This window comes from Pipistrellus hanaki, assembly GCF_964339955.1.
Source record: "Pipistrellus hanaki genome assembly, chromosome: 6".
NCBI lineage: Eukaryota > Metazoa > Chordata > Mammalia > Chiroptera > Vespertilionidae > Pipistrellus > Pipistrellus hanaki.
The window spans coordinates 37,253,430-37,325,518 of NC_140508.1; the positions used below are offsets into that span (position 1 = coordinate 37,253,430).

At 42.4% G+C, this 72,089-nt stretch overlaps 1 protein-coding gene and 2 pseudogenes across 3 annotated transcripts; 1 reads left to right on the forward strand and 2 right to left on the reverse strand.

Annotated features, from left to right (window-relative positions):
• The first annotated feature begins 3,423 nt into the window (after window positions 1–3,423).
• Window positions 3,424–55,160, forward strand: CNBD2 (cyclic nucleotide binding domain containing 2). Its single transcript, XM_084888650.1, has 12 exons — window positions 3,424–3,520; window positions 11,613–11,750; window positions 15,590–15,643; window positions 17,015–17,178; window positions 23,520–23,676; window positions 24,151–24,302; window positions 26,330–26,468; window positions 36,907–37,021; window positions 44,292–44,469; window positions 46,418–46,538; window positions 48,392–48,555; window positions 54,830–55,160. The coding sequence occupies exons 1-12, from the start codon at window positions 3,446–3,448 to the stop codon at window positions 55,155–55,157; spliced, it is 1,785 nt and encodes a 594-aa protein (XP_084744776.1). The 5' UTR covers window positions 3,424–3,445; the 3' UTR covers window positions 55,158–55,160.
• On the reverse strand, window positions 5,478–7,457 carry LOC311624715 (zinc finger protein 75D-like; annotated as a pseudogene). Its single transcript has 3 exons — window positions 7,099–7,457; window positions 6,606–6,639; window positions 5,478–6,491 (listed from the first exon to the last, which is right to left on the reverse strand). The product of its transcript is annotated as a zinc finger protein 75D-like (transcript).
• LOC311624722 (nucleolar protein 58-like) lies at window positions 17,941–19,541 on the reverse strand (annotated as a pseudogene). The gene is made up of 2 exons: window positions 18,758–19,541; window positions 17,941–18,484 (listed from the first exon to the last, which is right to left on the reverse strand). The product of its transcript is annotated as a nucleolar protein 58-like (transcript).
• Window positions 55,161–72,089: the final 16,929 nt, after the last annotated feature.

Below are 72,089 nucleotides of genomic sequence, written 5' to 3' on the forward strand. Positions count from 1 at the left end.
TGGTTTTGTCCAGAAGATGTCCGGTTGAACTGGTCTAATTAGCATATTACCCTTTTATTAGTATAAATAACTTTATTATAGTAAGACTTTGTCTTATGGAGGTGGTAGCAGTTTTCTTCCCCATCATATTGTGAACTCCTCGTGAGCAGAGATTGTGTCTTATTCACCTTTTTCTCCTTTTTACATGATTGGAACTCTATAAATGTTCGTTACAAACTTTTATAATTAGTAAAACAATAATATTATCTTAAGCCGAAACCGGTTTGGCTCAGTGGATAGAGTATCGGTCTGTGGACTAATGAATGCCTTTTATCTGCATTCATTAGTCCACAGAAAGGTCCCAGGTTCGATTCCGGTCAAGGGCATGTACCTTGGTTGCGGGCACATCCCCAGTAGGGGGTGTGCAAGAGGCAGCTGATCGATGATTCTCTCTCATCAATGTTTCTAACTCTCTATCCCTCTCTCTTCCTCTCTGTAAACAATCAATAAAATATATTTTAAAAAAATAATATTATCTTAAGAAGAAATTATTTCTGGAATTAATTCTAACTCCATTTTATAAGGAGGAAAGTGAGTCTCCATGTGGTTTTATCCAAGATCACATAAGAATAAGACCAGTGCTCTTTCTGACAGTCTACTTTGTAACAGTTCAGTTATAAGATTAGAAACTGAGACAGAAATAGCACTTTATTAATTTCTAGAACTGACGTTAATATCTGACCGAGTCCCCAGCCTGCCTCCTAGCAGATGACTTAATTTAGATGTCATTAGGTAAATGGAGAACCAATTCAGTAATTTTGAGGGAATGTAATTTCAGACTTCTTGATTCCTCTTAGGTCAGTTCAGAGCACTCTAAACTTCCTGCCTCTTCCTCCCTAACACTGATCCAATTCCAGGGAAATTATACAACCACAGCTGGCAGGAGGTTCGGTTCGGAGTGTCTACTTTTGGGGTCTTATCAAGTTAAAGGTCTTACTTATTGACATCCTCTGATGCCCCTCACTAGTCTGGGTCCTACCCATGTCACTTGGATCCTCAGGCAACTCAGAGAACTGATGGGACCAGCCCTCTGTCCATAGCCACCTTCTGCCATCTCTCTTGTTTTCTCCATGCCCAGTAGTTTCTCTCAGAACTCCCAAACTCTTGTAGAGGATTTTCTTCAAGACCAGGTCAGTGGTAGGAAGACAAAAAGTCCATACTGCCCTTTCCTCCCTCCCTCCCTCCCTCCCTCCCTCCCTCCCTCCCTCCCTCCCTCCCTCCCTCCCTCCCTTTTTCCCTTCCTCCCCTCCTCTCTCTCTGTCTGTCTCTTCCTGAAACATTCTCTTCTGTCCTTGAGTCTTTTGCATTTTTTCTCCAAGTAAGTGGAGGGAAAGCTAGTTCTATCTCTTTTCACCTCTGTAAGTGATGTGTGTCTCACACCATGAATGGTGGCCTTTGAATTTAGTAATTCAGAGCCTGGGTCTTTGTTCCCAGCTGTCCAGCTGTCTTCACTGTGTTCAGTGCCCTTCCAATCGACTGTCAGTTGGGGAAGAGTTGGCAGATAGGTGTAGCTGGATAGGAATGGCTAATCAGGTGATACTTGTGTTGTGTTGTAAATCAGCGAATGAGATACAAGATGCCTTAATGAGTCAACTAATTAGGAGTCTTTTATTGCACACGGCCCAGATCTCTGAGTGAAGCCACACAGGAAGTTTCCCGTATTTATACCTTTTGAGTTCCTTTGTCTGCAGATTTTACAAAGAGCTCCGTGTCAATTATTGTTACAGACAGTTTGTAATCTTGGATACATAAAGCATAAACATTTGCATAAGAATATGGGAATTATTATCAGTATTAGTCCATTATGTTAGATGGCTAGCTTGCAAGGTCAGACAGTTAAATTTTTATCTTTTTCTGTTATTCAAACTAAAACAGTTATTTTATAGAATAAGAGACTGTCTAAAAATGACAGAGTTTACAGAACAAGGGACTATCGGACAATAGCAGAGAATTTCAAACAGCAGTTTTTACACAAGATGGAGGTTACTATGCTTCACTTGAAGTCATAATTTTTCACTGAGGATTCGTATACAAAAGAAAATTGAAATTATCAACTGCTATCTTTAATAGAAAAAAGCACTTGAGACCTTATATTCTTCTATACTTAAAAAAATATTTTTTATTGATTTCAGGAAAAGAGAGAGAGAGAGAGAGAGAGAGAGAGAGAGAGAGAGAGAGAGGGAGAGAGAGAGAAAGAAACATTGGTGAGAGACAAGCATCAATCAGCTGCCTTCTGTACACCCACCACTGGGGATTGAGCCCATAAGCTAGGCATGTGCCCTGACTGGAATTGGACCAGCATCCTCCTGGTACACACGTCAATGCCCAACCAAGTGAGCCACACCAGTCAAGCTCTTCTCTATTTTTAAAAAATATATTTTATTGATTTTTTAAAATTTTATTTATTTATTTATTTATTTATTTATTTATTTATTTATTTTTACAGAGAGGAAGGGAGAGGGATAGAGAGCTAGAAACATCAATGAGAGAGAAACATTGATCAGCTGCTTCTTGCACACCTCCTACTGGGGATATGCCCACAACCAAGGTACATGCCCTTGACCAGAATTGAACCTGGGACCTTCCAGTCCGCAGACTGACGCTCTCTCCACTGAGCCAAACCAGTTAGGGTGCTCTTCTCTATTTTTGAAAAGACCCCAGAGCCATTGAGTTCCAGTTACAAGTTTCTTTCAACATTTGTACCCTGTTTGGTTGGGGACTTCCAATTTGCTTAGTGTTCCTGATTTACTGACCTAATAAGATTTATAGGACAGTGCTATACAGGGTGTCTAAATTTTAAGCCTCAGAGGGGTTCCCAGGCTGAGGTATTGGATGCCCTGAGCCCCAGCCCAGGAACCTCCTCCTTTCTTTTTTATGGCCCCATTACTCTGACAGTCATTTAGCCACCGAGTCTCAGTCTCCTCATGGGTGGAGTGGACGTGAGGCAGTCATCCTGTGGTAGTCATGAAGTTAACTAATATAATGCCTATGAATGTACAATAAGTGTTAGATTTTCAGATTATGGTTTCTCTCTTCTAGAATCTTTCATTGTGCCTATGAGTGTACAATAAGTGTTAGATTTCCAGATTATGGTTTCTCTCTTCTAGAATCTTACATTGTGCCTATGAGTGTACAATAAGTGTTAGATTTCCAGATTATGGTTTCTCTCTTCTAGAATCTTTCATTATGCCTATGAGTGTACAATAAGTGTTAGATTTTCAGATTATGGTTTCTCTCTTCTAGAATCTTTCATTGTGACATAAGGAGATTCTGAGGATGAGATTTTCTCAAAACAAGGCTTCCAACAGCTGTTGGCAGGGTATGAAGAATGATGAGGAAACTACTCATTTCTAATCGGATCCTTGGGAAGCATTCATGGTCCTACCCTTGAAAGGGAAAGGGGATCATGTCATCTGTCAAATTAGGAACCACGAAGAGATTTGCAGTGTCTCGTTCCTGGCAGCTTTTGAAGAAGAAACGGGTGAGAAGTGGGAAGGGTCCTGGGAGGGAAGAGTGGAGATTGAAAAGGCAGGTATTTTGAGGAAGGGAGAGACAGGTGTAGGAGGGGGCCTTGGATGAATGTGGCTACCTTGTACCTTTTGAAGTCACAGCATGGGCACAAAGAAAAGAGTTCTGGATTAGACTCCAAAAATTCCTTTTGTTGTTGTTGTTAAATCCTCCATGGAGGAGTGAGTATATTTTTTCCATTGATTTTAGAGAGTGGAAAGGATAAGGGAGGAGGGTGAAAGAGAAAGAGAGAGAGAGAGAAACATTGATGTGAAAGAGACACATTGATTGGTTGCCTCCTGCACATGCCCCAGCTGGTGCTGGAGATCGGATCTGCAACCCAGGTATGTGCCCTTGACTGGGAATCGAATGCAAGATGGTCCTGTATGCAGGCCAGCACTGTGACCACTGCGCGATTTTAGCTAGGGCAGAAAGACTGTATTTTTTTTATTTTTCAATTAAAAAAAATTTTTTTAAATTGATTTCAGAGAGGAAGGGAGAAGGAGAGAGAGAGAGAAACATCGGTGATGAGAATCATTGATCGGCTGCCTCTCACGCGCTCCACACTGGGGATCAAGCCGGAAACTCGGGCATATGCTCTGACAGGGAATTAAATCATGACCAGGTTGACACTCAATCACTGAGCCATGCCCGCTGGGCAAGACTGAATTTTTGAGGTGTTGTAGAATTGTGCGCCTGAAACCTGTATAATTTTATTAACCAGTGTCATCCCAATACATTTAATAAAAAGGAGAAAAAAAGGAAAGAGAGACTAAATTCTGAGCCCTACCATGTAGCCTACTACCCCCTCGATACTGGATGAGTCAGAGACTACACTCAGCCTGAGTCCCACTCCGCTGCTCTATCCCCACCCTTTCTACTATTACCAGATCCAGAGAAAATAAGGCCTAGCAGCAGGGTGAAGTAATAGGTTAAACTTAAGGATTCTGGGGCCACACTGCTGGGTTCAATTTCCTATCACCTATTAGTTATATGACTAATATTAGTATAAGGCAAGTTACTGTGCCTGTTTTGATTTACTGTGCCTGTTTTTTGCTTTGCATAGACTTATTGTTGAAGGTTAAGTACATAATAGGGTTTAGAATAGTGCCCAACATAGGCGAATTCTTTTCTTTTCTTTTTTTTGACCATAAACTCCAATTAATTTTATTTTGGGCCTCAGGAAAGTGCTAATTTTTATAATTGTCTTGTCCTATTAACCTTGTGAGGGAAGAAAACAGTTTACTTTGTTTTTCAGAAAATTTTTTTTTACATCTAATACATATTCCATGACCAAAAATTCCTTTCTTTTTTTTTTTTTTTAAAGGGACAATAACCTTTTAAAAAAAAAAAAAAATATATATATATATATATATATATATATATATATATATATATATATTTTATTGACTTTTTACAGAGAGGAAGGGAGAGCCAGAAACGTCGATGAGAGATTAACATCGACCAGCTGCCTCTTGCACACTCCCTACCGGGGATGTGCCCGCAACCAATGTACATGCCCTTGACCGGAATCGAACCTGGGACTCCTCAGTCCGCAGACCGACGCTCTACCACTGAGCCAAACCGGCTTTGGCACATGACCAAAAATTTCAACTGTTTCCATATGATCTACTAGAAATGTTTTCTTTTCTCAAATACCACCAATGAGAAGCATAAGATATTAGTTATTTGACAGATACCCTAGTGATGAAGTAAATATGATTCCATCACAGAAAATTTGTGCTAACAGGATTCAAGAGTTAAAGTAGCTAAAAAGTTCAGGGACTCACATGATGTCTAATGACGAGAGAGGAAGAAAGTCCAATTTGGTTCTTGGAAAACTTTACATTAGAATTCATTTCTACCCTATGGGACTATTGAAATTACCCTATAACTCCGAAGTAATGGTATGCAATAAAACAAGGCTGTTGTTGCTTTTGTTACAAAAGACCATGCTACAAATGTTTCTATTACATGTTTAAGAGTAGTTGGGAAAATCAACAATATTTATGTCTGTGACCACAGATGATTAATTCATAGTTTCATGTACTATTTGAGGCTGAATTTGCTATTCTGCCAGGTACAATCCCAAACAGATTTTTCCCTCATTCAGACTGTTTTTCAAACACCTTTCGCTAAGAAATTCCCCAAAGGCTAAGTAAAAACAGTAATAATATAACTACTACTATGTCCCCTGCAGAGTCCAGCTTGATTCCTCTCTGTGAAAGTTTATATCCCCAAATTTTCCAGATGAAAAATTTTTTATGCTTCATAAATTTGCATTTTCATGAACTTTAAGGTCAAGCTCCACTTGGTAAAATTCTTCAATCTGAGGATATTGAACAAGCTTCCCTTCATTGGTGGTTTCTGGTGCCTGAGAAGGCTTGACCACCTGCTGAAGTTTCTCATGCATATGCTATAGGGGGGTTCTCTGGTGTTTAATAAGGTGGGAGTTCTGGATGAATTTCCCCCCACATTCATGGCATGTAAAGGGCTTCTCTCTGGTGTGAGTTCTTTGGTGTGTGTGTGTGTAGATTTGAAGTTTGACCAAAACTTTTCCCACACCATGAGCATTTATATGGTTTTAAATCCTTGATGTGATGTGAAGTGCTTATTAAGATCTGAACTCCACCTAAATCTCTTATCACACTGTGGGCATTTATACGGTTTCTCTTTAGTATGAATTCTTTGGTGCTTAATAAGGTCAGAACTACCTCTAAAGCTTTTCCTGCATTCCTGACATTTAAAAGACTTCTCTCCTGAACGTTCTTTCTTGTGACGATCTAAAAGCTTCAGTAGCTCTTGTCTCCATGTTGAAAGTTTCTCTCTTTCCTTCACTGAAAAGTCTTGGTGACATTTCCCCACCCTGTGCATATCACCATGATTCTCTTTGACTGTTGTTTTCTGGGGAACTTTTACTCTGTCTGTTTTTGAGACTATGTCTTCTGGTGTTGTTATGCCCAGATTTCAAGATCCCCAAGGACCACCAGGGAGCCGAGTCCGATGCAAAAAACAAAAGAGCCTTTATTCAAACTCGAGTCCGGTCTCCCTGCCTCTACCGACGAAGTGGCAGAATGCAGAGAGCCCCGAGCTCTGAAAGTGTGGTCTTTTTATAGGGTTTAGGGTTGGGTGGTGGGGTGATGCTCGGACCACTGAGTTGGCTGGTTCTGATTGGTGGGGTGAGGGCCAGGGTCCAGTTCCGCTGGGTTACTTCCCTCTGTATTTCTATTGGCTGATTTAAGGGTGGGTTGGGTAATTGATACATCTTGTGGTCTTTCTCGGAAAGGGCTTATGTAGGAGACATAGTTATACAAGGCAGTTACACAGTACAAAACGGAGTCAGTCCTGCTCTGCCCTTGAAAGAAGGCCTACGCGCTGGGAAGGGGCCATGAGACCGTATGTCAAGGCCTGGACTGGAGTCAGCACTGATAACTCTATAGTCACGGCCTCTCTGGAAGCATGCTCCAACATTCTCACTCTCTTACAGTGTTGGCATTTCTAAGTCAGAAAAGCATTCAGATTGATGATTTTCAATGTTACTTTTGAGGTTTAACCCTGGGACTCAGACAAGATGAACTCAGGTGCCACTGTCCAGTCTTTGATGCTTGTCTGCTCAGGAAAGTCTAGGATCTGGTGAGTAGGCACAGCCCTCTCACACACAGGCTCAGTTTTTGTGTGAGTATTCCTGCTCAGCTGTTGTAGATCCTGATATTCATTCCAAAATTCTTCATCCTGGGACCTGCCCACTGGCTGGGGCTCTGCTGGCTTCAGCTTGAAGCCTGCGGTCTCTGCTGTTCCTCCCAAGAGCACTGCCTCCTTTCCCAGCACATGGACTGCAATCGTCATTGTGTTCTGGAACAGTCTGCTCCTGTGCTGGACACACCACGAGCACTAGCTTTGAGAACAGAGGCTCCGTCCGGTCTGGAACAAAAAAGGATCTTCCTGAGTCACAAAACACGCCGGCAGAGGCGGATCGTGACATTCCTGGAGGGCAGCTGGGCTCTGTGAGCACCGAGCCGGCGGGCGGGCCCCGGAGTTACCTGCGCCCAGGCGCCGGCGGAGCAATGGCGTCTCGCTTCCAACCGCCTGCAAAGGCCAGCATGCCTCCGGTCCTCGGCAGCCAGCTCCCCGGGGAAAGCGAGTCTTGGCTGGAAAGCGTGTCCTGGTTACCCGGGAAACTGGGGGCTCGGTATCTAAAAGGCCACTCTCTCTACCTGCGGCTCCAACGCAGCAAACCCCGCAGCACGACCGTCAGGAAGCCGCGAGGGCCGAGCTGGGAGGTGGGTGAGCTCATGGTCCGGGCGCTCCCTGGCCGTTCCTACTCCTGGTCTAGGACCCGCGCTGTTCCCCAAATTATTTTCAATAAGTATTCATTTTATTAATGAAGCCTTTTCCATATTTACTTTAGATATATAATATTTTAAAATAAAATTTTATTTTTAAAATATATTTTTTATTGATTTCAGAGAAGAAGGGAGAGGGAGAGGTAAGTAGAAACATCAGTGATGGGAATCATCTATTGGTTGCCTCTTGTACGCCCCCTACTGGGAACCCAAGCATGTGTCCTTGACCAGAATCAAACCCGGGACCCTTCCCTCTGCAGGCCGATGCTCTCTCTATCCACTGAGCCAACCCAGCTAGGGCTAGATATATAATCTTCAAGAAAAGATTACAGATATAGGTTCCTTACCATCCACTCCCTTTCTCCTCACTGGTAACTACTTTCCTGAGGTTGATGTGTATCCTTCCTATCTATTGTATATATTTAAGTTTTATTACATATGGATGTATACATAGCTATGGGAAGTATCCATAAGGAACTGTATGGTAGGCAGCACATTTTAAAAAATGGCATATAAATGTCATCGTATTTCACTTTTCCCCCACTCAAAATTATGTATGAGCATTATCCACATTGACATACACAGCTAGTGCTATTTTCAATCCTGTGACTGCACTACAATGTGTTGATATGTTCCCTACTGATGGAAAGCAGTTGTTTCAGCTCTCCACCGTTACAGTGTGCATGGTCATCCTCACGGCTATCTTCTTGTGCACATGTGTAAGTTTCTCTAAAGTGTATATTTAAGGTGCATACAATTTTTTTATTGTAAAGGACACACATCCTCAACTTTAAAAATACTGCCAAATTGCTCTCCAACATGTTTTTCATTTCCCCAGTCTGATAAGTGCAAATGGTTTCTTGTTACTTTAATTTCCATTTCCATTATTTCTAGTGGTATTCAGAATCTTTTCACTACATCATTGTGTACAGGTCATTTGAGTTTTCCCTTTGAATTACCTGTTCATATCCTTTGCTCATTTTTTGATTGGGTTATTATTATTTTTATTTGTAGGGTTTTCCTTACTCCCTCCTTCCCTCTTTCCCTCCCTCTCTCCCTTTTTTCCTTTCTTTTAGACAGAAAGAAGGAGGGAGAGGGAGAGAGAGAGAAACATCAATCGGCTACCTCCTATACACCTCCTACTGGGTATTATGTTCACAACGTGGGCAGGTGCCCTAGCTGGAATCAAACTGGCAACCTTTTGCTGCACAGGATGACTTCCAACCTGAGCCACACTGGCCAGGGCTGTAGAATTTTTTAAATTAAAATTCTGGATAGTAATCCTTTGCAATAATAATCCTTTATAATTCTGGATAGTAGTGCTTTGTCAATTATATGCATGGCAAATATATTCTTCCAATCTTCAGTTTGTCTTTTCATTTTGTTTGTGATGTCGTTATTATCAGAAGTTAAAAAATAGTTTTTGCATTTTTAAAATATACATTTTATTGATTTTTTACAGAGAGGAAGAGAGAGGGATAGAGTTAGAAACACCGAGGGAGGAGAATCATCCATCAGCTGCCTCTTGTACACCCCCTACTAGGGGTGTGCCTGCAACCAAGGTACATGCCCTTGAGCAGAATTGAACCTGGGACCTTTCAGTCCACAGGCTGACGCTCTATCCACTGAGCCAAACCGGTTTCGGCAGTTTTTGCATTTTTAAAATTATGGGAAGTTTCAAAAATAAAGGTTGAAAAATATATAATGATCATTGCTTAGATTTTACAGTCAACAGTTTTGCCATATTGGCTTTATGTGTTTATGTGTGTGCATGTATGCAGGTGTATGTTTGATGAATCATTTAAAACTGCACTATATCTATCTATCTATCTATCTATCTATCTATCTATCTATTCAAAGAGGAAGAGAGAGGGAGCGAGAGATAGAAACATCAATGATGAGAGGGAATCATTGATTGGTTGCCTCCTGCATGCCCCACCCTGGGGGCCGAGCCTGCAACCCAGGCATGTGCCTGGACTGGGAATCGAACTGTGACCCCCTGGTTCATAGGTTGACACTCAACTGAGTCATGCCGGCCCAGCAAGGTGCATACTTTAAGAACAAACCCACAATACTAAGAAAGTTAAAATGAACTCCCTGCATCACCTAATACCCAGTCATATTCAATTTCCTTATTTGTTCCTAAAATGTACCTTACAGCTTTTTATGATGAATTACTGTCCAGTAAAAGTTTTGTTTTGCATTTGTTTGTAAGTTTCTTTTTTTTTTTTTAATCTTTTAAAAAAATATATATATTTTATTGATTTTTTACAGAGAGGAAGGGAGAGATATAGAGAGCTAGAAATGTCGATGAGAGAGAAACATCAACCAGCTGCCTCTTGCACACCCCCAACCTGGGATGTGCCCACAACTCAGGTACATGCCCTTGACCGGAATCGAACCTGGGACCTTTCAGTCCGCAGACCTATGCTCTACCACTGAGCCAAACCGGTTTCGGCTGTTTGTAAGTTTCTTGACACATCTTGTTCTTTTTTCCTTGTGAAATTGACTTTTTGAAGAAACTGGGTTAGATGACTTGTAGATGGTTTCACATTCTGGATTTGCATCCTTATTCCCTCTACCTACTTGCAGGTAGAGAGTGACTGCCTTTACTCCCAAATTCATATTCGGGGTTTGTTTTCAGTTCCAGTTCCAAATTCCCAGGGAAAAGATGAGATGGTCCCATCTTACATTAGGTGTTATGTTAGTTTTCTGTGCTGCTCTAACATATTACCACAATTTAGTGGCTTAACACTGCAAATTTATTACCTTATATCGTTGAGAAGTCTGGCATGAGTTTTCCTGAACTCAAATCAAGGTGTTAACAGGGCTGTTCCTTTCTCAGTGTTCTAAGGAAAAATCCATTTCCTTGACTTTTCTAATTTCTAAAGACTATCTACCGTGTTTTCCGGCATATAAGACGACCCCCTACTTTTACAGTTAAAACATAGGTTTAGGCCTATATTCGCTGTATAAGACTACCCCCCACTTCCGAGGCAACACCAGTTCTTTTTTTAATAGACCGCCTCTCTGACTCTGGCCAATCTGAGCAGGCTTTTTACTAGAACACAGTGTACATGTTCTGTACCCGAAGCTACACTGTGTTCTAGTAAAAAGCCTGCTCAGATTGGCCAGAGTCAGAGAGGCGGTCTATTAAAAAAAGAACTGGTGTTGCCTCGGAAGTGGGGGGTAGTCTTATACAGCGAATATAGGCCTAAACCTATGTTTTAACTGTAAAATTAGGGGGTCGTCTTATATGCCGGGAAACACAGTACATTTCTTGGCTTGCTCGTCCCCTTCCTCTACCTTTAAACCCAGCAATATTGCATCTATCTTCCATTCTTCCCTCCGATCCACCTGGTTCCCAAGTTCAGGCTCTTTGCATCACTCCTCACATCCTGTCATTACTTTTGCTCTTTATTTTCTGGACCAAAGTGAAGGACTTGACATTTAACGAAAGCTGTACTGGTTAATATTTTAATAACTATCCCTTGGGGTGGCAGATGCTCCCATTTAGTAGTTGCCAGTCTTTATGTGGCATAAATATTCCCACTGTGGGCAATTTCAAGCTACTAATAGGATTTCAATAGTCCTGAAAATGTAATCATCACTCCAGCACACTAAATTTAATCCTATTACATTTCATCTTCTACATTATCCAGCCTGCTGTTGATGGTTGAAAACAGACAGTTTTCACTGCTCGTGTTTGTTTTGTTTCCACAGGGGCTATACCACATCATCCTGGAAATCATCGTGATGATCCGAGTGTGTAAAATGTTCCGCCAAGGCCTCAGGGGATTCCGGGAATATCAGATCACTGAGACTGCTCGAAGAAGGCACCCCATCTTCTCCTTCTGGGATGTAAGCAGCTGGGCTCAGCAGGATTATCAGGGTTTAAAGGGGGTCCTATAAATAGCACCCCACTCCCCAGTCCCAGATCTGTGCCATCTGAGAAAGAAGACAAAGGGTAAACTAGAAGGGAGAATTCAACTGTCACTTATATATTTTTTTCTTTTTCTATTTTATTAAGGTATTATATGTGTATCTTATATCTTACCATTGCCCTCCCCCCAACTCCCATACATGCCCTCACCCCCCGAGTTTTGCATCCATTGGTTATACTTATATGCATGCATACAAGTCCTTCGGTTGATCTCTTATCTCCCCCATATCTCCCTACCCTTCCCGAGGTAATTTGACAGTCTGTCTGTTGCTTTACTGTCTCTGTATCTTTTTGTTCATCAGTTTATAATGTTCTTTATTATCCATAAATGAGTGAGATCATGTTGTGTTTTTCTTTCATTGACTGGCTTATTTCACTCAGCATAATGTTCTCCAATTCCATCCAGGTTGCTGCAAATGATAAGAATTCCTTCTTTTTATGGCAGCATAGTATTCCATTGTGTATATGTACCATAGTTTTTTGATCCAATCATCTGCTGACGGGCACCTAAGCTGTTTCCAGATTCTAGCTATTGTAAATTATGCTGCTATGAACATAGGGGTGCATATTTCCTTTCTGATTGGTGTTTCTAGTTTCTTGTGATATATTCCTAGGAGTGGGATTACTGGGTCAAATGGGAGTTCCATTTTCAGTTTTTTGAGGAAGCTCCACACTGTTCTCCACAGTGGTTGCACCAGTCTGCATTCCCACCAGCAGTGCAGGAGGGTTCTTTTTTCTCCGCAACCTCGCCAACACTTGTCGTTTATTGATTTGTTGATGTTGGCCATTCTGACAGGTGTGAGATGGTACTGCATTGTTGTTTTGATTTGCATGTCTCAGATAATTAGTGACTTTGAGCATGTTTTCATGTGCCTCTTGGCCTTCCTTCTATCTTCTTTTGAAAATATTCTACCATGTTTCCCCGAAAATAAGACATCCTCCGAAAATAAGACCTACTTACAGGTTTCCTTCTGACTGAAATATAAGGCATCCCCCCAAAAATAAGGCCCCCCCTAGGCTAAACATGAGAGATTTGGTCCACTGATTCTGAAAGAAATGGAGTCACAAGAAATTCACCAGGAAATTCAGGAATTGGATTGTTATGATGATGTTCCAGAAGATGATGACATGCTAGTTATTGAATAAATGAGTAAATTCTTTTTTTTTTTTTTTTAAGTATTTTATTGATTTTTATACAGAGAGAAAGGGAGAGAGATAGAGAGTTAGAAACATCGATGAGAGAGTCACCGATCAGCTGCCTCTTGCACACCCCCTACTGGGGATATGCCCGCAACCAAGGTACATGCCCTTGACCGGAATCGAACCCGGAACCCTTCAGTCCCCAAGCCGACGCTCTATCCATTGAGCCAAACCGGTCCCGGCAATGAGTAAATTCTTGATACTGTAGGATTCACAGTTTGTCTGGTTTGTGTTGACAACTACCGTACTACCGTACCGTATACAGGTAATAAATTTCCTTTATTTTCATTTAACAATAAATGTGTACCGTATTCTTCTTCATGGAAAAAGAAGACATCCCCTGAAAATAAGACCTAGCGCATCTTTGGGAGCAAAAATTAGTATAAGACACTGTCTTATTTTTGGGGAAATGGTATCTAAATCCATTGCCCATTTTTTAATTGGATCATTTATCTTCCTTTTATTTAGTATTATAAGCTGTCGGTAGATGTTGGAAATTAAACCTTTATCAGTGATAACATTTGCAAATATGTTCTCCCATACAGTGGACTTTCTTGTTGTTTTGTTGATGGTTTCTTTTGCTGTAAAAAAGCTTTTTATTTTGATGTAGTCCCATTTGTTTATTTTCTTTTTAGCTTCCATTGCTCTAGGGGCAGTATCAGTGAAGAAGTTTTTTCGGCATATGTCAGAGATTTTGCTACCTGTGGATGCCTCTAGTATTTTTTATGGTTTCTTGTCTTATGTTTAAGCCCTGTATCCATTTTGAGTTTATTTTTTGTGTATGGTGTAAGTTGGTGATCTAGTTTCAACCGTCACTTATATTAATGATGACATTTATATTAGAGAAAATGACTTGGACCATCAAGTGAGAGGTTTACCTAATACTGAACCCCAGAGTTAGACAGCCTTTCACAAGCAGTCACAAGCTGTGCTAGACCACAGCAGGTCTCCACTACAGCAGTGGAGCCTCCAGCCTTGAGCTTCCAGCAGAGAAGGGCAGAGAGAATGTGAGCACTGAGGGAAGGGGAAGGGCATGATTATGCCGTTTCTCCTTGCACATCTACCAAGGAGTCTGTCCCTCCTCCGTATGGAAGACCGGGGGCTGGTAGTGTTCAACTAGTACAACTCACTTCATGTGGAAGCTAACATGGAGTGGGAAAGAAGCCATCTCCATTCTGACAGTGATCAAAAGAGCCAGAAGAAATCCAACTGGGTTTTCTGAATGTCCACCAGCCATTTATCTCCTCTCCCTTCTTTCCTCTTTCCTTACTTAAATGAGAAGGGAACATTTGTCAGGGCCCTGTTTGCTCTGGAGACCATGTTTTCTAGATTTTTCTAGAATGTCCCCATTTCAAATGTTTTATCCCAAAGGTAGATCATAAGCCCATTTTTGGCTCAGAAAAGTTGATCACCATTTCATTAACTTGTTCTGGTTCTCCAAAGTTGTTTTCATTACTTTCAAGGGCTCCAAAGTTTTCCCTGCCCATTTTCCTGGAGTGACAGCCTCTGCTTTCTCCTTGCATGCAGTGATTCAATCCAAGAAATTTCCCAAAGTGGTTTCTGAAGAAAGTAGCCAAGGAGATGGAGCGTAGGGTGGTGGTGATGGGGCAAAGGAAGAATGTTTTAGATTGCCTTTTTTTTTTTTTTTTTTTTTTAAATCTTCACCCAAGGATACTTTCCCACTGATTTTAGAGAATGGGAGAGAGAGGAAAAGACAGAGAGAAATATCGTTGTGAGAGAAACACATCGATTGGTTGACTCCTGCATGTGACCAATCAGGGCCCTGGCTTGGGAGGAACTTGCATCTGAGGTACATGCCCTTCACCTGAATGGAACCCAGGCCGATGCTCTATCCACTGAGCCAAACGGGCTAGGGCTTAGTTTGCTTTCTGAGGGTCAGAAGGTTATATAACTACATGTATGTGGCTTAGTTTAAGATGTAGCAGAAAGGGCCTGTGGCCAGCTGGAGAGCAAGGACATGCCCCATCTAAAGACATTTAAATTAATATATTTTGAAGACACCTCTTCCTCCTGGCTATCCTCTAGACAAGAACCATTTATTTGCTGAATAATCCTTGGGCAAGTCTTCACTCCATTCACATCCAAAAAGGAGCTTAATACCTGCTTTGTTTTGAAGATGAAATGGAGTAAGATAAGGAAGCTGCTCCATGCCTGGCTCCTTACAGGTGGTCAACGAAGGTTGGCTTTGTTTGTTTCTTCCTTTTTATCCCTCCTTTCTGTTGTTTTCTTTCCCTTTTCCATTTGTTTCTTTCCCCCCTTACTTTTCTCTTTTCGCTTTCTCTCTTTATTCTCCTTTCCTCTCTACACCCCTGTCTTTCTCTCTCTTCACAACAATTTGCTGTACTTCTGGGCCCAAGTTTTGTGCTGAGTTGACCTTTTGAGCAGAGGTGGATATAGGAAGCCACACAGTTAGACTTCCCATGGCTTCCTGCCTACTACAGTGGTCCAGGTATAAAGAAGAGTTTAATGCAGAATTCTATGCAGTCTTGTTGATTCTCCTTCCTGTTCCTCTTTCATTTTTTTTTTTCCTTTCCAGAAAAAGAAACAAGGCCGAATCACATTTGATACCATGGACTTCGTGGCAGAGTCGGTATGCACAGTTCAGACTTTGATGTTGGGAATTTTCTTTTAGCATCATGACCTGGAAGAAGCACTGGTCTGGGCATCAGAACCTGGGTTCTGTCAGGAGCGCAGTGTGTCACCTTGAGCTAGCCACTTAGTTTCCTCGTCTATAAAACAGGGCGATCTCAGTGATCCTTTCCAGTTCTGTCATTCCAAGACTGTGAGCCTCCCCACACCCCACATGTTTGCTGCTTTATAGCCGAGCAGAACCAGCAGGGAGAGCTCCCGCACTTGGTCGGCTGCCTCCTGCACGCCTCACACTGGGGATCAAGCCCACAGCCGGGGGCATGTTCCCTGACAGGGAATCGAACTATGACCTCCTGGTTCCCAGGCTGATGCTCAACCACTGAGCTACACTGTGTGGGCAAGGGCTCCGGTATTTTAGTTCAGTTGATCCAGTAGGATTTTTCTGAGGACATAGGAGTTGAGATTAGAATGAGGAGGGGGCAGCCATATCTATGGGAGAATCCAGGGGAAGTACATTCCAGGCAAAGGAAATAGCCCAAGCAAAAACTGCAAGACAGAAGCAAACTTGACACCTCCAAGAAATGAGTAGACGGCTAGAGATTAGAGAATAAAGAGGCAAGGCATATGTAGGGAGGGGTTTGGGATGGTAATGGGGGGATAAGGACAATTATGTGAGACCATAATAAAAAATTAAAAAAAGAGGCAAGACAGAAGCTGTGAGGTTGAATGGGTTTAAGGAGGTAGGGAGTCAGATCACTTGGACCCCTAGGCATGGCATGGAGTTAAGTTTTTATCCTAAATGCAATGGGCCACCAGTGGGGGTGTTAACTACTTAAGTACCAAATTCTCAATAGGTGGGAGTAGAGGGTGAATGGGTAGATCTGTTCCCACTGGTCCATGAGTCCTGGTTCATGAGGGTTAGCTAATAGTCTCTGTAGTTCCTTAGTCTTCTGCAGCATGCCAAGGTATAGGCTGGGACAAGGAAGGTCTCCCCTGACTGCAGTGTGCATGTGCCGAGGGGCCCCTAGAGCTTAGGGAGCTCATATTGCCTGGGGTGGGGGTCAGTGAACAGCAGTGGCAGTATGGCCAGTAGTTGGGAATATAGGCTTTGACATGTAGCAGATCTAGGTTTTAATCTAAGTGTCTTCACCTGTCGATGGGAATAATAATAGTGTCTTGCTTCATGGGCTGAGCGAAGGTGCAGTGAGATGGTGTGTGTAAGTGTATCCTGGTGCGTGGCACACAGTAAGGACATGTCAGCCACTGTTGTGTTGGGGTGGGAAAGTGTGAGAGCAGCAGTGTGAGAAGTTGTCCTCTGGCCCATGGGGGAAACTGTTGGGTCCTGTTTGTCACTCTGGTTCTCTCTCCCTAGGGTTTCTTCCCTCCAAGGGCCATTGAGATAGCACAGAAGATGCCTTCTTGGAGGACAGAGCAGGACGTCCAGGCCCTGTGTAACTTCCTGCAGGTCCTGGATTGCTACCGGAACTACTCAGAGACCCTGCAGCTGCTTCTGGCCAAGGTCCTCCGCTTTGAACGGTCAGTGAAGGCCCCCTGGCCCCGGGCTGGAGCTGGGTTGGGCAGGGAGAGCGGGCTGAGAAGGCCATGGCAGGTGTGCCAGCCTCTCTGCTGAGTGTCAGCCGAGGAAAGCCATCTGTTAGTTCACCTTAGTGCTCACTCTTATGGTTGCAGCACAATTTATCTCATTCGTTCACTGAGATTCTACCCAGAATTAAGGAGAGGATCTGTTCCAATTCTCTAATTTTCCAGATAAGAAAATGGAAGCTCATAAAGGGGAAATGACTCATCTCAGATCACCCAGATAATGAATAGCAGAGCTGAGGCTCAAATCCAGGCCCCAAAAAGCCAGGATGGATCACAGATGATTATATTACTAGTACATCCAGACAGGAACCAGGGCAAGGGTCTTGAACTGGGATGAGGAAAAAAGGAAATCTGTATTTTTCTTTTCCTTCCTTTCCCCTCCCTCTCTTCCTTCCTTCCTTCCTTCCTTCCTTCCTTTCTTCCTTCCTTCCTTCCTTCCTTCCTCCCTTCCTCCCTTCCTCCCTTCCTCCCTTCCTCTCTTCCTTCCTTCCTCCCCCCCCCTTTTTTTTTTTTACCAAGAAAATACTTTTATTTGGATTACAAAGACTAAAAATAATGACATAATAAAGTTAACAGAGTTGGTGTCAAGACACAATAGGTTTGAAAGCTATAGATGAGTAGTCACTTTGTTTCACTAAATCTTGGTTCATCCTCAATTATCTTAGGGAGCATCTCTGGCATACTCTTGACTGAATCTTAAGGACTATGTATCCAGGTGATCCAATTGTGATTCCTTTCCATAGTCCCCATTACCTTATTTTTCTCTGGACTAGGAACCACTGTGCTGGTGCATGGTTCTTCCTCAGAAAGCGGTTCTTCCTTAATGTGTTTCTTCTTTTTCACAGATGTCTCCTGTTCTTCCACTACTAGTACCAGTAGTCCTCCTCCTCCTCCTCCTCCTTCTCCTTCAACTTTAATTTTAACCTTAGCTTTTTTTGCCTTTTCAATTATTTCATCTTCTTGATCTACCTGTTCTATCTTGTATTTTTTAGAACAGATTGGCAGTGTGGAGTCACCAGAAGGATCATAAGACCCCTTCACTTTTATGCTCATATTTTTCTGCTTTTGCTAATGCCTTTCCTGTTCTGCTTATTTTCCTTATCTCTCTATCTTCAATGACCCTCAACCTGGTCTCTAATTTGGCTCTGTTCTCAACTCCCATCGCAGAATTGGAATCTTTACCAAAAGCATCATACCGGGTAGCCAAAACAGTTTGGGCTGCTGCCAACATTCGCGAAATCTTTCCTTTGTGTTTGGGACTGGTCTAGCCTATAAGCGAAGCATGATAAATGAAACCAGAGTTAGGTCTCTTTAGAGCTCTGAAGAGTGCCTTTTCAGAGAATCTGAACTGTGGAAGCTGCATGTTTGGCCAAATTCAAAAGAGAACATGCATGAGCAATGAGCCGTGCTCCAACTAATTCTCCAGCCATGATGTGACATTGGGTGTAATGGCCATCATTTGATTTTGTAAGTATTCATAGAGCTGGGTTCTATATTCTGATATTTCAGTCACCTGAGTGCAAAGATGCAGAATGTTGAAAATATTTTCTTCTGAAACCTCGGTCCCCATAGATATCTCTGCAGCTGCTTTCACTTCTGCTTTAACTTTCTCTGGCAGTAATTCAGAAAGTTGGGCCGGGGCATAATTCTTCCTATCACCAGCTTTTTTGCAAACATTTACAGTAAGTCAAGCTATCTGAAATTATTTTTCCTAATTCAGGGAGATGCCAGCCATTCCATTTTCTACACCTCATAATGTAGTTGTTTGGTTCTTTATCCAAATCATCCAACAAGGAAATTGCCTGAATGATCATTGTGTCCACTTTATCAGCACTAAATTTCAGTCTATACCGGGACAAGCTGTGGGCCAACCCAAGACACATAGCGCCATTTCTTGTGTTTCTACACCAGGTATTCATCCATCCATCTGTGAACAAATTCTTCATAAGTTCATTAACAACAGGACTATGGGTGCAACTAAGATTCAGCTTTTCCTTTATGACACCTCCTAGGTTAGCATCAGCTACAGCCAGGGGTTCATGGGCTTCTTTTACTATTTTTTTCAGTACTTTTTTTAGTTGCTTGTTGGTTTTGCCCTCCATCAGAGCTGTGAATGCTGCTAATGTTTTTGCTGTATCCTGAAATTTCTCCAAATGTTTTAGCTTAACTATTTTATTTGCTTTCTCTGGAATTTCAAATTCTTTCCACAAACTATCAACCTCTTGAAGTTTCTTCTCATTCAAAACCTTAAAGATGGCGTAGCTGATGGATGTTTCAAACAGCACCAGCATGGTTAGGCTGGGTCAGGGCGCTGAACAACCAGCCATGAGCTCTTATCCTAAGGGAAAAAGACCAGATTTGCAGTCCTCCCAAGCCTGCAAGGCCGCTACTGGCCAAGCACAAATGCGCATGCTTTCCTGCAAAGCACCATACCATGTTGCCTAAATGTTCCACACTGCCGAAATCTGTATTTTTCTTAATTTCTAGCTGAAATTTATCATTTTCTTTAATCATGGATGTATGTAGCAAACAACTGTATTATTAGACATTATTGTAACTTTTTCACCAAAAGAAATCACAAATATTTTCACATTATATTTAATGTTGCAGGTTTCTTGAAAAATAGTTATCACATCTTTGAAAATATGGTAGTTATTAGATTATGCTATCTTTGTTATTTGATGCCTTAATAAAGAGGCACACATATTGCTACATCACAAATTGTTTTTTAAAAACTAAATCTGCTATATTTTATTTTATACATTTGAGACATTATTCTGTGAAGGTTTTAAGAGATTGTCACAGGGCCCATGGCACAAAAAGCGCCACGTAAATACCATGTAGTAGAGAAGTTCAAGAGGTATGCGTGGACATATTGCTATTTCCAGGACATTCCGAAGGCCTACAAGGGATAGCCTCGCACAGTATTTGAGGTGAGGCCTATTTTGAAAATCCAGGATGTAATGTCACTATAGGTTTGTGCCCTGATATCTTCCTTCATGGAGGTCACAGTCTAAGACATAATCACAACTAATTATAGGTTATGATCCTTTATGAACCATGCAGGATCCTTTCCACAGGTAATAAGCCACGGGGAGGAGGTAATTATCCAGTTGGTTTGAACGAGGGAATTTCACAGCAGAGGTGACATTTGAACAGGTATATTTGACAGGTGGGAGTGTAGACAAGGACATTCCAGGGAGAGGGTACCATCTGCTTTGTTCTAGCCTAGTGAAGAAGAGCAAGTCACTGCTATCCTAAATTGAGATTCCAGAACAGGCAGAATGGTGTCCTGGAAAGAAAAAGAATCATGGAGCTAGGACTCCGTAATTTAATACCATGTCTGCCCCACTGGGACCTCAGACAAGCCACTTAAGCTTTCTGAGCCTAGTATCCTCTTCAGTGAAATGAGGAGAATATGGCTTTTCTGTAGATCAAAAGATGGTGATTGTTAAAAGCCAGTTGTTGATTGTCCAGGACTGGGAATTAGCAGATTAGATAGGATCCTTCCAGTTGCAAGTGACAGAACACAGTCCAGGGGAATGTATTGGTGACTCATTTATCTGAAAAGTCCTGGAATAGTTCTCCAGCTTTAGGCTTAGCTGGGTTTAGGGGCTTAGTGTCACCAGGACCCTGTCTGTCTGTCTCCATCTCCTGGCACTTCATAGCATAAGCCACCTTCTCAGCCAGACTCTTCTCACAATGGAGAGATGACTGCCCTAGCCACAACTCCAAACTTTTCTCCTCCTGGTTTCCATCCCTTGGTAAAGAGAGTAAATAAACATCCTAATCCCTCAAGTCAGAATTAGTTCTTGGAATTAGTTCTTTCTGAACCAGGTTAGCTTTTCTTTTTTCTTTTTTAAAAAAAAATATATTTTATTGATTTTTTACAGAGAGGAAAGGAGAGAGATAGAGAGCTAGAAACGTCGATGAGAGATTAACATCGACCAGCTGCCTCTTGCACACCCCCTACTGGGGATGTGCCCGCAACCAATGTACATGCCCTTGACCGGAATCGAACCTGGGACCTTTCAGTCCGCAGACCGATGCTCTACCACTGAGCCAAACCAGCTTCGGTGAGGTTAGCTTTTCTTGAATCATCAGTGGGCAATGAAGCTCTGATTGTCTGACAATCAAGAAAGGGTGTTTTCTGCAAAGCAAAATCAGGGTGCAGTTGGTAGAAAAATGTGACCAGATGCTTGGCAGCAAAAGCAGTAGATGTCTATTGTAGGAGATTCAGGTTCTAGTGCTGATTCAAGTGTGCCCTTCAAGCAAGTACCTGGGAGGGCCCCACTTTCCTCATCCTGAAAATGTAGATTGCGCTATATGACCTCTGAGGTTCTTTCTGGCTCCAATTCTAGAAGTCTACACTTGAGTGAACACTGGCTCTGCTCTTTGGACCCCAGAGTCTTATTTCCTGGCTGAATATGCCTGCCTTCTCCCATCTGGTCATTGTCATCTGGGCCATCACCTCTTTCCTACATTGACACAGCTTCTGGTTTATATCCAAACAAACCCAGAGCCAGAAGGAAGCCTGAAACTATTGACTCCAGCCTAATGCAGTCCTCAGTCCACCTGTTCTTTAGTCCCTGCCCCCAGGAATCTGCCACAGAGTCAGGAAGCCAGTGGATGCTCTGGAAGCTTAGAAGGGGAGATACTGCTATGAGCTGAGTCTGAGAGGTCTTTCTGGAGGCAGTAGGATCTGAGCTGGACCTTGAGCTCTTGAGAGAATTTGAATAGGTGAATAAGGGGGAGCTGTGTAGACAAATCGATGGAACAAAGGAAGTAACACTTGCCCTATGTAGAGGGTTGGCTCTGGCTCTCCTGTTGCTGGTAGATCAGTGAGGAGGGGGAGGAGAATTCAGAGGACCTGCTGAGGGCAGTGCAGGGAGATTGGAGTTGAGGGGTATGACAGCAGTCTGGAAAACACTGGGGCACTTATATAAAGACCACTGATTCCTAAGACCTTGGTAGGCACTGAAGGGCAGACTTTGGGCTCCCCATTGCCTCTGAGTAAAATCCAAACTTAGCCCAACTTTTGTACTGAGCCTGATATCTCTCCCATTACTCCCCTGACCTCCTCCCCATCTCCTATTTTCCTTTCTAATGGTAGTTACAGTTATTCCTTTGAATGTGCCCATATTTCTAGCCACTTCCGGGCCTTTGAAACTGTTGTTTTTTTAAAATAGATTTTTATTGATTTCAGAGAGGAAGGAAGAGGGAGAGAGAGATAGAAACATCAATGATGAGAGAGAACCATTGATCAGCTGCCTCCTGCATGCTCCCCATTGTGGATCATGCCCCCAACCCGAGCATGTGCCCTTGACGGAATCAAACCTGGGACCCTTCAGTCCACTCAGCCAAATCAGCTAGGGCACCTCTTGGGCTTTGGACATGGGGTCCTTCTGCCTGGGATGTTCTTCCATCACTCTGTCCACCTGGATGACTCCAGACACCATCCTAGAGCTTTCTTTGGCCTTCCTAAGCCGAGTTAAATACCCTTCTCTGTGCTTCCAATTATCCCATGTTTACCTCTTTTAAAGTATTTTTAAACCTGATTTACCTCCCTACTTGACCATAATTTTGAGAATTAAATCTGTGTCCTTTATCACTGCGCCTGACAGACACAGTTGGAATTTGTTTAACTTATATTGAATGAATAAAGGAAATTAATGAATATTGAAAGAAGTGAAATTTGAACTTGCATTTGAAATACAGAAACTTCCTCCTGAGCTTAAGAACTAACTCCTAGTTTTCTTGGGACCTGGCACTTCTACCCTCAGGGTTCCCAATAGGGTAATGAGTTCTTGCAGATCATAATGAGACCATTTATTTGTCTCTTTCTAGGCATATTTTCTATATTTTACAGACAAAAGAAATGGAAGCTCAGAAAGGGGATATGAGTTGCCCAGCAGCACATAGCTAGCTAGGGGTAGAACTAGGATTGGTCTGACTCTAAAATCAGTGCTTTTAATTATTTAGCCACTCATCCTATCCTTTCAGCATGTGTTCATTCATATATTTCACAACTGTTCATTGAACATTTACTGTGTGACCAAGCAGACTGACAAAGGCTCTGTTCTCTGGAAGCTTCAGTCTAACAGAGGTGGGCAACGTTAGCTTGATGGAGCTGGGACTGGGCTCTTCTGAGTCCTTTCTAGTCCAGCCTGTGTTTTAATTCTCCCTAGCAAAGGGCACAACCAATCCAACTCTCCTCCCAGCATGCACCGGGCTCTGGGTTGCTACTAGATCACAGGGCTATGATCTTTTCCCAGGTTTGGTCGCAGACGTGTGATCATAAAGAAGGGGAAGAAGAGCAACAGCTTTTATTTCATCTACTTGGGCAGAGTCGCAGTGACCGATGATGAAGATGGCAGCAGCGCCTTCCTAGACCCCCACCCGATGTTGCTGCAGAAGGGCGACTGTTTTGGGGTAATGGAAGAAGGCCTGGCTTCCTGGGCTGGGGTTGGAGTGTGAGAGATTCCTGCTAGAACCTCTTGGCCAGGCCCAATCCTGCCTTATCTTCTGTGCAAGTCACTGCCCTGTTGAGGGTCCTAGCACCCTTATCTGTCAAAGGGCAACTCTTCATTTGTGATGTTTAAGGAGTATGTTCCCCATATGACCCCTTAGAGACACGTTACTCCTCAGTGAGGCCTCTCCAGCTTCCTGACTCTGGCCTGGTCAAGTCTGTTGCCTCTTTTTCCTCAGGCAACATAGTAAGAGGGAGGAGTGGGCCCTCTGAAGGGGTGATGAGCAAGAGCACAGGGCTGGCCGCAGAACCTGCAGTCTGGAGAGGAGAAATTTCAAGGGGAGAGGGGAGATAGAAGCAGGAAAGTGGTATGCAAGGTTTCAAGCAGGAAATGAGAGGTAGCCTCTTACTTGCCTTTGCCCCTGTCTACCCAACAGGAAATGGGCCTTCTGAGTTCTTCAGTAAGGAGGGCCACTGTGGTCTGTATGGAAGAAACAGAGTTCTTGGTTGTCGACCAAGATGATTTCATTGCTAATAAGCTGGACGACGAAGTGAAAAAGGATGCCCAACATCGGTTTGATTTTTTTAGGTAACTCCATCATCAGCCAGCATATTCCCCCTGCGTGTTTATTAGGTACCTTTGTCCCAGGGCCAGTGGGAAATTCTAGGTGCTTTTCTCTCTGAAATGTTCTTCAGTACCCACCTCACACCCAAGTTCTCAAACTCCTACTATACCTTCAGATCTCAGTCCAAATATCCTTTCCTTGTGGAATAGTAATACTAGAATGGCTAATGTGTATTGAGTGCTTGCTTGGCCAGGAAGGGTGTTAAGACCTCTAGACTACTTGCCTTATCTAATTTCACATTCAGACCTGTGAGGATATTTCTCTTATTCTCCTTAATATATGGGTGAAGGAAGTAAGGCTCAGGGTGGGGATGTCCCAGAATATCTGATTCAGAAGTCGCTGGGCCTCACCATCTCTCCTCACTAACCAACCCCATCTACTCTCCACCCAGAATAGAGAGGGTGCCTCTCAATGCTTTTATCACACTATGTTAAAACTGTAATTCTTTTTAAAAAAATGTTTTATTGAGTTTTTACAGAGAGGAAGGGAGAGAGATAGAGAGTTAGAAACATTGATGAGAGAGAAACATCAATCAGCTGCCTCCTGCACACCCCTTACTGGAAATGTGCCTGCAACCAAGGTACATGCCCTTGACCGGAATTGAATCTGGGACCTTTCAGTCTGCAGGCTGACGCTCTATCCACTGAGCCAAACCGGATTTGGCAAAACTGTAATTCTTGATTATACAATACTTGGCAATTTATTTGCCCCATCAGACAGTGAGCAATATGGTGGCAAGGCCCTAGCTGTACTTTTTTACTGTTGTAATCCCTGTGTTGTCATAGTGCCAGGCACTATGCTCATTCAGTTATCTTTAGAAAAGAGTGAAAGTCACGCATCGGCACTGGCACTGAAAATACATGTCGTAGGTTGCAGGCAATAGCGAATCATGATAGACAGAGTGTCCCTGTGAACTAGAGCTGAAAGAGTGTTTCATAAAGGATCTGGAGCCTGACAAGGGGGAAGTTAGTCCTCAAGGGAGGAGCAGTTCATTTGTTCATATAGTGGGAAATGACACTGGTTTCTTTCCAGGCTCAGCTCTTATGCTTATCGGCCATGTGACCCTAGATAGGTCACTTCTCCAAGTGTTAGTCTCCTGCTCTGTGAAATGGGGACCTCTCTTCCAAGGTCATTGTAAGGATTGAATGAGATAATCATGGGCGTGTGCGGCCCAGTGTTTGACACATAGTAGGTGCTCCTTCTGTGGTGGCCCTGCTTTCCTTCTAGTGCCTCTAGACCCTTCTCATTTGGACAGGGCACTGACTCCATTCTCCTTTGGTGCTCTCAATGGAACTCAGTGCCCCCACTGAGGCCTAAGTCACTGAGTTCTGAGATCATAATCTGTTGGAGCTGAGAAAATCTACTAGTATAGCTAGTAGTCCATTGGGGTCTCATCTGAGGGAAGGCAAACACATGTATGCAGTATATGAGGTCAGGTGGAGGGGAAGTCACTTCAGTGGGCCTTCAACCACAGGGAACAAAAGAGGTGAATCCAGACTCTTCCCCAGACTCTTCTCCTGAAGCCAATAAGCCATAGGAGATGGGTAGGAATGCTCCTCCCAAACCAAAGTAGGGCCAAGACTGCTGGACTTGAGGGGCAGAATAGCTGGTGAGCTGCAGTGAGGCCTTCTCACAGTGTTACTTGGAATGAAAATAGCTTAGTGAGCCACACGGTTGTGGTCAAGGAGCCGGGAAGAGTCTCCTGGGGGGAGGAACAGAAGTGGGAGAATCATAGTTGGTGGATTGCACGGGTGTGTTTGAGGAGTAGCAGCGGGGAGAGGCTGGAAGGGAGGCCTGGAGAAGAGGGCAGAGGGAGCCAAGGCGATATGTGGTAGGAGATTGGCTACAGGCTTGGTGATTGGAGGCTGTGTGAAATCTTTAACTCAGGCATTTGCAAGAGCAGGAGAACATGTTCCCTCTCTGGAAATTGCTAAGAGCTATGCACCTTCTGTGATGGAGGGCAACGCATTCTAACATGTTCTCCCCTCAGGCAGATGGAGCTGTTACAGTCTTGGCCTGATGAGAAGATCTGGAAGCTGGTAACCCTGGGGAAGGTGGAGAAGTACTCATATGGGCAGCTGATCTCAAAAGACATTGTTGACTCATCCTCTGTCATGTTTGTCTGCCAGGTAAGAGGTCAAGGTTGGGAGGGTGAAGCTGGGAAGAACGTGCCTAATATAGGATCCTATGGCCAGACGGAAGGGTCCTGAGCACAGTTCTGCAGCACTTGCAATTGGCAATTGAGGATTTAATTTATATATTTTTCTAATTACTAGTAAGATTAATCTTACTAGTAATTTTGTTTACTGTCTAAATTTTGTCTTTTGCATATTGCTTTATGTCTTTGCCAACTTCTCTGTTGGTTGATAATGAAAAGAAAATCTAACACATATTGAGTTCTTATTGTGTACCAGGCTGCGTGCTCAACACGCTTTATTTCATTTTAACCTCACAGCAGCACAAAGGAGAGTGGTACTGTCATTCCCATTTTACAGAGGCACAGGAAGGGTAAGTGGTTTGTCCAAGGTCACACAGTTGCTGAAGGGCAGAGGCACAGTTCATCCCAGGTCTGACTCCAAAGCTCTTCCTAGGAGCTAGGATTTTGGAATTTAATCATTATTATCATCTTAAGAGCCACCAATTTTTTGAAGCTCTTTGCTCTTGCGCCAGGGGTTCTAGTAGCATCATCAATTTTTTCATATATATTCAGGAATAGATAATACATTCACATGGTTCAAAATTCAAAAGGTTCAGCCGAAACCGGTTTGGCTCAGTGGTAGAGCGTCGGTCTGTGGACTGAAAGGTCCCAGGTTCGATTCCGGTCAGGGGCATGTACCTTGGTTGCGGGCACAACCCTGGTAGGGGGTGTGCAAGAGGCAGCTGGTTGATGTTTCTCATCAACGTTTCTATCTCTCTATCTCTCTCCCTCCTCTCTGTAAAAAAAATCAATAAAATATATTTAAAAACAAAACAAAATTCCAAAGGTTCAATAGAATGGTGAGCTTCCCTTTCACCTCTTTCCCTCACCACCAGTTTCTTATGTGTCTGTACTGCACATATTCTCTGCATGTGTATAAGTTTTTCTCTTTTCCATAAATGGCATCAAATGACATAGACTGTTCTGCACTTTGCTGTTTCATTAAGAATATTTCTGTAGATCATTACATACTAGTACATACAGAGCTCATTCATTCTTTTTTTCCATCTGTGCAATATTTTACTGAATGGTTGTACTTCAATTTACTTAGCCAGATTCCTATGGATGGATATTAATTTTAAAAAAAATATATTTTTATTGATTTCAGAGAGGAAGGGAGAGGGAACGAGAGATAGAAACATCAATAATGAGAGAAAATCATTGATTGGCTGCCTCCTGCACACCCCCTGCAGGCCGGAGCTTTACCCACTGAGCCAACTGGCTAGGGCTGGGTATTAATTTGTCTCAATTTTTTGTTATTTCAGGGTTTTGATGAATACCATGCACATACTATCATTTCACCATAAATATTCACCCAAGCTCTATAAGGAAGATATTATTACCCTAATTTACAGACAAGGATAATAAAGATACCCTAAGAAAGGCCACCCAACTAGCAAGTGGCAGAGCCACAGTTTGAAAAACTTTTAGTATTTCCCATATCTATTATTTACATGTTAAATCACCACAGACATTTTGTCAAGTTTTTGCCAAGGTCATGCATGACACATTGGTCCAGGCTCGGGAGGGATACAAAGATGGAAAAGACTGGTTCTCTCTCCTTATATACTGAGTGGTCAGATTATTATGATCTCTGAACGCATAATAATCTGGCCACTCAGTATGTATGTGTGTGTGTATATATATATATATATATATATTAGAGGCCCAGTGCATAAATTTGTGCATGGGTGGGGTCTGGCCAGCCTGGCCAGGGGGAGGAGACATGGGCAGTTGGCAGACTGGCCTGCTAGTTGAACTCCTGGTCGAGGGAACAATTTGCACATTAGCCTTTTATTATACAGGATATACACTGAGTGGCCAGATTATTATGCGTTCAGAGATCATAATAATCTGACCACTCAGTGTATAAGGAGAGAGAACCAGTCTTTTCCATCTTTGTATCCTCCCGAGCCTGGACCAATGTGTCATGCATGACCTTGGCAAAAACTTGACAAAATGTCTGTGGTGATTTAACATGTAGATAATAGATATGGGAAATACTAAATGTTTTTTAAACTCTGGCCGATCGATGATTTTCTCTCATCATTGATGTTTTACTCTATCTCTCTCCCTTCCTTTCTGAAATTAATTAAAAAATATATTTTAAGTAAGCTGAACACAGCCCTAACAGTTTTGGCTCAGTGGATAGAGCATCAGCCTGCAGAATTCCAGTTTGATTCCAGTAAAGGATGTGTACTTTAGTTGTGGGCACATCCCTAGTAGGGGGGGTGCAAAAGGCAGCTGATCGATGTTTCTCTTTCATAGAAAGTTTCTAACTCTCTATCCCTCTCCCTTCTTCTCTGTAAAAATATCAATAAAATATATTTTAAAAATACTAATGCTTATAAAAAATAAGCTGAATACATAATTTTCTAATAATGTTACTCCTTTGTAGTATTATCTAGGCTCTTGAGGATATGTCTATTGCATCTGTATGGTGGAAATACTATACAGGTGTGCACATTTCTTCTCAACTCCACACTCAATGACTTTACTCATATTGATAACTTAAAATTGGCCACTATGGGAGTATTTGCACAATGAAAATTGGCAGACAGTCTAACTCAAGTCTTGATTTATAGCTTTGCTGATTGTCTTAAGAAAGCTATAGAGAAAATGTTTATAATGTAGGTTATATTTAATAGAGGGAAGGATCTGTAGCCATTACATTGTGAAGAGAAGAAAGTTGAGAAAATATTCTTCTAGTATTTAAAAAGCATGATCTGATCTATCATAGATATTAGTCATATCATTGATGAACAGTGAGGTTCTGACATCATAGTGATAAAGCTAAAAGAGGTTTCAATTTAATGAATATAATTTATATGAGTGTGAGAAATAGTTTACCAGTAGATTATAAGTCAGATTTAATAATATTAAATTTATTGGGAAAAGAGTGGTGTGGGATACAAATTCATTTGTCAAATCATGCTTGAATTATGACTATAAACTAATTGGCCATGGACACAAGAGTTAAGCAAAGTCAACAAAAACATCCTGTGAGGATTGATTGGCAAAATGGAATATTTAATGAATATGGTATATTTTGTTATTTATAAACTACAGGCCTGGTGTACAGGATTTGTGCACTGGTAGGGGGCATGGCCTGCGGGGACTGGCCTGCTGTAGAAGCACCACTCATCCTGGTCAGCGAGCAGATATCAGGGAGGAGAAGGAATTACAAATTATTCAAGTTGGCCTTCAGGGCTCTCAACTACCAGTTCTCAGCTTTCTCCCATCTCTTCTCACATGACCATCAGGATTCTCCAAACTTATATAAACCCCAAGCACATCCCTACTGCAAGCTCGGCTTCCTACTATTCCATCAGCTGGCAAGTACCTCATCCTTATCCCCACCCTTTACTGAGTCAAATCCTGTGCATCCAACCCCTTTCACGTGTAGAGGCTGGAAGCCAAGCACTGCATTTCCTCCCTTGTAGCTAAGGCTCTGGATGCGATTTGGATCCACCAATCTGATGCACTTGGATAGACTTGGTTTTGGAACTGCCAGACATCGACATTGTTAGTGGACCCACCCTCTGAGTGGCTGCTCCCACTGTAGGAGCGTGCTCATCCCAGTCAGCTGAGCTTGAGTGTCTGCCCCCTGATGGTCAGAACGCATATAGTGACTGGTCAACCAGTCGTCCTGCCATTTGGTACCTGGGCTTTTATTATATAGGAGTGTGTATAACACACCCTTTATAACAGTACAATTTATAGATTTTTGCACATTTTCCTAGAGAACTAGTTGTTAAACTTAGCATCACCCTGGATGTGCTTGTGTTATTATTCTGGGTTATGTCTTAGAGAACAAATTCAAGTATAGCTAACATACCAGAAAGGAATGTATCAGAGGGTATTAAATAGCTAACAGATTTACTGGTGGTGGTGGGGAGGCCTGAAGAAACAGACCTAGACTGAAAATGACTCCCAAACAATTTCAGATCAGAGTCCAGATCTGGATTGCCACAGGTGCTGCTGCTCCTGCCATGTCCAGAAGCCACTGCCTTCACTAACACTGTCGATGTCTGGTAGTTACAAAACTATGTCTATCCAAGTGCATCAGATTGGTGGGAACCAAATCACATCCAGAGCCTTAGCTACAAGGGAGCTTAGGAAATGCAGTGCTTGAAAGGGAATTGGATGCACAGGATTTGACTCAGTCAAGTGTGGGGATAAGGATGAGGTACTTGCCAGCTGATGGAATAGTAGGAAGCCGAGCTTGCAGTAGGGATGTGCTTGGGGTTTATATAAGTTTGGAGGATCCTGATGGTCATGTGAGAAGAGATGGGAGAAAGCTGAGAAAAACTGGTAGTTGAGAGCCCTGAAGGCCAACTTGAATCATTTGCAATTCCTTCTTCTCCCTGATATCTGCTTCATTGTACCTAAAATTCGTTTTTCTTAAAAAGATTCAGGGGATAAGTAGTGAGGGATGTAAATTCAAGACTTCTTTTAATCAGCAGGATGATTACATCCTGACCTGCAGAACGTGGGTGGGTGCTTCTTAATCTGTTTTGGCCTCCATTTCTTAATCTGTAAAATGGACCAATTTACCCCATATAGTCTGTAAGGATGGGAGTTTAGCACATACTCAATTAACATTCATTCTCTAATCCAGCTGTTCCCAGAGTGTTGTCGCTGGACCAGCAGCATCAGAATCATTTGGAAACTCATTAAAAGTGCAAATTATTGGGCCCACACAAGAGCTATTAAATCCAAAACTCTGGGAAGAGTGGGGGTGGGGGAGGAGCTCAGGAATCTGTGTATTCACAGCCTTTCATGATGCACATTGAAGCCAGAGAACCTGCTATTTAAGGGAGGAGTTTTCAAATTTTGATAAGCACAAAGAACACCTAGAGCACTTCTTTAAAAGGCATGTAGATTCCTGCCTCACCACAGAGATCTGATTCATTAACTCTGGAAAACTGCATTTTGAATAAGTGAATAAGTGTCACAGGTACGCAGCTGGCATGGCTCAGTAGTTGAGTGTCAACCTATGAACCGAAGGTCGTGGTTTGATTCCCGATCAGGGCACATGCCCAGGTTGAGGCTTGATCCCCAGTGTGGGGCTTGCAGGAGGCAGCCAATCAGTGATTCTCTCTCATCATTGATATTTCTATCTCTTCCTCTCCCTTCCTCTCTGAAATCAATAAAAAAAAATTTTTTTTTTAAAGTATCACAGGTGATTCTAATGTAGGGGTGCTTGAACTTCATTCTGAGAAAAATAATACAGATGTCACAAACTCATCCTGGTCAGCAGATAAGTTTGGTTTGTCCCTTACAGTGTTTTATTAGAAGCTGATTTAATAGTTGAGGTGGAGATTGGACATAAAAATTCTGATTTCTGGCTTCTTTGAATATTCAGAAGATCAGGCGACACCAGGCTGTATTCTGGTGTGGCCCCCTCTGGCTGGAGTTCGAGAGCACCTGCCCCTTTAAAGGGACTGCTATTTTTTTTTTTTTCTTCTACTTTTTATTTCCTGCCTAGTTAGCTCCTTGAGTGTTCCTCTGCTAAGGAAACTGGGCTGCCTGACTCCTGTAGTTTACTCATATTGCCACTAGAGGGCAAAATCAGCAGCTGGTTGTTGGGAGTCCTTGAGACCCAGTAAAGAACTTGATTTCCTGTTGGTAACACAAACATAATTAATGCCCATAATCAACTCATTTTGAATAGTTTATCATTTGGGGACACATAGTGAAATTGTTTTCTTTACAGATACAGATGTGATTAAATATCCATGAGAGACTTTCTAAGAAGAAACTGTTGGAGTGTTTTTCTTTAGCACCTGCAGTTCCTAGTTGATAAATGTTTGTTGAATGACTATTGAATAAAACTCCATGTACAATGCCTGGCATATAAAAGGGCTTATTAAATATTTGATCCCTTCTTCTTCTTACTCTTTAACAGTAAACTGTCTTGAACCTTAACCCTTCATAATGTGTTTCTTAGAGTTCCTACTAAAAAAGGGTAAAGGGTTTATAAAGATATGAAATTTTAAGAGGACATATTCGTCTTGCCTATCAGATTAGGAAAAATTAAAAAGACTGTGCAAACCAGTTGTCAATGTGATAAAAGATATAAGGGACTCTGTTATATACCGTCAGAGAGGTGTAAACAGATCTAACATTTCTGAGGGGCAGTTTGTTGATGTGAATTGAAACATGCATACCTTTAGGAATTAATCCCAAAGAGATAATGAAACATGGGTATTCTTTTAGGTAAACTATTTTCAGCTGCAATTATAAACAATCCTCAAATTTCAGTGGATTAACTAATAAAGATTTATTCATAGCAGGCCAGTTAGTCTTATGGTAGGCCAGTTGCTACTTATAGTAACTCAAGGACCCAGGCCACTGGAGACTCTATCTAGATTCCAGTGGGGAGCCAAGCTTGCAGTAAGGATGTGCCTGGTGTTTATATAAGTTTGGAGAATTCGGATGGCTTTGTGAGAGGATGGGAAGAGCCTAGAAGAACTGATAATGGCAAGCCCTGAAGGCCAGCCTGAATCATAATCAACAGGATGGGGCAAGGGAATGTTGAGAATAAAGCACTGGCTTTTAAAGTTTCCACCCAGAGTATCACAAGCCACTTTGCTAACAGAAATTGACCAAAACAAATTCCTAAGTCAAAGAGAGGAAAAATACAATCCTTCCATGTGCTTGAGAAGGGAACTCAATTATTTGTGAACTGCCTAATGTCCATTCTAGAAGATGTATGGACAAGATTGTCAATTAAAGTTGATGGCCACTGCAAGTCACAGAAACCCACCTCCAGCAGCTTAATGAATAATAATTTTTCTCATGGCAAAGTCTAGATTTAAGCAATCCAGGGTTAGAAGAGCTGTTTTAGGGAGTCTTTCAGAACCCACACCCCTTCTAGCTTCTATTTTCTTAAAAAAAATAAAAATAAAAATAAAAATAAAACACACACACACACACATATAATTTATTTATTTCTGAAAGGAAGGGAGAAAGAGATACAAACATCAATGATGGTAAAGAATCTTCGGGCTAGCTTTTACTTTCATCATCCACAGCTTATGGCTTTCATCCTAATGGTCACAATATGGCTACTTTACCTCTAACCATCAAGCAGTGGGAAGGGAGAAGGACAGCCTTGGTTTCCTATTTTATCCATCTGTCTTTCATTTAGTCTCATTTGCCAGAACTGGGTCACTGCCATGCCCACTGCTGAGGAGTTTAGGGAGGTGGCAAGTTTTTTTAGCTGGGGATTTTGCTGTCCTGAACAAAATCATGAGAGGCAAATTAGAAACAAGCTAAATATGAATCTTCAAAAATATTTTCTTGAGATGTAACATATATGCAATAAAGAACTCAAATTAAACTTTCCAGCTTGATCAATTTTTACATGTGTATTCACCTGTGTAAGCTTCACTAAGTCAAGACAGAGCACATTTCCTGCACCTCAGAAGGCTCTCTTGTGCCCTTTCCCTGACAAATTCCCCCTATGATAACCACAATTTTATGCAAGTTCTGGCAATGAAACATTAGAAGCAAAAATGTAGAACCATATTGCTTATCCCCCTATGATAACCACTCTTCCTCCTTGTCACCACAGATTATTACTTTTACATGTTCTTGAACTTCATATAAATGTACTCATATAGTATGTGCCCTTTGTGTCTGACTTCTTTTGCTCATCTGAATATTTTAATTTTATGCAAGTTCTGGCAATGAAACATTAGAAGCAAAAATGTAGAACCATATTGCTTAGCATGAAAAGATGTCCTTGATATATTGTTTTTATTTTTATTTAATTTTTATACATTAAGTTTTTTAAAAGGTTATGAAATTCTGTTTACATAAGTGGATTCATTTATGAAAAATTGTCTATATTAAAGCACCAAACAGACTGTCATATTACAGTGGGAAGGTTAGGGAGAGGTGGGGGAGATAAGAGATCAACTGAAGGACTTATCTGCATGTATATAAGCATAACCAATGGATGCAAAACATTGGGGTGAGGGCATGAATGGGAGTGAGGGGGGGCATTGGTAAGATATGTACACATATAATACCTTAATAAAAAAAAAGAAAAAATTGTCTATACTTGTAGAGAAAAGTTTGAAAGAATATGCACCAAAATGTTATTACTTTTTATTTTGGGGTGTTGAGAATGACATAGTTTTAACTTTTTCTGTTCTTTTTTTAAACTTAAATTTTAAATCTTTATTGTTGAAAGTATTATAGATATCCTCTTTGTGTTTTTTCCCTCCATTGACCCCCTCCTCCCTGCGCCCACCCTCCCCAAGCCTTTACCACACTATTGTCTGTGTCCATGGGCTATGCATATATGCATATAAGTTCTCCAGTTAATCTCTCCCTCCCACCTCTCCACCCCCACCTTCCCTCTGAAATTCATCAGTTTGTTCATGGTTATATATGTCTGGATCTATTTTGTTCATCAGATTCCACTTATGAGTGAAATCATGTGATACTTACCTTTCTCTGAAAGGCTTATTTCACTTATCATAATATTCTTCAGATTCATCCACGCTGTTGCAAATGGTAAGAGTTCCTTTTTACCGATGCATAGTATTCCATTTTGCTAATGGGCACTTGGGCTGTTTCCAAATCTTAGCTATTATAAAGTGTGCTACTTATGAACACAGGGCTGTATATTTTCTTCCTTATTGGTGTTTCAGTTTCTTAGGATATATTCTTAGAAGTAGGTTCATTGGGTCAAACGGGAGTTCCATTTGCAATTTTTTTTTGAGGAAACGCCATACTGTTTTTCCACAGTGGCTGCACCAGTCTAGCATTCCCACCAGCAATGTGCTAGGGTTCCCTTTTCTCCACATCCTCACGAACACTTGTTGTTTGTTGATTTGTTGTTGATAGCCATTCTGACAGATGTGAGGTGATACCTCATTGTTGTTTTAATTTGCATCTCTTGGATGATTAGTGACTTTGAGCATTTTTTCATGTGTCTCTTGGCCTTCTGTATGTCCACTTTGGAGAAGTGTCTACTTAGTTCCTTTGTCCATTTTTAAATTGAATTGTTTGTCTTCCTTTTGTTAAATTGTATGAATTCTTCAGATATTTTGGAAATTATCCCCTTATTGGATGTATAATTGGCAAATACATTCTTCCATGCAGTGGGCTCTCTTTTCACTTTGTTGACAGTTACTTTTGCTGTGCTTTTTAATTTGATGTAGTCCTTTTGCTTATTTTTTCCCCTCAGTTTTCTTTGCCCTAGAAGATGTATTGGTAAACATATTGCTATTAGAAATGTCAGTGATTTTGCTATCAATGTTTTTTTTCTAAGATTTTTATGGTTTTCACGACTTAAATTAGGTCTTTTATCCATTTTGAGTTTATTCTTGTATATGGTGTAAGTTGGTGGTCTAGTTTCATTAATTGCATGTACCTGTTCAGTTTTCCCAACACCATTTATTAAAGAGACTTTCTTTACTCCATTGTATACTCTTGCCTCCTTTGTCAAATATTAATTGAGCATAATGGCTTGGGTTAATTTCTGGGGTCTCTGTGACCATTTCATTGATCTTTATGCCTATTCTTGTGCCAGTACCAGATTGTTTTGAATACAGTGACTTGTATAACTTGATATTGCGATTCCTCCAACCTTGTTTTTCTTTCTCAAGATTGTTGTAGCTATTCAGGGTCTTTTTTTGGTTCCAAATAAATTTTTGGAGTATTTGTTCTATATCTGTGAAATATGCCATTGGTATTTTAATGGGGTGTCACTGAATCTATAGATTGCTTTGGGTAGTATGGACATTTTAATAATGTTGATTCTATCAATCCATAAACACAGTATTTTCTTTCACTTGTTTATATCCTCCTCTATTTCTTTGTTCAATGTCCTGTAGTTTTTTAAACTTTTAATTTGGAATGATTTTAAATTTATAGAAAAGTTCAAGAACTGTACAAAGAACTTCTGTAGAAACTTAACCTAGATTCATCAATTGTTAACATTTGCCACATTTGCTTTAATATGTATGTTTTTTCCTTCCTGAATCACTTGAGAGTTAAGTATCATTCATCATACATTTACATTATTTTTTAAGAAATTAACCACAGAATAATTATAAAAATCTGCAAATTTAGCATTGGTATAATCTATAATCCAAAATCAATTTCACTGTGTCCCAATAATATCCTCAATGACTTTTTTTCCCAATGCCACATTGAATTTAGCTATTTGAATTTTTTATAAGTATATAATATAGTATTCATTTTTTAAAAGAGACCCAGAACTACTTATATTGAGCAAATAAAACAAAATGGAGTGAGACATAATACAGACAGAATATTTTCAAAGTGTGGTCTGCCTGGAGCCCTGGGGGTTAAGCCTTTGGTTTTATGTTCCTTGATGCATCCAGGGCAGCTGTGAAGTCCTGCGGCTATTAGATCTTGCGGCTTCGCGGATCTACTACAAGTGGCTTTGGCAGCATCTGGAGCTGATAGATGATAAAGCTCTGAAGACCAACCTCAAAGGTAAGCATCTGTCCACATCTGGCAGCCGGCAGCCCAACAGGGGCACCTGGCCCCATCCTGTTTCCAGTTCCCAGCCCATAGAGTTTTAGAAATATAGAGCTACAAGGGCCTGGTGGAATATCTGGTTTGATTTTTTCGTCCACCAGCTGTGAAAACCTAGTCTTACTCCCTGGCCAGGTTAGACTCCAGCCTCTCTCTCCCACTCCTCCTTCTCATCTTGTTCTCTTAGCAGGGAGGGAGAGCTTGGAGTTAGACGGTTTGAATCCCACTGATCAACTGGGTGACTTGGTTGAGTACTTAAGCCTCATGGCCTGGTTTCTTTGTGTGTCATGGTAGTGTTGTGGTTAAGAGAGCAAGCCCAGGTGACGAACTGCTTGTGTTTGAACCCAGGGTTTGTCTCTTACTAGGTGTGATTCTAGAAAAGTCACTCTGTTTCTCTCTGTATCCATGCCCTCAGTCTATAAAATGTGAATCGTCGTCTCTTCTTCAGAGACTTGTTATGAAATTAAGCAGATGACTATATAAAGTTCTCAGAACACTACTTGGACTCATTAGTATATAGTAGAGGTTCGTTGTCATTATCACACAGGTTACTAAAGAAGGCGGACTGAGATCATGCATGCATCTCTCTTTTCCACTACCAACCCACCAGTCAAAAAGCTGTATTCCATAAAATTTCCCCCCAATGTTATTTATTGTGGTAAAATACACATAACAAAATTTACTGTATTAACCATTTTTAAGCTTACAGTTCGGTGGCATTAAATACTTTCATAATGTTGTACAAACATCACCACCATCCATTTTCATAACTCTTTTCATCTTATAAAACTGAAACATTATACCAGTTAAACAGTAACTCTCAATCCCCCCTCTCCCTGGCAGCCACCATTCTATTTTTCATCTCTATGATTTATACTACTCTAAGTACCTCATGTAAGTGAAATCATACAATATTTGTCTTTTTTGTGATTGGCTTATTCTATTTTGTATAATGTCTCTGTGCTTCATCTATGTTGTAGCCTATGTCAGAATTTCCTTCCTTTTTAAGGCTGAATAATATTCCATTGTATAAATATACCACATTCTTTTATCCATTCAACTGTTGAGCTGCTTCCACATTTTAGCTTTAGTGAATAATGCTTTTGTGAACACAAGTGTACAAATATATATTTGAGATCCTTTTTCCTTTTGAATATATACCAAGAAGTGGAATTGTTGGATCACATGGTAATTCTATTTTTTTTTTTGAGGAATCACCATTTGCGTTTCACAGCAGCTATACATTGAACATTACCACTAAGAGTGCATAAGGATTCCAATTTCTCCACATCCTCATCTTTTTCTTTTAAGTTTTAGAAATTCTCTATATATTCTGGACATTAATCTCTTTTCAGATATAAGATATGCAAATATTTTATCCCACTTTCCAGTTTGTCTTTTTATTCTGTTGATTTTGTCTTTTAATGCACAAAATTTAAAAGTTTTCATGAAGTCTATTTTGTCTGTTTTTATGTCACTTGTGTCTTGGTTTATATATAAGAAATCATTATCAAATCCAATGCCATGAAGCTTTTGCCTTATGTTTTCTTCTAACAGTTTTATAGTTTTAGATCTTACATTTAGGTCTTTGGTTCATTTTGAGTTAATATTTGCATATGTTCAATAAGGGTCCAACTTATCTTTTACATGTGGATATACAGTTTTCACCACACCATTTGTTGAAAAGATGGTCCTTTTCCTATTGATTGGTATTGGCACCCTTGTAAAAATTATTTGACCACATATGTGAACATTTATTTTTGAGCTCTTTATTTTGTTTCATTGATACACACACACACACACACACACACACACACACACACACACACACACACACTAGAGGCCCAGTGCATGAAATTCATGCACGGGGGCGGGGGGGAATCCCTCAACCCAGCCTGCACTCTCTTGCAATCTGGGACCTCTTGAGGGATGTCTAACTGCCAGTTTAGGCCAGACCCTGCAGGGATCCTTGTGGGATCAGGCCTAAACTGGCAATTGGATGTACTGGATTGCGAGAGGGATGTCTGACTGCTGGCTCCTAACCACTCGCCTGCCTGCCTGCCTGCCTGATAGCCCCTAACTGCTCACCTGCCTGCCTGACCACCTCTAACCACTCTGCCTGCCTTCCTGATCTCCCATAACTGCCTCTGCCTCAGCCCCTACTGCCGTGGCTTTGTCAGGAAGGTCGTCTGGAAGGACTTCTGGAATAGTGTCTGGAAGGTCGTTTGGCTGTCTGGTCTAATTAGCATATTATGCTTTTATTATTTCATACACACACACACACACACACACACATTAGTGGCCCAGTGCCCAAAATTCATGCACATTAAAAGGGAATTAATTAAAGAAAATATTTTATTTTATTTTATTTTATTTTTGGGGGGGTATTTTATTTTTTACTTTTAATATTTTAAAAATAATGTTAGATTTTTTAAGTTTAAAAAATATTACAATTAACATATGTGTAACTTTCATCCAGCTCCTTCAGATGATAACATTTTACAAAACAAAGTATTATTATAAACCAGGAAATTAACATTGATATGATGCTACTAACTGTCCCAATCTAGGAAAGTTTCTCCTTCTTTCATGACCTTGACATATTTTTAGAATATTGATCAGTTATTTTATAAAATTTTCCGCAATTGAGTTGGCCATGGTTATAAAATTTTGGCTATACCACTACAGAAGTGATGCCATTATATCAAGGGGGAGCATGATGTTGATATCTCATTACCATTGATATACTTGCAACACTGTCTCTCCAATGTAAAGTTATGATTTTTCTGTTTGTTATTATTAAATGTTTTGTGGGATGATACTTTGAGATTATATAAGTATCTTGTTTCTCAGCATATATTACCCACTAATTTTGGCACCTATTAATGATGCTTGTAGGCAACAATAATTACTGTGCTGTTTGCCAAACAGTAATTTTCTCATTTGTATTAATTCTTCTACTTTTATTATTAGATGATCTGTCCCTTCTGATTTATTTATCCATCCAATAATTTATATTATTATAGATATTTATTTTTTTCTATGGCTTATATTCCACTAGTAGCATGATTTTGATGCTCACATTATTCCAGATTTGGTCTTTGACTTTCAGGTTTACTTCTGTATTCTTTTTTTTTTTTTTTTTTTTTTTAATAAATCTTTATTGTTCATATTATTATAAATGCTCCTCATTTTTCCCCCCTCCATTGCTCCCCTCCACCAGGTTCCCACCCCACCCTCTACCCTTTCCCCATGCCCCCCTTGTCCTCATCTATAGGTGCACAGTTTTTGTTCAGTCTCTTCCTGCACCCCCCCACTCCCTTTTCCCCCGAGAATCATTAGATCATTCCCCTCCCATACTTCTGATTCTATTGTATTCACCAGTTAATATTATTCATCAGATTTTTTAATTTCCTTGGTTTTTAGATTCACTTGTTGATAGTTACGTATTTGTTGTTCATAATTTTTATCTTTATTTTCTTCCTCTTCCTGAAGAACCCCCTTCAGCAATTCATATAATTCTGGTTTGGCAGTGATGAACTCCTTTAGCTTTTTTTTATTTATTTTTTTATTAGTGAAGCTCTTTATCTGGTCTTCGATTCTGAGTGATAGCTTTGCTGGGCAGAGTATTTTTGGCTGTAGGTTTTTGCTATTCATCACCTTGAATATTTCTTGCCATTCCCGTCTGGCCTGCATGGTTTCTGTTGAGAAACCAGCTGACAATCGTATGGGTGCTCCTTTATAGGTAACTACCTGCTTTTCTCTTGCTGCTTTTAATATTCTCTCTTTGTCTTTTGCTCTTGAAATTTTAATTATGATGTGTCTTGGTGTGGTCCTCTTTGGATTCTTTTTGTTTGGGGTTCTGTGCACTTCCTGGACTTGTAAGTCTAATTCTTTCACTAGGTGGGGGAAGTTTTCTGTCACTATTTCTTCCAATATGTTTTTGGTATCTTGCTCTCTCTCTTCTTCTGGGACCCCCATAATTCTGATGTTGGTTTGCTTGAAGTTGTCCCAGAGGTTTCTTACATTATCTTCAACTTTCTGGATTCTCTTGTCTTCTTGCTTCTGCAGAGGAGTATCTTCTGGCTCTTTATGTTCCAAATCTTTTACTTGATTCTTGTGATCTTCCATTCTGTTTTTAGGACTCTGTATAATATTTTTTTATTTCAGACAATGTATTCTTTATTTCTAGTTGATCCCTTATTATTTCTAGTTGATCCCTTTTCATATCCTCATATGTCTCCTTTATTTTATCGGCCTTTTCTAGGAAATTCTTGAAAAACCTTATAACTGTGGTTTTGAACTCTATATCCAGTTGCTTTTTGTCCTCCATTTCTTTCATTTGTGATCTGTTTCCTTGTCTCTGCATTTTTGCAGCTTCCCTGAGTTGGTAGCCTTAAAAGTCTCTGTGTTCAGCTTGGATGGGGTGGAGTTTCAGGGTGGAGCCTACAGCCTTGGCTTCTGTTGGCCATGCCCTATGAGACTCCTGAGTCTCAGTATTCCTCAGTGTCCTTTGGTACTCGCTGCAAGCACCTCTGAGAGAAAGGTGCCCTCGAGTTTCGCCTGCTACCAAACAGTCTAGGCTCTCCCCCAATAAGCCCGGAACTGGGGTTCAGTGCAGTTGGAAGTGGGGTTGGAAGTGGGGTTCAGAGCAGTCTGGAGCTTTTGTCTCTTTCCCACTAGGGCAATCTAGCAGCACAGTCGACTGTCCGTCCTCTGCGCGCAATGTGCGCACCTCCAGGATTTCCTTTCACCGCTCCCCTGAGGTTCCGCCTTACAGCCCAGACTCCCTCCTTATGTGTCTGGGTCCCCAGGGTCTCGCCCAGAACTGGGGTTCAGTGCTGTCGGAACTGGGGTTCAGCACAGTCCGGAGCTCTTATCTCCTTCCACTAGGGAATGCCAGCCAGGCACTCAGCCTCCCCCTACTCTCCATCTCTGTCCTCTCCGCGCACGCATCGTGTCTCCGTACCTTAGGCTTTTACAGCTCCTCTGATTTTCCTTCTGGTTTTCTCTTTCCTTCTAGTTGTAGAATTTCCAGTCAGTCGACTTTCCTATAGTTCTGGGTAATGTCCATTTTGTATTTTACAATAGTTGTATTTTATTGAAATTGTTGTGTGAGGCTGCAGTTAGGTGTTTACCTATGACACCATCTTGGTTTCTCTAAAGGAAATATTTTAATATTGCTATTTGCCCTTTCTCTATAATAGAAGTGTCAGAGATAAAAGAAAATTAGTAAAATATGTTTGAAAATCTTTCTCCTGTCAGAGTCTGGGGCACACTGTGGGACCCAGAGTCAAGAACCCGCCCATCTGTGTGCACCTCAAAACCACACGAGACCCAGACCAGGCTGGCCCCACCCCCATTAGGTGAGATCCAGACCCGGCTGGCCGGCCCCACCCCTGTCAAGCCCTGTCAGGCAGGGAGCACAACCTCAGGTCCCCTGGCCCAGCACCGGGTGGGAGGCATAGGCTCAGGTCTCCCATCAAGCCTCGCTGGGTAGTGGGTGCAGCCTCAGGTCCCCCGGTGCATTCCAGGTGGAGGATGCACCCTCAGATTCCCTGCCTGGCGCTAGCGCGGGAGCGTGGCCTGAGGTCCCCTGGGCCAGTGCCAGGGCAGGAGGCACAGACTGAGGTCCCCTGGGCTGGTGCCAGGGTGGGGGCATGGCCTGAGGTCCCCTAGCTGGGTGCTGGAGTAGGGGATGCAGCCTCAGGTCCTCAGCCTGGCACCGGGGAGGAGTCATGCCTTGAGGTCCCCTATTAAGCACTGCTGGGCGGGTGCATGGCCTGAGGTCCCCAGTTAAGCCCTTCTGAGCAGGGGGCACAGCCTCAAGTCCCTGCTAATCGCTTATTATGAGAACCCTGCCTCCACTGTGGGCGCAGCCATCTTATGTTTCGGGAAGCCCACCTCTTCTGTGGGCACAGCCATCTTGTGATAGTGTGATGGTTAATTTGCATATTATCTCTTTATAAGATTATATATATTGTTGTTGATGTTGTTAATCCTCATCCAAAGATACTTTTCCATTGATTTTTAGGAAGAGTGGGAGAGAGAGGGAAAGATAAAAGAGGAACATTGATGTGAGAGAAACACATCGATTGGTTGCCTCCTGCATGAGCCCTCACCAGGGCCTGGGCCAGGGAGAAGCCTGCAACCAAGGAACTTGCCTTTGACTGGAATCAAATCTGGGATCCTTTAGTCTGAAGGCTGACACTCTCCACTGAACCAAACTGGCTAGGGCTATATGTCTTTTTTTATGCCAGTATCACACTGTTTTGATTACTGTAGCTTTATAGTAAGTTTTGAAATCAGGAAGTGTGAAATCTCCAGCTTTTTTTTTTTTTTTTTTCTTTCAAGATTGTTTTGGCTATTTGGGGTCCGTCCCTTGAGATTTCTTCTGAATTTTAGGATAGGTTTTTCTATTTCTACAGAAAAGTCAGATAATGACTTTTGATGATAATTACATTGAATCTATAGATGGCTTTGGGTAGTATTGACATCTTAACAATATTGGCTTCTAATTCATGAACATGGGATATGCTTCCATTTATTATGTGTTCTCTAATTTCTTTCAGCAGTGTTTTGTAGTTTGGTTAGTGTATAGAAATCCAACTGATTTTTGTGTAGACTTTGTGTCTTGCTACTTTGCTGAATTCATTTATTAGCTCTAAAAGTTCTTGAGTAGTTGGTTTACTCCTGAGTAATATTCTCTTGGAGAACTTGTTAATAACTCTCATGGAGGGCCTGTTATGTGCTGGGCACTGTGCTAGGTACATAGTACATGCTCTTATCTGAAATTCTTACAATTATCCTATGAGGGTTCCAAGAGATTATGTAACTTGTCTACCATTCCATGGCTGGGCCTCCATTTATCTTTTGTTGCTGCCCCTACTCCCAATTCCAGTTTTAAAGCCCAGACAAATGTGATCTGCCAAAAAACATGAGCTTTTAATTAGATTGACCTGAGCTCAAACAGCTTCAGCCTTTTCCTGAGTGACTTAACCTCTCTGCTGCTCATTTTATTTCTTAAATGAGGCTATGGATACAATGGAGGGACAATACTAGTACGTGGACACCATGGTATATTTTTAACCCCTCTCTCTTTTTAAAAAAAAATTCCCCATACACCAAACTAGCCAGTCAGGTGCCTATGATATATCTCCAACTGCCCACCACAACCCTCATATGAGCAAAACCCCACTAATGTGTTTCCCTATGCTTTCTCTAACAGAAGCTTCTGCTGTGAAGAGATTTAAGGAATTCCAGGTCAAATCATATCCTGTGCAGGATTTTAGCTCTCTGAAACTTCTGCATCTCCAGAAAGCCTTGGAGCATCAGGGGACCACCTTCAGTAGGAAGCTTAATACCCTAGAAGATAGTCTCCCAAAGACCTTTGGCCCAAAGATCAAGTAAGCTTAGCTCTTGGCAGATAGGAGGGCCCAGATTCTGGTTGAAAGAATGATATAACTTACAGGGCAGGATGTCAGGGACGCTAGGGAGGGGGCGGAGGTAGCAGTCATAGCTCTACCCTAAAGGTGGGGGTGTGGGGAAGGCGGCCTGAGAGGTGCTGGGTTTGATGTCCAGGAGCTGCGTGCTCTGCCTTTAACTCTCGGGGGCCACTTTAGGTGGTCAGTTTCTTCCTTTTTCAGGGAACCATTTGAAGAAGAAGGGGTAGGACAGATCTTACAGCTGTCACTCTCTGTGTCACTGGTTCTTTAGCCTCTTCAAAAAATCCTAACCATCCAGGGGAGACCGTATAAGAGCCTGGGCTTAGTAGTCAGTTCAACCCAGGTTCACATCCTGGCTTGGCCACTTATTTTAGCTCTTCGTCCCCGGGCAAGAAACTTGACCTCTGTAAGCCTTAGTTTCCTTGTCTATATATATAGTGTCTAAATCCCGGGGTTGTTGCAAGTCAGCAATTACATGAGGTAATGATAACTATATCTAACACTAATTGAATACTTTGCCAGGTACTGGCTTATCTAATTTAATTCTCACAAAAATCATATCAGGTAAGTGTAAGTACTGTTATTATCACTCCCATCTTTCAGGTGAGAACACACAAGGTACAGAGAGAGATTCAGATACTTGTTTGAAGTCACATATGTAGGAAATGGCAGAGCCATGATTCAAGTCCAAGTCACTTGTTAGCACCCATTCTTGTTGTCTGGTACAATTGTCACCATGGGAACAGGTGGATGCACAATGAGGGCTGCACTTTTGCCTCAGTCCAGAGAGGCTGAGGAGCAGGAAAGGACACTTGGTGGGCACTGGCCTACAGGCAGCTCAACACCAAGCCCTAGAAACAGCCCCCACCCCCATTAAAGATGGAACAAAAATGCTCAGTGAGAGTGTGCTCTGCAGCGATATAATGACCTCAGTATCACAATCTCCATATTGTCATAGTGCCACTTTCCTCAAGCCTTTTGCCTGTTAACTTCCCCAGTCTGCTCGCCTCCATATGAGCATCCCATGGCTTCTGGAGTTTTTTCCTCGGATGGATGCTCTTTCTAAGGGATCCTATGCTTGAAATACCAATTCCAGTTCTTCTGAAGGTAGAGATAGAACAGGCCCAGCTTCTCTGCTATAAATCAATAAGGGAAAAGGGCAGGCTGGACCCAGAAGTGAAAAATAAAGGACATGCTGGGCATGTGCCTCTCATCTACCAGTCCTGGGGTTTGTGTGAAAATAGAAGCCTGCCTTATTTATGTGTAGGTGAGTTCAGCCATATTTTCAGCTGATAAATACTCTTTTTCCTGCCTCTAATCCAAAGAGCATAGCCTGTCTCTTCCTTCTACCTAGCCCGAGACCAAAGAAGGCACAACAGGATTGCCTGGGTAAAATGAACCCCAACATGAACAAAGTACAGAGTCTCCAGGCTACCCAGGGAAACCTGTCTTTGTAAACAAACACACAAACACAAACAAAGCCACCTCTTCTCTGCCTTGCTGGAGTATCCCTAAGAGTAAGCACAGAGCTTACTCTTTGTCAAAAAGTCTGGTCCATTTTCAGGCAGCTCTTAGGAATTCCTTCCTCATGTTGAGCATACATCAGCCAGTGTGAACTTCTCACCCAGCAGGCCTGGCTCTGCTGCATGAGGTCATCGGCCACTTCTTGCACATAACAACTTTTAGGTGGCTAAAGGGGTCCTGTCTTCTTCTCTTCCAAGATTCCCTCCCTATTAAACTTCTCCAATTCCTGGCTCAGTCTCTCCCAGGCCTTGATTTGGAGTTTCCTTACTTCTGAGAGAGGGGAAGGAAGATTTCCATGTGCAATAGAGATGGAGCTGATTATCCATGGCCTCATGAGCTGGCTGTGTTACAAAGGAGTTCTTTTTAACAAGTTGTCTAATTTCAGATCCCGGCAACCTAATGTGCTGGAGTGTCCCATGGTCAAAACCAAGTATGGTGATATCCCGAAGGCGGCTTCAGTGGGGGGCTACGTGAAGCTCCACACAGTGCAGGAGGGAGAAATCATTGTAAGTGTACAGAAAGCCTTGTTTACGATATAGTATGTAACAGGATAGGTTGTGAGTGGTAAGTAATGAGAGTAAAGGCTTAAAAATATCCCACTCTATATATGATGATATTAAGGAACAATATTGATTTTTTAGATATGGTAATTTTAAAATTACCGTATTATGCTTATGATTTTTAAGAGTTCTTATAGTTATGCAATAAATGTCAACATATTTACAGATAAAATATGACATCTGGGACTTGCTTTAAAATAATTTAGGAATAAAGCAAGGGTATCACCTCTCATCACTTCTATTCAGCATTGTACTGGAAGTCCTAGCTAGTGCATTAAGACAAGAAGAGGAAGTAGAACATATACAGATTGGAGAGGCAGAAATAGAGCTGTTTGTTTGCAGATGATATGCTTGTTTATTTCAAAGAATAAAATAAAAAAAGAACCTCCCAAAATTCCTGAAGCTAATGAAGGATTATAGCAAAGTTTTAGTAATAAAGTGAAGAACAATTGGAATTTGAAATTAAAAATACAGTGTCATGTACAATAGCACCAAAAAGTGAAGTACTTAGATAAAAATCTAACAAAATATGTTCAGGATCCATATGCAGAAAACTAACTATAATGAAATAATTCAAAGAAGATTTACATAAATGGAAAATATTCTGTTTATGGATTGTATGATTCCAATTGTATGACATTCCAAAAAAGGTAAAATTACAGAGATAATAAAATGATTAGTGGTAGCCAGAGGTTTGGAGGTCAGGGGAAGGGCTTGAATAGGTAAAGCACATGGGATTTTTAGGACAGTAAAATTATCTGTATGATACTGTAATGGTGGATTCAAAACATTAAGCATTTGTCAAAACCCATAGAACTTTACAGCACAAAGAGTGAAGCTTAATGTATGCAATTTGTCAAAACAAAAAAATATTATCTAGGATGTTGGGAGATCACAGGAAGGAATATAGACTCTGACAAGAGGATTTAACAATTTTACAAATGCATAGAACCACTTCGATGAAGGGAGTAGGAGTAAAAGTGCTGATGACTTAAGAATTTGGAGATAACTGGAGTCTGTAAGACTAAAAGCAGAAGGAACCACACACAAGCATTGGCCTCTAGTTGATAAAGTTGGTGTATGGATTAACGATTGATTCTGCTGTCATGTATACTGAAATGGATCAAGTAAGTAAATGAATGGTGGATGGCAGGAGCCAGGTATCTCACATCATGAGACATCTACAAGCAGATATGCCGGTTGACCTCCATCTCCCTTCCAGATATAACCAAACAGGAATCCATGCCAGGGAGCCAAAGGAGCATGACAAGCTGCAGAGAAGGAGGCCAGCGGCCTCCAAAGTCTATGCAGGAGGGAGAAAGAACTGAGGCTCAGTGGGGACATGCATTTATGGGCAAAGACATGCAGAAAAAGATGGGGAAGGGGGTTGTAGCTACAAAAGGGAAGATCTAGAAGAGGAGGACTAGCTGATTTTTGTCATAGTCCTGAGGAAGAGAACGTGGGCTTACATGGCACAAGGAAGAGTTGAGATTGGCTATTGGGGGAAACTTGTAAAATGTAACTGTAGTACAGTTATGGTAGAGAGCCTGCTAGCGCAGGCAGGATGTGGACAAAGCGCCTTCAGGGCTCTTGTCATTTCAAGAGTCAGAATATTCGATGTCATGTAGCAAATGAGCCCTGGATTTCTCCCCATCATTTCCTGGACTTCTCCCCATCATTTGCCAGATGACCCCAGATGCAGTCACTTCCTATTTGAGCCTTGTTTTTTCCATCTATAATATCTGCCAGTAGAAGTGGATGGTCCCTGAGATCCAACTTTCTGGGACTTTTTCCTATAGGGCCTTCACCAGATCCTCCTTCCAGACGACCAACAAGACACGCGGTCCTTGATCCTCGTGAGCCTGGGAGTTGAGTTGATAACGGTGTGGAAAGAAAAATTTTGTGAACTGATTGACAACGAGGTAACAGAAAAGTTATGCAGGTTCAAGATCGGGTACCCCAGGTCAGTGCTGGCTATGTGTGTATATCCCACCAGATCAAATGAACAAATTTTCACCTATTTTAGTAAAAGAAAGAAAAAATACGATAATACCTAATGCTGACAAAGGTGGGATGAAACTGGTAGTCGTTGCTACACTGTAAATTATCTCAGTTCTTTGGATAATAATTTCAGCATTATGTTTTAAGTGCCATAAAACTGTTCCTACTTTTGGAAGCAATGGCCTACCTGTGAATTTATCTTTATATAACTAAGTTATGGAGAAAGCTACCTGCATTAGGATGTTCATAGCAGTCATATTCATAATAGAAAAACCACCACCACCATCACGTGTTACTAAAGGGATAGTTTAGAAAATTGTGATCCATGCTCTAGCCGGTTTGGCTCAGTGGATAGAATGTGGCCTGTGGACTGAAGGGTCCAAATTCAATTCGTTCAAGGGCATATGTCCAGGTTGCAGGCTGATCCCCACTAGGGGGCGTGCAGGAGGCAGCCGATCAATGATTATCATCATTGATGTTTCTATGTCTCGCTCTCTCTCTGTTTCTCTCTGAAATCAATAAACATATATTTGGAAAAAACACACACACAAAACTTTGCAGTGTTATTTCACTGCCTATAGGATACAGTGTGACTTAATGCCACATAAATGGTTCTTCATGATCTGACCCCTCAACTCGCCTACAGCACCTCCTGCCACCTCTAACCCCTCCAACAACCTAGGCAGATGGTCTCCTGGACCCTCCATATAATCGCCTTTGCCATTGTAGGCCTTTCTACCTGAAATGCCATCCTCAAATCCTGTCCCTCTTTTTCTAGTAAATTCCTGCTCATTCTTTAAGATTCATCTTCTCAAGACAACCATTCGGCAGCTCTATCACTTACCACACGCATTGTATTATAGCTGTTGACAGCCATGTAATTTGTACATATCTTTCCTCCATCACTTGATTCATCTTTATAGATATGCCTGCTCTGGATATTTCATATAGGTGGCATTCTATAATATGTGGTCTTTTGTGGCTTGATTCATTATCTCAGTTCTTTGGACTTTATAGTTAGTTAAGATATTGGACTTTATCTGTCTTTCATCTCTAGCACTTGTATCCTACCTGGTAGGTAAATGTTGAATGAATAGGGGCATACTCATTGCAGAAAACTAGAAAATGCTGAACATTTAAAAAGGCGAAAACCAAAATTATTGCATTCCTCCACCAATCCCAATTAATGTTATGTGTGTTTCTTTTTATTTTATTTTATTTTATTTTATTTTATTGATTTTTTTACAGAGAAGAAGAGAGAGAGAGATAGAGAGTTAGAAACATCGATGAGAGAGACATCAATCAGCTGCCTCTTGCACACCCCCTACTGGGGATGAGCCCGCAACTAAGGTACATGCCCTTGACCGGAATCGAACCCGGTACCTTTCAGTCCGCAGACCGACGCTCTATCCACTGAGCCAAACCGGTTTCAGCTATGTGTGTTTCTTTTAGTGTTTATTTACCACACGGATATATGCCAAATGTGCATTTACTACTCATACACACTAAGTTTCATAATGGGAATCATGCTTATAGAATTTTTAAAATATATATATTTTATTGTTTTTTTATAGAGAGGAAGAGAGATAGAGAGTTAGAAACATCGATGAGAGAGAGACATCCATCAGCTGCCTCTTGCACACCCCCTACTGGGGATGTGCCCGCAACCAAGGTACATGCCCTTGACCAGAATTGAACTTGAGGCCTTTCAGTCCGCAGGCTGTCGCTCTATCCACTGAGCCAAACCGGTTTTGGCTGGTTATAGAATTTACATCCTCCCTCCTTTTTTTCTTGTGGCGATATTGTGATCAGACTTGGTTTTGCTGGCATGTGTGGGAAGCGAGTTGGATTTTATAGGGGATCTGCATAACCTTGGATAAGTCATTTTCCTTCCTCTAGGCTTCAGACTCCAACCTGCAAAACAAGAAAATTAGACTAGAACAGTGTTTCATAAAGTATGGAACACATTCACAGAAGGTTTACAAGATGATTTCAGGCAGCACGTTTTAACAGCTATGTATTTATTCTAGTGTGAATTAGAAAAAGAGCATGATTCATTCACTACACCCATGACCTGACAGATTTTGTTGCTTAGAACAAAGCCAAAGTAAATATTTAAGTAAAAAAAGCTAAGTAGATTTAATAAAAAAAAAAAATCATTAGTAAATCAATGATAACAGATAACATGCAGATATGGCCCAAATTGGGGCAGTTCTGTGAGAAAAACAAGTTGGAAAACAGTGGTGGTTCCTTGCAGAAGGATGCCACGGTTCTCTGGTTCGTGTGCACTACCAATATAGAAAATGGCTAGTTAGAGGTAACCACCCAAGAAATGATTTAAGGAGCTTTAGCTCCTGCATAATGCCTGGCACATGATGGGTACCAGTTAATGCCTGTTGAATTGAAATTCAGAAAGGCTTACCTAGACTCGAGGGTGGCAGATGTTTGGGCTGCTCAGTCAGCACTTTGTTGCAATCATCTACAATGCTGACAGATTGAATTCTGGCTTTTTCATTAATTGTTGAACTCATGGTTTTCTAGATTGCTAAAGTAGGCAGAAATCATAGCCAGTATCTAGCGCAAATCCTCCATGTTTTAACTGAGCACCATGAGGCCCAGGAAAGGGCCTGTGACATCTATACGTCACATAGTCACTGACTGAGACACCTGTCTTGTGAATGCCACAGGCTAGATATCCTGAAACCTCTCCCTACAAAACACAATGAGTGCCACGTAGAATATAATCACAGGAAAGAAGGGAAATCTCCAAGGGCAAAATGGAGAAGAGCCTAAAAGCCAAAGCACAGGGGGATCTAGTGTTGGGATTGCCCAGCAAGGATGGGGTTTAAGGGGATCACGGGTTGAAGTTGTACAGCCTGCAAGGACAGATGAAACTTTCAGTTCAAGTGAGGGAGGGAATGGAACTAAAGTGCCATGAAGCTGAGGTCCCTAGAAGAGCTACCCTGTTTAGTAAAAAAAAACTAGAGTAGAAATCAGTATGACCATCAGCATCAGGAGGAAACATGGAATCTAGTCTGTCTTAACTTGGGAAAAGAAGATTCCCTAAGAATTTGTAATTGCCTGCTTGCCCCCTCAGGGTTTGGTGAGTCCCTTAGCCTCTTTGGCCCCAGTTTCCATGTTTGTGAATTGGGGTGGTTATGAGGATCAAGTTAATTAACGAACATAAAGTGCTTGGCACATAGTAAGTGCTCAGTCAGAGATAAATAGCGTTGTCATTATCTATTATGTAAAAAACTGGGAGTTAATGGAAATTACATGAAGACTATCTAGTGGTGTGCTGGTGAAGGTTTAACAATAAACTCTCTGGGAGGTGGGAGGTAACCCTGATTTGAAGTGTTTGCCCATTCCTATTATGGACACACTCCCAGCATGCCCAGTTTCGAGCTACCAACCTGATGGAGTTGAGAAGAGATGCACACATCTCTTGTGACCTGGTAGGAGCTGATTTGATACACCACTGAGACCAATAGGACTAGCTTGTAGCCCACTCGAACCTCTGGATTTTTTATTAAGTTGTTCTCTATGGATCATAGTGGACGCTGTTCTGGTCAAATAATGGAGCCAAAAGAATGTTCTAATCTGTTTGTGATTTATTAGGTTTGCCTCTTTAGGTGAGAGTACAGGCGAGTCAATGGAAATTGAACTTACCCTTTACTTGCTGCGGTCTCAGAAGGAAATTAGCCAATGAGTGCTGAGCCCATGCCAGCCTCCCCCACTTTTCCCATCCTCACATGCTATGAGGGCAGGGGGGAAAATAGGACCAGGACACCAAGGCCAGTCCAAGGTAGCTTCAATCTGCTTTCCATCTTTTCTTTATATTTTTATTGATTTCAGAGAGGAAGGGAGAGGGAGAGAGAGAAATATCCATGAGAGAGAATCATTAATTGGCTAACTTATGCACACCCCCTACTGGGGATTGAGCCCACAACCCCAGTATGTGCCTTGACTGGGACACTTCAGTCCGCAGGCAGATGCTCTATCCATTGAGCCAAACCTGCTAGTGCTGCTTTCCATCTTCATAGATATGCCTGCTCTGGATATTTCATACTGGAGGCCTTCTACAATATGTGGTATTTTGTGGCTTGCTTTTTAGCATAATATTTTCAAGTTTCATCCAAGTGCAGTAGTATCAATATTTCATTACTTGTTATTGTCAAATAATATTCCATTGCATGTGTATACCATACTTTATCTATTCATCAGATAATGGACCTTTGAGTTGTTTCTTCGTTTTGGCTATCCTATCTAATAAAAGAGTAATATGCAAATTGACCATCACTCCAAGACACAAGATGGCCACCCCCATGTGGCCAAAGATGGCTGCTCCCATGTGGGCACAAGATGGCCACCACAAGATGGCTAGCTGGGGAGGGCAGTTGTAGACAGTTGGGGGTGACCAGGCTGGTAGAGGAGGGCAGTTGGGGGAGACCAGGCCAGCAAGGGAGGGAAGTTGGGGGGACCCTGGTCTGCAAGGGAGGGCAGTTGGGAGAACCAGGCCTGCAGGGGAGAGCAGTTGTGGGAGATCAGGCAAGCAGGGACTGCATTTAGGGCCAGCAGAGGAGGGCAGTTGGGGGAGACCAGGTCACCAGGGGAGGGCAGTTGTAGGGGAACAGGAATGCAAGAGAGGGCAGTAGGGGGCGGGGGGCAGGCCTGCAGGGGAGGGCAGTTGGGGGGAAACCAGGCCTGCAGTGGAGGGAAGTTGCAGGGGACCAGGCCTGCAGTGGAGGATAGTTAGGGGGGAACTCAGACCTGCAGGGGAGGGCAGTTGTGGGGGGATCAGGCCTGAAGAGGAAGGCAGTTGGGGAAGACCAGATCTGCAGAGGAGGGCAGTTGTAGGTGATCAGGCCATCAGGGAGGGCAGTTAGGGGAGACCAGGCCAGCAGAGGAGGGCAGTTGGGGGAGATCAGGCCAGCAGAGGAGGGCAGTTGGGAGAGATCAGGCCAGCAGGGGATGACAGTTGTGGGGGGATCATGCCTGCAGGGGAGGGCTTTTGAGGTGGGGACCAGGCCTGCAGGGGAAGACAGTTAGGGGCAACCAGGGCTGCAGGGGAAGTCAGTTAGGGGCGACCAGACTGGCAGTTAGGGGTGACCAGGCCAGCAGGGTAGGGCAGTTAGGGGTGACTGGGCCAGCAGGGGAGGGCCTGCAGGGGAAGACAGTGAGGGGCAATCAGACTGGCAGTTAGGGGTGACCAAGCTAGCAGGGAAGGGCAGTCAGGGGCAATAAGGCTGGTTGGGGTGCAATTAGGCATTGATCAGGCTGGCAGTGGAGTGGTTAGGGGTGATCAGGCTGGCAGGCAGAATTGGTTAGAGGCAATAAGGCTGAGGCAGGTGAACGGTTGGGAGCCAGCAATTTGGATTGTGAGAGGGATCCCAAATTGGAGAGGGTGCAGGCTAGGCTGAGGGGACAACCCCTCTGTGTACAAATTTCATGCACCGGGCCTCTAGTTATGAATAATGCTGCTATGAACATTCTTGGTCAAGTTTTTATGTTGGCATATGTTTCTATTTCTCTTGGGTGTATACCTAGGAGTATACTTGCTGGGTCATAAATTACTATGTGTAACCTTTTAAGGAACTGCCAGACTGTTTTCCAAGGTGACTGCACCAATTTACATTCCCATCAGTAACATATTGGAAACCCTGTTCTAGTGTTCTCATATCCTCATCAATATTTATTATCTATCTTTTGAATTATAGCCCTTTTAGTAGACATAAGTGATATCTCATTGTGGCCTTGATTTACATTTCCCTGATGGCTAATGGTCACATATGTAATTCAGTGGCCACATTAAAGAAATAAAAAGAAATGGGTAAAATTATCTTTAATAATATATTTTATTGAATTCAGTATATAAAAAATATTATCATTTCAACATATAATCAATATAAAATTATTAGATACTCTACATTCTTTTTTTGTTGTAAGTCTTTGAAAGTGGGTGTATGTTTTATACTCCCGGCACAGCTCTAATTCATATTGGCCACACTTTAGGTACTCAGCAGCCACATGCAGCTCATGGGCATTGTGTGGAAGGTCTAGGGGAAGAAAGTGTGGAAAGGCAAAGAAGGCAGAGAGAAGAGTCTGGGGAAGGCACAAAGGGGGAAGGAGCACACTGTGTTTAGGGATTGAAAAGAGTGGTGGGAGGCAAGGCTGGAGGGGGCAGGGCACAGGGAGGAGGTGGCCTGGGGACCTCAGCATCTATGTCTCACCTTCAGCGATGAGGAAATGTGCCAGAAGTTCCTCATGGAGAACAGCTGGAACACCTTCCGGAAGGACCTGATACATCTGCTGGTGGAACCTCGCCGACACCCACCCCTCACCCCAGTCCGGTACAAGAAGAAACAGATCTACCACCCCAAGTCTCTGACCCTGGATTTGTGTAACCTCAACAAGAAGACTAGACCTCATTATCCCATTTTTATGGCACCCCAGAAAAACCTCCCCCCACTGAGGGTTATCCAGGCCATCAAGGCACCCCGGTACAAAATCAGAGAACTCCTGCCTCAGTACAAGAATGATGGAGTCCTCGTTCAGACCAAATAAAGAATGGAGGCTTGGCCACTGTGTTTCTGGAATGGACACCACGGGAGTTGTGGAGCTTGGAGTGGGGGCTACCAGGGGCTGCGCAGTGGGTCTGCACAGATGTTTAAGGGCAGCAACTGGGGCACTGTTTCCCTTGACACTTGTGGGGATGAGTGAGTGGATGGTCAGGAGGCTGGGCATGGATAGGTTAATCAATGAAGATGCTCTCAGGGTGGAAGGTTTTATCTGAAAAGATGAATAGGAGGTGCAGAGGGGTTCAGACCAAAGTGAGCAAGACTGGGGTTGCAAACTCAAATACCTTCCAAGGCCAGACAAGTCATCTAAAGGAGAGCAGCAGAAGGACTGGGGAAGCAACAGAGGATGGTGGGGACTGGTACCCATGTTCCCATCCCGATGGAGCAGCTGCCTCTTAGACCCAGTCAATTGATACCATGCCAAGAAGTAAGTGCAGGCCTGGTACTGCTGGCCTATTTTTCAAGAGAACCAAGAAACCCAATATTTAAGAAGATTCCTACTGGTTTTTAAATGTGAGCAACTAATTTGGATTGTTTTTTAAATACTGTGTTAGGCAGACAAAACACATATGTGGGCTGTGTTGGCCTACAAACTGCTATTTTGCCAATGCTCATCAAGCACCTTTCTCAGCCTGACAGGGCATTGCCAGAGACTGGAGTGAGGCGTGACTGTGGAGGGAGGTATAAAAAGCCAGAGGTGGGCAGCATGACAGGAGGGAGCGGCGTCCTGGGTCAAGGATGAGGATCAAGCAGCCTGAGAGAGACGAGGCAGGCCAGAGACAGGAGGTGGTTGATTGGACTTAGAGAGGGCTCCCCAGTCTCTCTGCGGGTGGATCCTGAATCTGTAGCCATCTGTCACTGACCTAGGTTGGCACCACAGACCCAGCGCCCACTTACCTCTTTCCCTTGATAAATACCATAGTTTAGCTGTGACAGTGCCAAGGGGCCTGGTGCAAGTCATGACAGCACAAGGGCCTGGCCTGGGGCCACCAGGAGAGAGATGAGCCCTCCCACACCCCACATAAACACTCACCTAGCCCACCCCTGGCAAGAAGTGGAGTCTGGGGGACAGCTGAGTGCTGAACTGGACATCAAAAGCTCTGGAGAACCTGGCTCTGTTTTCATCTCCCTCGACCCCCTTAGACCTCCTTGAGCATCTTGAGCTCTTTTCCTGCACCCCAGTTTCTCCAGTGGCAAAATGAGCAAGTTGGACAAGATCAATGGTTTTCATGAGTGAGGGGTGAGTACAGTTTGAAAAACATATTCAACATTATACTTTTATATGCTGAATTTAAAAGAAAACTTTTTATCTTGCACAATAAAGGAGAAGAAATATGGAATTTTTTTTATCAGAAGGGAGTATGGGTGGAAAGTGTAGAGAATCAATGAATTTAATAAACTCAACTTCCCTATTAGATCCAGAAGTTCGAGGAGTCTGAGACATCTGTGGTAGTCCTGGAAGGGCTGTCTGTGACCTACGAGGATGGGGTGGACTGTTTTGAACCTAGGTAAGTGGAAAAGTCTGACTTTATGTGGGATCTCTTTGCATGTAGGGCTGTGGCTCAAAGATGATGGTGTGGACATCTTGTTCATTCAGTTAAAATTTATTTACTAAGCACTTCTTCCATAGCAGATTCAAAGGAGGATTAAGAGGCAGTCTCTATTTCCTCTTATTCTCTAGGCCTGGGGCTCGCCCCCCCCCTCCCTCCCCCCCCCGCCGCCAGAAAGCAAACTCTGTAAAGAGCCAAATGATAAATATTTTGGGTTTCGCCAGCCATGCAGTCTCTATTGTAACTACTCAGCTTTGTGTGGTGAAATCAATCTTAGTGTTCCAATAAAGCTTTATTTACAAAAACAAGTGGCAGGACAGATTTGGCCTGTGGGCTCTAATTTGCTTACTCATGCTCCAGGCAATAGGGAACCCTGAAAGGTTCTTGAGCAGATAGGATATGGGGACAGAAACTTATTACTGAGCGCTTGTTCCATGACAGCCATCTTGCTAAGCATCTAACTAAAATCTGATAACCTTTGGGCTAAGATCCCAGCTCTGCCACTTAATGGCTGTTGAGGACTAAAAGAATTGGTACATGTATAGCACGGTGGAGGATTGTATTCACGAAGATTCATGGATCCCCCTTCCTGGAAAGTGAGAGAAAAATCTTGCAGACCAGGAGGCAGATCATGTTTCCCAGGAAAGTAGTGGGTGACAGAACTGACTAGAAGGGCAGCCTGGGAGTAAAGACACTGTGCGGGGGAAAGAGACTGTGGGGCTGGTCTTCAGGACGTCTTGAGGGGAGCAGAAAGAGCACAGCTTTTTCTGAAGCCACCATGTAACAGAAGAACCTGAGCATGAGACATGTCTAAAGAGGACTTCAAAGAATTTTTCTGTATATTGAGAATGTGTTTCTCCTGTGGGATTTCCTGAGGAAACACTGGAATAGCTCTTAACTAGGTTTAATGCAGTACTGCTGTTTCCTTGACTTCAGTAACCAAGGAGAGAGAGGGCAACATGAGGCCCCAGCTATATTTGGGTTACACAGGTACAGTGCTTGATACACATTAGATGTTATTAGCACCCTTTTGACTGAGATCAATTTGGCCATCCAAAGGCTCTCTTCCCCTTTCAATGGGATAGGAAACCGGCTTTGGAAGGCTAAGCCTTAATCATCAGTGATAAAGGCCATCCCCAAGAGATTGGGGTGAGACAGTCCAGGCTGGCATCTTGCCCAACCTCCTGACTCTTCACTAAAGTGAATGGTTACTGTCAACATTAAGGGGCGCCTTGGAGGGAAGAGAGCAGAGGCAGGTCTCCAGAGCTTAATTAGCCTGCACTGTGGGTGAGGGCGCTGTTGCCAGAAGGATGGGTGAACCGGTGTGGGGGGGCTGTGGTTGCTTGTAAGTATGCGGGAGCCTCCTAGCTTCCAGGCTGTGAGCTTCAGAATGAGCAAGCAGTTGTTTTCAAGGCTCCCTCCTCCACACACACTCAGCAACATGGAGCAGGGATCAGAATCAGGCAGGGGAGGACAAGTTTGAATTTATTTGCTCATTCAGAAGGAGCGAATATGATACCCCTTGGCACAATGGTTAGCAACAAGCTGTGTTTTTCGTGCTACAGAGGTCCTCACTGCCCATCCGGGCACAGATCCAGGGGTCAGAAGGTCCACAGTGATCTGCCATGAGGCAGAAGGGCCTGGGCTCAGATATTGAGTGTCCAGCGTATGGCAGGCATTCTGTGAGGTACTCAATAGAGACCATCACTTACCCTGAAAATATTTTCTGGCAACTAAATAGGTGGCCTTATCTCCATCTGACAGATGAAGAGCCTGGAGCTTCCCTGGGCAATCAGGTGGTGCACTGTTCCAGGAACTCCATGTGCTCTCTCTGCACCCCGGAGCCCTCCTAGGCAGTCAGCATTACAGCGTGTGTACTGTCACACCGTGTTATTCATCTATCCCACATGCGCCACCTGTTTTCAAAAAAGAAATTCTGCACACACCCCCGGGGAACTGTGCTGAAGAGAATATAGTCACCCTCTGGAATTTTCCATATGTAAATAAGCCCAGTCATACTTGGAGAGGCACACCCAGGCCACGTGAACTAAAAATACAGGCCTCAGCACTGACAGCTTCCACTGTTTGGGGAAAAAAAAATAAATAAATAAATAAAAAATTGAAAAATAAACATGGAAGATGTTGCCAGTTTTTGTTATAGGAAGTGTTTAAGATCCCATTTTGAGGTTGGAAGCAAAACCATTCTTTTAAATTCTCTACTCTTTTTATATAACTCGTGGAAAAAAATCTTACCTTCCAATTATGGAAGTCTAAAAGGTGAAATGAGAAACTTTGCAACTCCCATAGTACCACCAGAGGCCATTTTGCTGTGATGCTTTTCTGTTATTTAGGGACTTAAGTGGTTACCCACAAGGGGTTCTGAGTTGCAGAATCTGTTGTCACTGGTTCAGGGCCAACAGTGAGGTCCAGTAGTTTCAAGGTGCTGAGAAGCAGCAGAAAGCTGAAACAAGGATTTTCGTGGCTGCTGAGGCTGTAGGCTATAGCCCTGGGGGAGAGCTGGTGCAGCGGGAAGGCATCCTACTGGGATATGTGCTGGGCTCCTTCCCTTCCTGGAGCTTCACTACTATCATTTGTAAAATGTGAGGGTTCCATAAGGTGTTCATCTGACCTCACCCCAAACCCAGGGCTGTGCAGAGCCCCTCACCCTCTTTCTTCCTCTTTTTTTTTTTTTTTTTTTAAGTGTATTTTTATTGATTTCAGAGATGAAGGGAGAGGGAGAGGGAGAGGGAGATAGGAAAATCAGTGAGAGAATCATGGATTCTCCTGCACGCCCCCTACTGGGAATCGAGCCCATGGAACCATGACCTCCTGCTTCATAGATTGACACTCAACCACTGAGCCACGCTGGCTGGGCTTATTGTGTTTTTGATTTACATTTCCCTAATTAACAGTGAAGTAGAACATTATTTCATATGGTTCTGGCCATTAGTATATCATCTTTGAAAAAAAAAAAAAAGCCTATTCAAATCCTTTGTCCATTTTTATGTTGGGTTGATTTTGTTGAGTTCTTTATGTATTCTGGATATTAACTCCTATCACATATGATTTGAAAATATTTTCTTCCATTTCATAGGTTGTCTTTTCACTCTGTTGATTGTGCCTCATTGCCTTTTAATATTTTGTGAGGGAGGTACTTTGAATATCCCTTCTATTTTTATTTTATTTTTTTAAAATACTCTGCCAAGGATACTTTTTTCCATTGATTTTTAGAGTGGAAGAGAAGGAGATAGAGAAAAACATTGATATGAGAGAGACATCGATTGGTTGCCTCCTGCACTCCCCAGATTGGAGCTGGGGATCAAACCTGCAACAAACTTGACCAGGAATCAAACCTGTAATCCTTTAGTGCAGGGGTCCTCAAACTTTTTAAAGTGGGGGCCAGATCACGGTCCCTCAGAGAGCTGGAGGGCCGGACTATATGAACTACTAATTCCTACTGTAACACCTCGGCTGCGCTCACTGCCCAAAAAACCTGGTGGGCAGGATCAGACTCCCCTGGGGGCTGCATGTGGCCCGCGGGCCGTAGTTTGAAGACTCCTGCTTTTGTGTGAGGGCTGATGCTCTAACCATTGAGCACACCAACCATGGCTGAATATTTCCTTTTTTATGCTTTTCATTTATTCATTTATTTATATCAGCATTGGGCTCATAATCTCCTACTTTATTTAATGTTATCATCATTCTACTAGAGGCCTGATGCACGAATTCATGCACTAGTAGGGCCCTTCAGCCAAACTGGCTCTCCAACATCCCGAGGGGTCCTGGATTGTGAGAGGGTGCAGGCCAGGCCAAGGTACCCCACCGGTGCATGAGTGGGGCTGGGAAGGGACGCAGGAGGTTGGCCAGCCAGGGAAGGACCGCAAGAGGGCTCCAGGGTTTGTTCAGTCCCATTTGGCTAGACTCCAGCAGCAAGCTAACCTACCGGTCAGAGCATCTACCCCCTGGTGGTCAGTGGATGTCATAGTGACTAGTCAACTGGTCAACTGTTTGCTCCCTGATGATCAGTGCATGTCATAGAGAACAGTTGAGTGGCCTTAGCATATCATTAGCATATTACACTTTGATTGTTTGAATGGACAACTGGCCACTTAGCATATTAGGCTTTTATTATATAGATTATTTTGATGCACAAATTGTCAGATGTGGCCAAAGGAAAATTGGCTTACTCCAAGCTGGCTTCTGTTGTCCTTTTCACATGTTCCTATCATTTTCTGAGCACTTTGTTTTCTGCCACATATTCTAGGATCTTTTACTTTCCCTGCTGCAGCTCTAGAATTATCCATTTCTCCAAGGACCCTGTTCCTTTTAGTGGAGAATGGTATTTAGAAGCTTCTGGCCTTGTCTCTGACACTGGTGAAATTCTGTGGCTTTAAAAGGCCCAACATCTGATCTGGAGAGGCAAACCCAAGTTTTACCACCAGAACGTGCCCCTCATTTATAGATGAGGAGACTGAGGCCCAAATGGGATCATTGGCCATTTCCCAGTTAGTCAGAGAGCTTAGATGAGAGCTGTGGCCTCTGACTACCTACCTGTCCATTCTGCTTTCCCTGTGACCCCAATAGGGCTGCTCCCTCTCTGAACCTCTTTCCTCTTCTGTCCAGAGGACTAGCTTTGCCCTAGTGGTCCAGGACAGCTTTTCTAAGAGCTAACCTCATCTATAGCTTTTTATGAGCCTTATCTCCCCCTGGTGACCTTTATGGGTGAATCCGCCTTAAATTGCAGAGAACTTCAGCTTTTATCTCCAGCTCTAGTAGATTTGGGGCTTGCAGACTGGTCCCATCCTGGGATGAGTTGTCCAAGTTCACCTCGTTTTCCCCCTTCAGACCAGAGAGCCAAGGCTTATGTGCCAACCTGAGGCCCATTTCAGTCAGCTGACACCTGTCTCATAGGGGCATCAGCAGGAGAGATGGGGTGGAGGCCTGATTTTGGGTTGAAGTGGCGGGACAGGCCTGCTCTGCTTCCCAACCCACCCAGGGAAACACTAGAAACATTATCTCCCACATGTGGAGGCGTGTTTTGAGGCTCACTTCAAAGTTGGGAGTAAGAACTCCTCTGGTACATCATTAGAGGTTTTCTGTGCCTGACTTGGGGGTGGGTGGTGCTGCATCTGACCTGCACCCTCTGGTTAGGTCAGCTATGGAATCAGCTTCCAGCTGGGAAGCCAATCATTCAAACAGTGCTGTAACAGAAATACAGAACCAGTCTGTCGGAAAAGCTGAGCATTTGTCTTCTTTGCATTCGAGACACTTCCTAAGCTCCTGAACTCTGGCTATGTGTCAGCATTGTGTGGCGTTCTGTGGTGCAGGGAGGATTTAGGCCTGAGCTCAAGTCAGTAGACTTTCAAATAACAACGATGATACAAGTGGGTTCCATATATAAAATGCACAAATAGCCCTGGCTAGTGTGCTAAATGGTTAGCATTGACCTGTGCACCAAAGGGTTGAGGGTAAGATTCTGGTCAAGGGCATATATCTGGGTTGTAGGTTCTTTCCCCACCCCATTGGGGAATTGATGTCTCTCTCTTATCGCTCCCTCTCAAAAAAATAAACGTGGAAATATCCTCAGATGGGGATTAACAAAAAACAAAACAAAACAAAGGCACAAATAGGGGCTGCAAGAGAAAGAGCATAACTTCTGACATTTGGTTCTGGTGTCAGGTTCTCATAGGTAAGACTGTATGTACATTAAAATTTGAGTTGGGCAGTTTTGAGTTGCTAAATGAAAAATGTAGAAAGGGCACTATAGGCAGAAAAAAAAGCTTGAGCAAAGTTGAAATCACCAACCAAAGTGCAAGGTTAACCTAAAGAACAGCAGAGCTCCCAGGAGTGCTAACATCTAAGCCACATGTGTCAAACACAAGGCCAGCGGGCCAAATTCAGCCCGCCAGGCCTTGCAATGTGGCCCGCACCGTGCTGTCATCACTGCACTCCGCTGTCAGTTTATGACATTGTCAGTTTATGACTGTTCAGTAAACCATTCGGCCCGCGATTTAGGCTGGATTTTAGATTTTGGCCCCTTCTCTGATTGAGTTCGACACCCCTAATCTAAGCGATGGATGAAGGTATCACAAGGCGTGAAGCTTCAGATACCTGAGTCCAAGCATGAAGGGTGTGAACACCGTGCTTCCACGGAGTATGCTAACTTTACAAGCAATGAAGACTTCATATAGGCTTTTAAAGTAACATTTATTTTTTTTTGAAGTTAACATGTGCATATATAGGAAACTGAAAAACACAAGCAAAGAACAAAGCCATCCATAATCACAAGCAGTTTACAGTCTGATGTGTTCTTCTAAGTCCTGTGTATCTACACAACTAAGCTTCCATTTTTATGTAATTAAGATGGTACAGTTATGTATCATGCTTTCTCACACATCATGAATATTTACCATTTCAAAGTACCAGTATTTTGATAACCAAGAATACCCTACATCAACTCAATCTGGAAGAAAATGTAATCCTGCCTTACTTGGTGACAAAAATTTTATAAAGGACAAAAATAGCAACAGACCTCAAGATAAAATATATTCACAAAGTTACAATTAAAATACTGCTTCCCTTAATGTTCCATTAAAAATGAGACCCAAAGCAAGAGTACACAAAGTATAATGCTTCTAAGAGAATTATGATTAATACTTTAAAATATTAGCAATGTGGCAAGTTTTGACTGAAGTACTTAACATATTCCTATAGCAGTCTAAAGAGATGCACGCACATCCGTGGTTATCACCACATGTGAATATGAACACATCCACACACACACCCCCTCACAGGAACAAGTCCTGATGTCCATTTCTCAGAAGGTACAACAACTCCATGTCCAAGATGCCTCTTTTCTAACAATTATAACAAAAAGATATTTACAAATTGGTTAATTCACTAGCTCTACTTTTTATCAGACACTGTCACCTCAGGACATCTAAAAAGCTCCAATGTTGCAAAACAAAGAACCTTGTTCACAATAAACACAGGAACTTTACAAAAATGCGTACAGACCTATCGTTATAACCTAAAACTTTCTTCTAGGTATGGAGATATTAGCCAAGAGCCCTTCCCTTCACCCTTCCTCTTCCCCCTCCGCCACCACCTCAGTGACTAAATACAGAACACCTGGCTCCAAGAGGCGGCTTAACAAAGGCATTCCCAGATGACAGTCCTTCCTAAAAACTAACAAGAGGGCTTTTATAAAGGGATTATTTTACTACCTCTACTTTTAATATACTTCGGGCATTATCCTTGAATACACAGCAATATTAACTAATATGCACATATATAACAATGGTTAGATAATTTTAATTTCTCTAAAGACTCATGGGCACAGAACCCTTTTTTCTGTACTTTCCTCCCCCTTCCCTTGTGAACTGTCAGCATACTCTCCAAGACATCAAATTTAACAATTCCATTCCTCAAATACCACCATTCCTATAAATTAACAAAAAATACTTAAAGGGTGTCATTTTAACTCTTAACTTTGTTGTGCACTTTCAAACATCTAGAAAAATTAGCCATCTCAAATAAGGATTTGATTAAACTGCACATAGAGGCCGTAATCTGAAAGTGTCCTCTGAATAGGAAGGAACTTCCTGGCCTAAAACCTTTCCCCTTTTCATCTCTATCAACACAGTGGACAGTACAATAAGCATCTGTAATGCTTAGAGAGGATTTTTCAATTTTACTTCTCATGTTTTTTGAACAGTTTTTCTTAGCATCTAACACAAACTGTACACCATGTATTTGTTTACTAACTACTGTCATACACCAGAAACCTCTGTAACATCTAGAAAGGCTAGATGTTGTAAATTAGAACAGTTTGTCCTTCACATACAATATATACACAGCTAAGTAAAACACAATGCACAGGCACAAGGGAAGATGGTTAATCTTACCTAACTATAAACATATTGGTATAAAGCCCTTTGCACTTTTCCTCCTTCCTCCCTGAACCAGTACAATATAATAATGTGCACTGCTCAGAGACGTGGTTTGATCATCCCATTTCCAAAACATAGTATTTGAAATGAATTTTAACAAAATGATATATACAAAATGTGTTATTTTACTACCTCTACTTTTAACATACTTTGTGCACTTCTAAACATCTAGAAAGACTAGATGTTTCAAATAAGGACTTGTTTGTCCACTATATACACAGTAGTGTTGAATAAACTACACACATGTAACAATGGTTATATCTGAAAGGGTCTTCCATATAAGAACATTCTAGTCTGAAACCCTTCATTTCCTCTTGACCACCATCAACTCAATGGGTTGAATAGGCACATGTATCACTTATAGGTAGATTTCACAATTTGATTTTCAAAGTCCTTTTCAGAAGACAGCCTTTTGATGAATTTTAACACAAAGTATACAAAATGTGTTAGTTTATGAACTCTACTTTTGTCATACATTGGCAACCTCTTTAATATCTAGAGACTAGATATTATAAAATTAGGACCTATTTGTCCAGTATATTCACAATATATACAGTAAAGTTAAATGAAATGCATGTAACATATAGGGCAGCAAAGGATAAGCTAAAAATTTTCTATCACACACTAGCAAAACATCCTTTTGCAATGTCTTCCCTCCCACCTCCCTCAACCTTGTAGCGAACAAAGTACACAGAGTACACTATTCAGAGAGGTGGTTTAACAATTCCATTTCTAAAGACAATATTTTCTATTAGGTTTTAAAAGCTATTTATAAGAAGTATTATTCTACTACTTCTACTTTTAAGTACATCAAGCACTTCTAAATGTCTAGAAAGACTAGATATTTCATATAAGAATTTACTTGCCCACTTATGTGTACAGCACTGTTAAAATTGCACATACTAACAATGGTTATAATCTGAGGTATTTACTAAATATGATCATGTTGACCTGAACCATTCCCTCACTCCCTTCTCTTCACCACCAAGCCAGTGGACAAGCACAGGTGTGTGTAATATTTAAAGATGGTTGAACAAATTCATATCCAAAAATCATTTACACAAGACAAACTTTCCTATGAATTTCAACACAAAGTGTACAAAATATAATTTTACTACTTTGTCATATACTGGCAACCTCTTTAACATCTAAAGACTAGCTATTGCAAATTTAGGACTTATTTGTCCATTATATACACAGCAAAACAAAACGCACATAACATATAAAAATTGTTTTATCTGAAAATGTCCAAATATGAACACACTAGCATATTACCTTTTGCAATTCTTTCCCTCCCACCTCCAAACTACTGAACAAATATCAATTATAGTATATTGCTCACAGAGGTGGCTTAACAATCCCATTCCCAAAAGATAGTATTTCCTATGAATTTTAGTAAAAAGATATTTACAAAAGTGATATTTTACTACCTCTACATTTAACATACGTTGGGCACTTCTAAACATCTAGATGGACTAGATGTTTCAAAAAAGGACTTAATTTGTCCACTATATATACAGCAGCTTTGAATAAACAGCACACATTTACTCTGAAAGTGTCTTTGAAATATGAACATTGTAGCCTAAGACCATCTTTTTCCCCTCTTCCCCTCCTCCACCAACCATGTAGGCTATAATGCTCAAACATTCAGAAGACAATCTTTCCTAGAAATTTTAGCACAAATGTAAAAAAATGCATTAGTTTCCTAACTACTTTTGTCATACACTGGCAACCTCTTTAACATCTAGAAAGACTAGATGTTGTAAATTAGGACTCACTTGTCCATTATATACACTATATACAAAGCCAAGCAAAACTAAATGCATGAACATAAAGGACAATGGTTAATCGGCCTCATTTTGAAACACACTGGCATCCGGCTCTTTGCCCTTCCTTCTCCCTTGAACCAGTGCACAAATGTGTACTGTACTGTCAAAGAGGTGGTTTGGCCATTTCCCAAAATAAAAGAGTATTTGATATGAATTTTAACAAGATATTTACTAAAATGTCTTTTTTTTTTTTTACTACCTCTATTTTTATCAGGCACTTCAGAACATATAGAAAAAAAGGTATTTCAAAAAAGTACTTGGCATTGTTAACTAGTATACAATAGTGAGGAATAAAATGCACACATAAAACAATGGTTATAATATGCAAATGTCTTCTAAATATGACCAGTCTGGCACAGAACCTTCTTTTCTTCCTCCTCCAGGTCTTCTCTCCAGGTCTTCCAAGCCACGGGGCAAACGTGGATGTGTGTCGCTCCCGATGCCGCACGCCGTTTCTAGAGGTAGTCTGACAATTCCATCTCAAAGTCATTTCCAGAAGACATTTCTTTTGATATATTTTTTAAAATGGGCGTTTGCAAGACGTGTGATTTTTCTAACTCTACTTTATCATACGTTGGCAACCTCTTTACATCTAGAAGGCCTAGATGTAGCAAATTCTCTTTTGAAAGGTTAGGGGGAAAGTTGAGAGCAGCTTTTTCATATTATATACACAGGCGCCTATAAAGGGCCAGTAAATCTTCGCAAAGGGTGGTGGGCACTTCCTAGTAGCCACATGTGGCACGTTCTTCTGCCATTTCTCTTCCGAAATCAGGGTTTACATAACGAAGACCAACCGCCCGAAGGCCCGCTAACCGCTCCACCCGCCATCGGTGGGGCTCCGCTCACCTTCGGTTCTTACGGCCTTCGTCCATCGTGGTCAGGACGAGGTGAGGTCTCCTCCACGTGGGACGGAGGAGTCACCCCAGGCGCCCACCCAGGTGTCCAGGCCTGAGGGTGGGCGAGCGATGTCCACGCAGACCCGCCTCTGGGCCTCCGAGGCCCCAACGGCCTCCCTCTGCGCATTCCAGCGGCCGCCATTCTTCTCGCCCCGCCACGCCCGTCGCTCAAGGCAGCGCAGCCTCGGGGGCTAGTCTCGTCCTGGATCTGCTCACGGCGGCTTGGCGGGGGCTCCGCTTAGGCCCCGGAGGGTTAGGCCTGGAGACCCTGGTCCACTGGATGCGCCTGGGGGAGGCCACCGCCATCGGGTGGCGGAGATGGAGGTGGGGGTGGAGAGAGGCTCGCTGCTGCTTCCGAGCTCGGACCTGGGCAGTGGGCCCCGCGGGGAGGGCTCTGGGTCTGCCCGTCCCCGGGCCCCCCAGTTCACCCGCCGGCCGGGGCCGGGGGCCCGGGGGGCCCGGAGGGGGCCGGGGGGGCCCGCAGGGGCCCGGAGGAGAAGGCCGCACTCCACTTCTCACCGCGCTCTCTGCCGGAACTGACTTGGCAGTTCTCTACGCAGGCTAGGGAGAAGCGGAACCGGAAGCGCACTGCACCCGGACCCGCAAGCCAAGGTTCCGGGACTGAAAGGTTCCGCAGGGGGGAGGGGCTCGGGAAGCATCTTGTGAGAGGCCCTCTGGCGGGTTCTTTGCAGCCTTAGTATCATAGTTAAAGCCTCGGAATACCTGAACATCAGTATTTCTTTACTCCAGATTCCTTCACTCCAGCTGTTGGACAAGGAGGCTCTCTCTAGTCTTTCATTCACTCATTCACGACCTGTTTATTGAGCACTATTACGTGCCACATAAGCACTGGGGAATGCAACAGTGAAAGAAAAAGACCCCGCCTGAAAATGTCTTTCTCCTGCAATTTGCATTCTACTAGGGAAAACAGACAATTCTTAGAATGCATATAAGGGTAGATAGCGAAAGTGCTATAAAAATAAAAAGTAGAGGAAAATATGCAGTGAGAGTAGAATGTTTTAGAAGGGGGCCAGGTGACTTTTGAGCAGATATCTGAAGGAGGTGATGTCGAGTGGAAGAGCTTTCTTGGCAGAGGGGAACTGCCCGTGCACAGGCTCTAAAGTTGAAGTGAATGGGCCTGGTATGTTCCACCAACAGCAAAGAGGCTGGAGCAGAGTGAGCAGGCAACAGTGCAGAGGTTAGAACAGGCCATGTAGTGTGAAATCAACTACTACGTGAAATAGGATAGTGGCTTGTACCAGGAAGGCAGCAAAGGTGGCAAAAGTGGTTAAATTCAAAGTAAATATAAGATCCAGTCTGCAGGGTTTGCTGATAGACCAGATGTGAAGTATGAAAGAGAGGAATTGAGGATAATGTCAAGGCTTTTGGCCTGAGAAAATTAAGGAGGGAATTGGCATTAACTGAGATGGGAAAGACCATGGGATGAACAAGTTTTGGAGAGAATATCAGGAGTTCATTTCTGGACATGGTAAATTTGAGATGCCCATTTGATATTCAAGTGGAGATATGAGTGGCATTCAGGGGAGAGTCTGAGCTAGACATATACATTTGGGAGCCATCAACATATGAATGCCTTTAAAGCTATGAGTCTACATGAGAGAACCAAGAAAGTACATAGAGAAAGAGAGTGATCTTAGGCTGAGTCATGTAAAAAGGTCAGAATGATGAGGTGGAACCAGCAAAGAAGACTGAGGAATGACTAGAGTGTTAGGAAAACAATCATAAGAGTGTGGTGTCTTAGAGGTAAATGGAGAAAGCATTTTAGAAAATTATCAATAGTGTCAAACATTACTGATAGGTTACCTAAGATACAGTTGAAAATTAGTCTACTTCAAGCTTTAAAATTCATGCTATGATAAACCTTCTTGTGAATTTTCAAACTTTGTGGAGGTTTCTGGTTTCCTTTGGATACAAGTTGAGAAATGAAAAGAAAGATCAAAGGGTTGGTTCAGGCTCAAGACTCTCTTGATACAGACTCAGACAGGATTCGCAGGAGGAAAATTCTGCAATTTGAAAGACCCCTCTGCTGGAAAGCAGAAAGGAGGAGTGATGAGAAGGCCAGGAGCTCTGGGCACTGGGGCTTTAGTCCACAATGAGGTGACAAAGTACTAAGCTGCGGTGGTGGCTACAGAAGTAGAAAACAGGTGAGTTGAGGGTTTCTAGTTTTGCAGAGAAAGAAGCCACCTGAGTTAAATATCTGGAGAGAAGAGAGAGGAGGGGGAGGAGAAGCCACATCACACAAGGTTTCAAACAGCAGGACTGACTGGCTAGGTGGGTGGTTAATACATTAACCAATGCTCTAGCTGACTTAACTCAGTGGATAGAATGTTGCCCTTGGACTGAAAGGTCTCAGGTTCCATTCCAGTCAAGGACACATGCCTAGGTTGTGGGCTCAATCCACAGAAGGGGGTATGCAGGAGACAGCCAATCAATGATTCTCATCATTTTTTTTTTCTCTCTCTCCCTCTTCCTTCCTCTCTGAAATAAATAAAAATACATTAACCAAGACTAGGAGAATGAAAGTCAGTGTACAGTTTCCTGGCCCCCTTTCTGAGCTTCCTACCTCCTAAGCAGCAGCCAAAGGGCTGGTATCTCTGGAACTGAAATATCACGATAATGACAAATATGTGTACTGCTTTCTACTTGATATATCTCTACTTGAATGTTCCGACAGTATCTTAAACTACTCTTGTGTAAAACAAGACTCTTTATACCTCCTCAGAGCCTGTTCTTCCCAAAATTAGTAAATTGTAGTATCATTCACTCAGTTCCCAAATAAAAAATGAGACATCTTCTTTGATTCCATTCTTCCTCTCATTCCCCAACCCCCAACCATCATAAGTCCTGTTTTCCTCCTCAGTGTATTTAAAAACACAGCCATTTCCCTGTGCTTTCCAATATGGTAGCCTTTAGCTACAAGAAGCTATTTACATTTTAATTAAAATGACATGAAATTAAAAATTTCAATTCCTCATCTACACTAGACATGTTCCAAGAAGTAAGAGTCACAGGTGGTTAGTGGGTGCCATATAAGCACAGATATAGAACATTTCCACATTCCCGTTAAGTCATAGGGCAGTGCTGATCTATACCCTAGTCCAGGCCAGAAACATCTCTAGTCTGAATGACTGGAATAGCCTCTTCATCATTGTTTTTACTTTTCTATTACTCTTCCCTTCTAATCCATTCTCCTACTTTTAACCAGAAGTCAGATCTTGTTGTGGCTTTTCTTCGCACTTTGAACAAAATCCAAGCTCCTTACCATAGCCTGCTGCCCTCTGTCATTATATCCCAGCCAAACTGGCTTCCTTGCTATTCCTCCCACTTTAAGTTTTCCTTGACCTCAAGGCTTTATACATGCTGTTTCCTCTACTTGGATGATCCTTTCCCTGGCTAATAGCAAGGCTAAGTTTCTTCTCATCTCAGGTCTCTATAGAGGGCCTTTCCTGACTTCCTCTTCTAAATGAGGTTTCTTTCAGTTAATATCACATCACCCTACTTATGTCCTTCTTTCATTAATCACAATATTTCATTATGTTATTAATAATAATAAAAATGTCTATGTACTTCTTATGTATAAGGCACTGTGCAAATAACTTGCTTTATATATTTTATCTTATTTATTAATTTACTAGTTTCTTTTCTTTTCTTCTATGTCTCTGACACCCAGTACAGTGACTGACATACAGTAGACATTAATAATTGTTAAACAAATGAGCAAATTTATTGAGCACTTACTATGGGTCGGGCATTGTGCTAAGCACTTTACATATATTGTCTCCTTTAATTTGCACAGTGATTCTATGATGTAGGTACTGGTGGTACTCCCTTTAATAGATGAGAGACTATGAACTAGTCTAGTTCACAAGAAGAACTAGGATTCTAACCCAGGTCATCTGACTCTGGGGCTCCCTGGGAAGGTACCATAGAGGGTGTAGAGGCCTGAGAACACACCAGCCAGCAGCCGGCACAGCTCAGACTAGAAGCCCCCAAACAAAGTCTTCTTTTTTGAAAGGCTTTCCATTTCAGATCAGGCCAGAGATTCTGGGTGTCACTGCTCAGCCAGGAGGCAGACCTGGGCCAGGGCTCAGGATTCTGTTGTGAGTCAAGCTAAATGCTCCAGTTCAATTCTGAGCATCCTCAGTGGGGTGGGGGACCGGCCTAGAGACCCCAGACAAGATCCTGAGTCAGAGGAGTACCCAGTCTGACCACTGACGCCACTGTGTCTTTCTGCTTATCTCAGATCAAGGATGAGACAAGGAAAAAAGTAAAAATAATGAATCTTCTCAGGAAACATCACATATCAGGCCTGTGACACGGAAGGGTGTTAGGTCAAAGGCTCCAAGCTCATTAGCGGGAATGGTGCTGATCTGCAAGCCACCCACACAGCTTTCTTGGGAAACAAACACAGAGCAGCATCCACTCCTCCCAGGCCTGAGCCTGCATGGTTCACCATTATTAACATCTGCACACATCTGCACCCAGTAGGTCTGGTTGGCAGCAGGGTCCTGGAAATGGATTGTGTGTGTGTGAGTGGGGTGTCCCAGAGAGGCTGTTCATAATCCTCCTCCTCCTCACTGCTTGAATTTGGGACTGGTTCTGCCCTAGTCTGAATTTATAAAGCATGAATTATTTCCAAATCAGCTTAACAACCTCCTCCATATCTATGT

Excerpts from the sequence above, each read along its gene's own strand:
- CNBD2 (XM_084888650.1), top strand. The coding sequence starts at position 3,446 with ATGTCATCTGTCAAATTAGGAACCACGAAGAGATTTGCAGTGTCTCGT. Across the intron at positions 3,521-11,612 it reads AGCTTTTGAAGAAGAAACGG|GGGCTATACCACATCATCCT; the intron begins GTGAGAAGTGGG and ends TTGTTTCCACAG. Across the intron at positions 11,751-15,589 it reads CCATCTTCTCCTTCTGGGAT|AAAAAGAAACAAGGCCGAAT; the intron begins GTAAGCAGCTGG and ends TTTCCTTTCCAG.